Here is a 60,948-nt window from a genome sequence, read left to right on the forward strand (position 1 = left end):
CTTCCTCACATTTCACTTGTTTGGAGCCCGGAGCCATGGTTTGGTTGCAATAAACATGAACATTTCTGTAATCAGAACAAGGAAGGTGTAAGGAGCTCATCCATCTGTAGGCAAGCAGTAGAAAGTAGGATGTTTGGTGTGTATTTTTCAAAAACGAAAAGGTTTTTAGGAGTATCAATGTAATTTGTAGTAAATTTGCAGCTCCTGAATCAAACTGAGCCAAATATATATTTGAATTGGCTTTTCTCAAACGTATGTGGTCTTTTGGATTTCAGAGACCGAGCAGAAATCTCAGGTACCCATGGGCTCTACACAAGGAGAAAATTTGCTGTCAAAGAACTGAAATACAAATTCGCAGCTTGAAGGTCAAAATTGACATAGAAGAAGAGGAGTAATGAGGAGATGGAAGGAAAGTGAACAGGAACAAGTGAGCTTTTCTGCAACATCAGTGACCTTAGTGAAATTGGATGTCTCATGTTATTTACCAGATACATTGAGCTTTTTACTAGAGTGTGTGTTTTTTTAAAGGCAAAGATGTTATTTCAAATCCATAGGATTTTCCACTGGGTAGTAATTAAAACCACTCAAACTATTATATAACCTATAAGAAATATACTCGACATTATCCCAAGAAGTAAAATGTATTTCAGGATTGCTTTAGGTTCATAGGATATATGTTACAAAGAGGTAAGAGATACATTACAGTGCCTAAGTCATGTAGAGGAGGATTATGCAATACTTAGGTATATCTAGATCTAAACTTGTGCCTTTTCTCCCTCCCAGTTTAATGTCTTCATTTCAATAAAAATCTTTGTTATTCTACTTGAAAATATAGGAACATTCAAAACACACTTTTGTTCTTTCTTTTTAGGATTAAAGCATGATTTGTCTTGTTGAATCTCAGTTTGAAAAATTAATTTGTATCATAAACAGGAAGAGCACTGTAATGTCACTCCTAATCCTGGCTGACTCCACCTGTTCTCTGCCTGTCTGAAGTAGAAAATAAGCATCCAACCATGTAGAGAAATAATGCCCATACCCGATTATTGCTTGTTTTCAAAGCATCTTACAACTCATGTAACCGTTGTTGCAAATAGCAACACAAGGTCATGATATCCCCATTATCCCAGCCTGACTGTCTCCTGGACCACACTCTAAGCTCTGTTTCAAGATGCAGACCATTAGAGAAGCTGAAGGTTAGTTACTGCGCTTTTGCAGATGTGCTCCCCCATCCCACTCCCAAGTCCCGAAGGCTGAGTGGTCTCTCAGCCGCCTGCTATCCCAGCAAAGTGAGTCTGTTTTGAGGCTGTATCAGCCAAGGGTGTTAAAGAGATGTAGATCTTGGCAGTCTTGCTGGATCACAAGTTCCTCCTGAACATCCAAGTCTTAGTGATGTCAAATAAATATCAGGTTTTACTATAATTTTGTTTTCTGTCAGAAGTAGGATGAGACATGCTTTGTCACTTGCACTGTGACACTTTGCCATGGGTTGCAGCGTACCCTGCAGCCCATAAACTAGTGCGCAGGGCAGACAGCCAGAAAATCTCTGTGTACCCCTGGAGAAAGGAAGGTGTGAGATCCCCCTCTTCAAAAACTGTACTAAACAATCCAAATCTTTTCATCCAGACTGTAAATTCTGAATTGCCTCTGCCTATGCCCACCAGACAAAGCAGGATCCGTCCTTCCCCATCGCATTCCTCCCACGGGCAGAGTCTCTTGCCGTGTCCCATCTCGTGCCATGTGGTACCTCTCCCCTCGCTGAGCTCCCCGGTGCATTCAGGGTGATGTCCTACGATGAAGAAGTCCAGACCACAAAGGAGCCTGGATGAAAAACAGCTGAATTTAAGTTCATGCAACTAATGGAATATTGTAACAATATTTCAAAATAGAAAATATTTATGGTCGAAATGTGTTTCTGTTATTTGTTTAACAGCATGAACATTTTCCACAGTAGCCATCTTTTTTTTTTTTTTTGGTGAAGAAATTAGTTTACTCAAAACCCTAATATTCTCAGTAATTTTTTGGAAGTGGGAGACCAGTTCCAAACCGTGCTGTATTTTTTTTTACTATGGACTGCATTATTTCTCTTTGTTAAATTTAAGGATGAGATATTTGACCATCAAAGTTTGGATTGAATTCCTTGGTTGAGTGAGGGCTGTCATATCCCCACTAGGTTTTTCCAGCCACGTCCACTCATCATGAATGCTGCTGCAGAGTAGACCACTGGCTGCTGGTCACCCTCTAGCTCTACCGTGGAGCTACAACCCAGGCAGCCCCAGTGTGCATCCATGGGCCAGGATCTCATGTCCTCACTATAAAAAGGTATTTTTAGATAAAAGGTTTGAATTTAGACCTTTCTGGTTTTGCTAAGCATCACATAAAATTGAAGCACGTTTTAGATAAGGGATCTCAACATCACAGAAGAATGCAAATATCTGAATGATACTAAAAATCTTCTCTCTTCTGGGAACAAAATACCCCCTTCCCAGTATGCCTTTGGACCTGTTTTGCTAGTCTGATTGCAAGAACTTTAATAGAATAGTAATATTTTTTTTAAGCAATTCCTTTCTTTAAAAAACAAACTGCTCTTTTTTTAACTTTTGCTGAACACTAATCTTGGTAAAATCTAGTGCTCATAAAACTACAGCTCTGCCCTAGGAATTTTTTGCAAGACTGAGTTATTTCTTCCTGCTGAACTTTCATATTACAAGAAAATATACTACCCTTTTCTAAATATATATTCTCCCAGTTACACTCAGAAATAAATATGTCAGCAGGTATCCTGACAGATGCAGACTTTACTATTACTAGTTAATAAACAATGAATTTGCCTTTCCAAATCTTCTTACAGTATTTATAAATGGTCTGTTTATTTTATCCTTACCTGAGGTTGATGTTCTAATGTTAGATAAGGAATTATAACTTCCATTTATTTTTTATTTTTTTATTTTGACGTATTGATATTTGATACCTTACTGAGGGCACCTTAGCATAGTCTTTCAGAAAAAAAAAAATGGTTGAAGTGGTATTATATATAAATAAAATACATATTGCTTCTTCAATTGACTTTTGGAAATTGTAGTTACAGAATTTCCAATTAAAATTTTGTGACTTTCCCTTCCCAACACCACAGGGCTGCCAACACTACCTGGCTTTATTCCACTTGGGAGTTACCAGCAGGGAAATCTACTGTCCATTTAAGGTAATTTATCTTCTTGTTACAGTAACTACTTTGTGTTTTTTATCATGATTAGAGTGGCAGAGTCAGGCTAAGAGACACATCTTGCATGAGGTGCACATAAAATGGCACATTTTCACTTCCATATGTTTTTCATCTAGAAAAACATTTTTTCTTTCTGTGTGTGATGATAATTAACCCACATAGCTTCATCAATTTGATTTACCTAATTTTTTGCCTAACGTTTATCCAGAGTTCATAAACTGCACAATATTTCACAATGACATGTGAGGTGTCTTGAAAAATCAGTGGGCAGCAAAACTAGGCAGGCATGAACACATAGGGGGAAGCTGGGGGGAGATGCTTCGTTGGATCCACTGGGTCTCCAGAAATGCAAAGAGCCATAAGGCAGCCTCCGGAAATCCAACCTACCCTTCTTCTCGCTGATTTAATGATCTGCCTTTTTCTTGGAGGTATCAAGTAACAAATACTCTCGATTTCAGTTTAAGACCTCCCTTTTCGTCCTTTATACTTTTAATTAAGATAATTGGATATGCCCAAGAGAGAAAATGACTTTTTGTTAAAATAGCTAAGGGATAGGTTTTTTTCTTTACCACTGTTTTTTAGGAGACCCTTTTGGACAAGATTTCATTAAAAGTTATTTTTGTATGAAGTATATAACAGCAAAAATAAATACCCCATTTATAATATATATGCTGCTTCAATCTGTCAGTATGACTCAAAACTACAACTTCGAACAGAATTAGATATTAAAAGGAAGAAACCATCACAAATAGCTGTCAACATAGACAGGTCTTATACAGACCAAATAGGAGAGAGATTCTGGTTTTCTAGGGTGAAAGCTGACACTGGAAACCTTATCCTTTCTCAGTTTTGCCTTCATTCTCTCACAGAGCTACTGTCAAGATCAAGAGTCATGGCTGCCCCCATGGCTGCACAGGAAAACATTATGTTCTTCATCATCTGATAAAGCTCATTAAAATGTTATCTACAGCACTTTTCTTAGGTTATTTGTTCTCAGTGACATGTTACACCATTTTAAACTATTCCCAAGGGAAATAAGGGGCCCATTTTTCAGCTGTTGGGATGAGAGAGACAATCTATTGCATTCCAAATGAAGGGAGCTATATTAATAAGAAAACAATGAATGAGAGGCCTGATTCACACTGATCTGAAGCCCTCTTCCCTTGTTCTTCTTGGTAATAATATTTGATTAGAGTGCAAAATTCAGTCCACTGAGCTTCTGTTTAATGAGTGCTCTGACAGAAAGTGGAATCTACTCAAATCTGTGTTTCTGTGTATCAAATAATGGATATAACCAGTCAATAGACTGGTGTTGCGACAGAGACAGAACCAGCCCATATGTGCCAGACCCAGAGGGTCATTGAGTCACAGCCTACAGCAGGAAATGTTGCTGCAGCAGAGTCCTACAAAAATATCAATATATTAGTGATAAGGGAAAAATCACAGAAACATTTTTGAGTTATCAGTCACAAAAGCACCAGAAGAGCACAGTAACCAGACCCCATTAGTTTCTAAATGAGAATACATGTTTCTGGATGCAAGAGAAAGAAGTATGAGAAAGAAACAGCCTTTTTTCCATGATAATTAGGGTCAGAGACTGTTTATTATTGTTGATCATTTGTCAAAAAAAAAACCCTGAAAGATACAAAAGAATAAGAAATGTTTTATTCTTAGTCTATCAGCCATTTTTATCTGCTTGATGCCAAGAGGGTCACTACCTGCAGATTCAAGGGACCCTGACAACTTGGACAGAAGCAGACTCAAAATGGGGTGGGAAAGAGAGCGGGAGAGGTGTTTCCTCATGCAATCGCATTTTTGTTTGTTGGATTTTGTTTGTTTGGTTGTTTTTTTCTTAATTAAGTCAGAATGTCCTGAAGTGGTGTCTGTCTTAAGTGGTGCCTTCATTAATGTATGTCCTTGCAGAAATATACCATAAGCCAGAAAGCTTACATCTCAGGTGGCTTACTAAAAAGCATACAAGAACTAGGGGTGAGATGTCATTAGGTCTTTGGACATGGCCTTTAAACTGTAGGGCCTCATCACTACAAGGACTGGCAAATGAAAAGTTGCACCTGGAGCCCCCATCAAGGAGTTGAGGCCAGGGATGGACAGAGCCTGCACTCAGCCTAGATCCAGCAAACCGGGGGCACGTGAAATTTCACATGTGGGTCTTATCACAACTACCCTTGAGAACCAAAGGAGAAGGAACGGGGCAGGCTCGACCAGATCTCTGACAAGAGATTTGTTCGTTCGAGTTAGATTTAATACTGATGTCTACCAATGTTGTGGTTTTCATCTGCAAGTGTGTCTCAACCCTGGAATACATTTGGTATTGTCAAGTTTTAATGTCAAATTAACTTGCCCGAAGATGAAGCCAGGCTCTTGCGGTATCTAGGCAACTGTTCCAAAACAGTGGTTAACAGGAGACTGGGATGAGCGGAGCTGGAGGCTGTGAGCGGCGAGGGACGCACATCCACTGGTGCTGTTTGGAGCAAGGTCGGTTGTACACGTGCACCTGAGGGACCGTGTGACCATCTTTGGGCTGGAGTCAGCGTCCCGCTCACTGCAGGGCTTTTTCCTCCCAGCTTCCCGCAGCAGCCGTTTTGTGACAAAGAACATCTGAAAAACGGTGCTTTCACGTACAACAAGCCACTGAATCCAGAACCACAAGCTATAAACCAGGAGTGGGACAAGTTCTTTCACCCACACTCCACTCAGTTCCTTTGTCCTTTTGCCCAGGGCCTCTCCTGATCCTACTTCCCCTTCAGCTGAACCAGAGAAGCCAGAAAACACCTGCAAAGTGTCTCTGACCTTGAAAAGTGGCTTTTTACCCTGGTGACCTGGCAGCAGGCACAGCATGTCAGGGTGTTTCTGCTGCTCTGCTGATCTCCTTGTTCTCTCCAGGGGTGATGAAACTGCCTGTGTTTCAGTTCCTAAGGCTCCAGAGAGAAGAACTGTTTTTCTTAAGAGAAATTAAAACTATTTTTGTTTAGGTGATAGAGAAACGTGACACTTGGACAGGGTAATTTGGGAAGCCTAAGATAGGCTCTGGTGCTGAAGTGCTCTGAAGATGACCATCTCTCTACACATTACCTGTGCAGGAAACCTGCTGTGTAAGATCCCTGCTGCTCAACTGGGTTTCCCTGAGTGGCAAATCCCTTTTGACATGGTGTTATTTTCCAGTCTTACCTTGCTGACCTGGCCTGTAAGTGTTCTCAATCACTAAAATGGGTGCATAGATTTATTGTTTAATTTAATCTAGGCATTCAATTAGAAAACGGGCTTTGGTGTGTTTGCAAGGAAAGAGAAAGCACTAGTTAAACCTCATTGTGCCTTGCAGCCACAATGGCACACATAGTTTAGTTCAGGCAGTCCATCGTCACAAATCACGCATAACTGCGAAATGTCATGATATTGCTGAATGCATGCCATGACACTTCATCTGGGTTCATAAGCAATGCAGAGCTCGGCCTAAATGGAAAGAGTAGCTTCCATCAATAAAATCTTTCAGGATCGTTTAGGGAGAGAACAGTACTGAGAGCTGCAGGCTGTTTTGCCTTCTACACAGCCCACAATAGCTGTTTCAAATAAGAATATTGAACTGAACTAGATTGACTTGTATCCTGTACTCTGCCCAATACACTGCTTTCCTGCCTGGCATTTATGTGGAAATAACACTGTTCTGCAGCATGGCATGAAGGCTGAACATGACGATGTGCTTACAAATTGCTTATATTCAAATCACCCACCTGGGTGATGTATTGGTGAGTATTAAACCACAGACACCTCCAGCAGTAATTCCCAGTGATGTGGCTCACTGGTGATTATAAAGCCCACAGTAAATAGCCTGTGAATCATAAGGGCCTCGCGTTCGGGGAGGTCAGTGCCTGCAGAGCCACGTGGCTGCCTCTCCACTGCCGCAGGAACCCAGGCAGCCGGCCAGGGTCAGCAACCCTGCAGAATGGGTCCTGAAAAATAAGAAAATTAGAATAATGCATTTCTCTAGCATATACAGACCTGGCATGGAGATCAATCACAAGAGAAGGTAGTGGAGGCATGCTACCATCTCAACCTGAAGCATTACTGTCCCTAGGTACATGACTAAGTACTGCTCTTTCTTCCAGACACAAGAGCTCAGATTTGTTCGGGATCTGATTCATCCAAAATAGCTGACAAGGGCAGTAAATCCTGGATTTGTTTTTCTCTGATGTATTCCCAATGCTGCTGAGTAATTCCCTTTTATAGAGCTATCTTGTTGAGATACGTGTCTCGCTCTTAATTACCACTTCTTCCTACTTCTCCATCTAACGATTTTCTTGCAGAAGATAGAAGTGAAGAAGGGAAGATGAGAGGTGGCTGAGGACATGGCACGCAGTCACAGGTTCACTGCAACCCGCCCCGTAACTTGTTCTGCCTGAAGATAATGGAGAGAAAAGATACAAAGCTGGATTTTACACAGCATTTCTCAAATGTTGTTAAACTCCCACTTGTTACAGTTTGTGGCTGCATTCCTGCGCTGAGTTTAAACAATTTTCAGTGGGAGTCCTTTACAATGGATACTTCAGAGCTGTTGGCATTGATTTTGCTGTCTCTTATGTTTTACTCATGGCAAAACACCATGTCCTTGTAAAATGTCTGTGCCAATCTAGAAATCTCTAATTTTGACATAAATTAGTATCATATTGGTATCTCCTTCTCCTCTGTATTCTTTTCAGTATTTTGTTTCTGAGATCTGAGTCTTGCCAGCTCCTAATCTGTGCATGCTTGAAGTCTGGGATGTGACTAACTCCACGGAAATGCCATTGCTCACAGACCTCAGCCCTTGCTTTTTAAATGGAAACTTGGAGCATCAGCCTTAAGCGATGTTTCTGTGTGTGAGCCTTGTAAGACAGTCTCTTTGGTGATCTTAGTTATTACATCCAGGGCTGTAACATTATTGTAACTTGTTATATCTGTAATTGGCATGACACAAGCCAGCCTGACAGCCCAACATGTTGCCATCAGGAGAGGGGTTGGCATCTCAGCCATCAGAAAGCAAAGTTCAGCTGCCTGAGGCCATCCTTAACATGGTAATTGTGTTACCGCATGTTGATGACTCAAAACCACAAAGAGAATGATGAGGAAGTTTAAACTCCTGCACCTAGGAGGTTGTCTGTGTCTAGCCCCCTCCAAATACCCCAGTTCATTTGCAGTAATTTTTTTCTCAGTAAAAATGCCCTGAGGCCACTTTACAAGTGGATTTATAGCTCCAAGTAGAATAGTAATACATTGGGGGCTGAAACCCATAGAAACAACTCAAGCAAGTAGCTTTAATCCACAAATTACTACTTCTTCTTGAGTACCAGCATCATCCTCAATTTCTTCTTCTGAGCTTGTCTATTTGATGTCTTTTTAGTGTTTCCCTTTGTTTTGAACAGGAATAATCACATACTAATGGTCTATATCCCTGAAGACAGTCTTCAGATTGTTTTTCACCCTTCCCTCAGAAGACAAAAGACTGTGCTAAGCACAATAAATGATGTCAGCAACTAGAACTTCATAGAAAATGTGGGGCATGAGAGAAAAAAGTAAAAAACCTACCAAGGACTCAGACTGAGCCCTTCCTTGCTAAGGACGGGTGCCTCCCAGGAATGTAAATCCATGCTCCCCCCCACCCAGGCTTTTCAGATGATGTTAGAAAAGGTCTAAAAAAATGTTCTTGTTTTAGTTAATCATTCCTTCAAGCTCTCACAGCCAAGCTGAGCTGCACTCCATGAGGTCAGCATGCTCCTCGTACACACAGCTGATGTTCCCTTGTTTTATTAGTGTATCAACAGCGCAGTTTACTCCAGTTCTGCAACGGTGTCAGGGCCTCATTTTCCATGGATGGAACTATTCCCACTTCACCTGCTAGCAAACCGAGCTCTGCTTTCTTTCTGAGTAGACAGACTGTTCCTACCTTGTATGCCTTGACTTTGTCTCAAAAGCATCTTCAGACAATGTACAGGCCAACTCGTGAGTTATTACCCAGTCCCCCAAAGTAGCTTAATGTTTTTCCCACGGTGAAGAAGGTAATTTACAAAAAATGTTCTCAAAGATGTCTCAGTTGTGACTGAGTTATTATCTACAATCCTTATTTTAGATAATGTCATATATGGGCACTGTACATCTAACAGCAAACTGGGAAGCGTGAATTTAAAATATGTAATATTTTCAGTGTCTAATGAGTTTTAAAATTTCAGGATGATTTTGAAAATTTTGTGACCCTCTCAGGCTGGCAGAAATGTGCAAATAAAGAAATCAAATAGATTTGCAGCTTCAGAGAAGCCCCCAAGGTGATGGAGCAATCCCCCCCTCCCCAGCTGTCAGTGACGGAAAGGGGATTTGAAGAGTGAAACAAAGAACCAAGGCAAAGGAGTTCCACCTTTAACAGAGGAAGGCAAAGGACATAAAAAACCCAGGGGCTCTCAGTAACCCTGGAAATTGTAGGGGAAAGAAGAGGTTTGAGCCTAGCCTTTGCAAGCTGAATAAAGCACCAGAGCAACTAAGGAGAAGCCTTGCTGCTAAACAAGTTCTGTAAATGTATGTTCTCACTTGATGCTTTTCTTCTGCAACAGTGCTTGAAATCGCAATGACTAAAACATCAGTCTTAGCTTGTTGGTGTAGAATGAAACGTGCTAATTTCCCCTGAAACTCATCCAGCATTAAAAGCAACTCCAGAGAAATCTGACGCACACTAAGATTCCTGGAGACGATGGACCTAAAGTGCCAGCTTTAGTGGCACTCACAAACCAAGACACATTTGAAGCTCCCAAACTGCAGTGTTCTTTCCCCTAAAACTGTGCTTGTGAAGTGAAGTAATCAGATGTCACAGTGCAGGAGAGAAGAGAACCCTTCTCCTCCCTCGTATCCTCACTGGTTGTCACTCACTTCTTCTCCAGCCAGGGGAAGGCAGAGACGCTGCAACAAAAAACTTTGCAAATTAACTCCTACTGTTACACAGTATTACAAAGGCTGGTTATTCCTTTTCCTCCCTTGGTCTCTGGGTGTTTGCGCACACAGCTACTACGGTTCTGATTTTGTTGCATTCAGCATTCCCCCTGCACCAGGCTTTATTTTGAAGATACCAAAGCACACAGAGCTGTGCTGGCACTGCCACCAGCACTTGATGGCAGAGAGTAGGGTCAGAAGCAGGAGCACTGCACCTCCAGGCTCTGCACCTGGAAACAGTAAATGCAGAAAATAATTTGGAGAAAAATGAAAAAAAAAAAAAAACAAAACAGAGACAGAGCTGAGAATGAGACGATTTGTAAAAGTCAGGAGATTTAAATGGACCAGAGAATATAAAAAGCTGGTAAAAATTGTTGCCAAAAAAGGCAACTAAAATAATGAAACTTAAAATGTAGGATCTGTGGGGAAATCTGAAATCAGGGAGATTGTTATGGGTTTTTTTAATCACAATTCCTGTTCAGGCAGGAAACTACCTGAGGGGGACCTGAGAGACCTCTTCAGCCAAACACCCCCAGACGAGAAAGAGTTTGTGTTTCTACTGAGCAAATGTAGAGATATAAGAGCATGGAAAATATGCAGGTCCTTCAAAAAGGCATGGTAATGTTACCTCGAAGCAGCCTTGCTTTTACATCTTTCCCCAAAATAAGTAATGGAATTCAAAGAGCCAATAAATATTGGGAGGAGAAAGCAAAATGTTCTTACATTTCCAGAAAACACAGAACTAACAAGAACTCCACAGCAAGTTTTCCTAAACTAAGTGAGCAGCGTTGAGCGTTTTTCATAGGTTAGCTAATGAATCTTGAAATAAAGGATAATTCATGGATGAGGTTTCTGAGCAACCAGTGGGAGGATGGTTGGCTGTTTATATTGTTTATATTTAAATTCTTTGTATGGGTTAAATACAACTCCCTCAGTCCTGTTTCTGCCTGGAGGGAAGCTGAGAGCAGAATATAGTATGGTAAATTCTTCTGGGACTTATTTTTGGCATTGCCAATTCTCTATTTAGGAGAACAAGATGCAAAATTTAGCAAGATGTTGAATCTGCAGTTACCTAATTTTTTTCAATTCTCTTTTTAACCCAACATGCAAGACAAGTCAGGAATTCTAGCTTGGAAGGGCTTAGGCTGAAGCTTGTCTTTTTATGCCAAAAGAGTCTCATTGATAACCGTGGACGTCCCCTGGGCCTTCCCAAGGTGGGTGAAGTGCAGGCAGCTTCACATTTCCCAGGATGCTTGGACAGGGGAAAAAGAGATAAATGGTTTTGAGCAGCTGGACACAGGGGTGGCTGTGGAAGTATCTCACCCCTTTCTGGTGTGACTGGCACAGAAGTGGGGCTGAAAAGGCCCATCGGGGAGCTGGGCTCTGCCTTGCAAGGTGGTTGTGGGTGTTTGCACCCAGAGGACGTGCTCCTCAGGCTGCTTTCCCATAACGGGGGCCTGCTGGCCTGGGGTGGTTGGTGTTTGCTTTAACAACCACTTTTCAGCATCCAGGTTGCCTGAACCTGAGCATGCCCCCTAACTACACCATCTCCCATCCTGCTTGGTGTCCCCTGGGGGACATTCATCCAAGCCCCAGGGTGCAGGGCATCCACCTGGCTGTACAACAGCTCAGCATAACCTGGTCCTGCTCAATCTATGCCTATAGCCAGAGAAAGCTGGACAGAGAGCTGTGCTTTAAAGTGGTGTTAAATAAATGTCCAAAGTGGTGCTTGCATGACTGCCCCCTTCAAGCTCAGTTCAAATTGGTCGTATGTTGACAGTGGCAGGTCACTAGTTTCCATCGAGATTTCATTGTTGATCGGTGAATGTACAGACTAGCCGCAGGGCAATTTCTTCTCCTTATTTAATCAAATGGAAACTTTCAATCCATTTTTGCATTCACAGAACAGCCACTGCAATTTATTTAAGTGGGTTAAATAAAAATCAGCACCAAAAAACACCCCAGCAGTATAACGATGCCCTCCCTTTCATTTGCAGTATTATTAATATCTTTATTTTCCTTGGTCTTGTGACTGCTCAGAAGTGTTTCCTTTAGCGACCATTGGCATCAGTTTGCTAGTGCACAGACCCTTCTAATTTAGAGGCTTTGTCTTAGTGCTGGGGCTTCAAGGGCAACAGTGCAGCAGTCACAGCACAGGGAGAAAGAGGCAGCACCATCCTTTCCCTGTTAAAATCAGCAGCAAAGTTCTCCACGGCCTTTAAAGGGAGCACAAGGAGGACAATTTAGCTTTTTTTCACTAAATATAGCCAGCACATTCTAGCCTCCAGGTGACTAGAAGTAGGCAAAAAGAAGATGTAGCTTTTATACGGTTGGACCCACTCGAGCACAGTATGACGGGAGGAGGGTGGTGGTGGCTTTTCCAAAGCCACTGGGGAGCTCCCATGTGGGTCATGGCTGTGGTGTGCACCTCATGGGAGTGTACATCAGGGACCCTGTAACCACCTGAGGATTTTACCAATAAAATGGATGGGTTTGCACTGTGGATGGTACAGGGGTGCAGGTCCACCAGGGGCAGGCAGATCTGTGCTAGGTGCAGCTGGTGGTTTGGAAAAATTCCTCTTCAGACAGTAAGGTTGGGGATGAGGATTTGGCATCATTTCTCATTTTCATATTCCCTGTTATTGCTCTACACAACGTGGAAAATCAGGAGTTGGAAGTGAGGGAGCTGGATGGATTTCATTTGCGTGAAGCGGTCTGGAGAAGGTTTCTGTCACCACCTGACATGACTTGGCTCCTCGGGTTCTGTAAAACAGAAGAGATGGGAGTAAACTCCTCCCAGCTTGTGAATGCTGAGCCATTGCAGAATTAAAAGCAAGTCAAACAACTCTCAGGAAGATGTGATTGTTTGATAAACATGAACATTTTATGGTAAGCTCTGTATTTACAAACACAAGGATGGGTCAAATGTCTGCTCCTTGGAAATTTCTTTTTTTTTCCTAACAGAAATTTCCTTTAAAGCCTAGCAGTTAGAAAATGCTTGTGCTAAAAATAAATTATAAAAGGGCTGTATCTGTGAACGCTCTTTCTCCCACAAAATTTGGTATTTTGCCAGGTATTTGTGTTTTTTAGACCATTCAATATTTTTGCAAGGTAATGTAGATTCCTTTTTCATTAGATCATAGAAACTGTGCATCTTGGACAACACTTAACTTTAGGCACATCCAGGAAAGATTGCTAATTTAATGTCTGGTGTTGTAAACTCAAAAGCACCAAAACAAGAGAGGATTTCAAAGACATCTACCTGAGTGACTTTGGTGACAATATGCCCAAGTACTCATATACAGCTGGATATATGCTGACTCTTCAAGATGTTTTCCTTGAATTCATAGTTTAGCTAACAAAATGGCACTCAGGAATGTATAAAAAATGTATAAAGCCATTGAAAATATTGCTGAAATATATTGACAGAATTCAATGTTACATCTGTAATGTGATCATTTAGTTGTACTTTGCAGATCAAACTATAACTAAGAAGGTAGAGTTAAAATATAAATTTGGAATGCTAGGAAAAATATTTACACTTCAGACATCCTGCCTATGAAATGATGCATGCTGCTTGGTGTTTTTCATCATTTTAGAAAAACACAGAGAGATGAAAGATGTGATCAAAAGGCCAAGAGGTATTCTTCTAATTGTCATGGCCCACATCCCGTATTCTCATTTCACTCAAAATTCTCATTGTCTTCAGGTCTGCAGTGGAAATTTCATGGAATTGCAGGGCATTCTGCCTATTAGGACTGTATAAAAGCCAAGCCACATCTGTAGTGCTTGCTTGTTTTGTTTGCTTTATGTATTTTGGAAAGTTAATGTTGTCGATCTAAAAGATCTTCACAAAAGTTACTGCTTTTGAGTCCAGTTCTAAATCTGCAGTGTGCAATAGCCTGTGACAATTAGAATTTAATATCCTCAAAGACCTGACAATTTGTGTAGCACATTGGAAAAGGTCCATTAATACAGAAAACCACTGAACAAGACTAAACACAATGGTCTTCTCAAACTTGACACAACACTTTTTATCTAGGAAAAAGCTATTTTGAATTGCCCTGCCCTTTCATATTTTCTTCATCCAACTGCTTAGATATTTGTTGTAATGAGGATTTTGTGTGTATTTTTAGTAGTTTGCTATTGAAACTAAAAATCGTATGATTAAACAAATTATGTTATTGAAATAATTATATCACATCTTGACATATGTTAAAGAAGTTGTTTTATTAAAATGTTTAGTGTATGAACGAGTTTAGAAGCTAAATGTCTTGCTAGAGAGACCCATGCAACAAGATTAATGGTACAAGTAAGATAAATGATAATTCCAAAATTGCAACTTGCAAGCTTTGATGCAGCTGACAACTTGAGAATATTAACATTCATTTTAATGTTGTGTGTAGGCAAAAATAATTTTTGTTCCAAATGGAGAGACTTCAGGAAAATATAACTCATTTGGAAAGTGACCTACTGTATGAGAAGATAGATGATCTGTTTCCTCTCAGTGTTTTTCCATAGCAATTCTGACATAGTCTAGAGACACGGGTAGCATAGTCCCTGTTTTGGTAGTGTCAAAAGGAAGGATGGACTGATACAGGGAAGACTTATTATGTGGTCAGAGGAACACTTTAAGGAGCTTGGTAATTCAGCAGGTATCTGGGTAGCCATGTAGGTGTAACTCACCAGGGAGGAAAATATGAACCCACCTCAGTTTAAGCATGGATTTAGGGAACTGAAGCCAATCTATCACTGCTAGAGAAATGCTTCTGTCCATTCTCTGCCTCAGTCATTCCTCAGCACTTTTGGCATGTCAGCACACATGAATGACTATGTATGTGACAGGGCATGAGGCAGTGTGCTGAATGGGCTCTTCCACAGAGGTGCATACATGTGCTTTGGGTCCTTTACAAAAATTCAAGTTCATCAGCCAGGCAAAGGGAGCAAATCCCAATTCATGATGGGCTACTTTAATAACTTTGTAATAGACTGCATGATCTGCTTTGTCAGAAAGATTGGTTGTCTGCCTGAGGTCATCTAATCCAGCTGCCTTGTATTTCAAGAAGACATAGCATACAGTCTCGCCTCATCTCACCAAGCTTCATCCTAGTGCTGAGATGCAGTACAGCTATTTGTTCAAACACCATCAAATGCATAACAAAGTACTTCCCAACACCAGCAAGCTGGATATCTCCAACTGGAGAGCTCCGTCTTTTTTTCACCATTCAGAAGAAAGGAGACTGTCCATGAAAAGACTTCTGCCATGTGACTAAAGCACATTGAAGATAAACCACTAGATTGGCAGTCTCTAAACAGCTGGCGACAGCTGCAATAAAGGCTGCTTGTTGCTACCTTGATTAATTTGTAGTGACACTTTATTTCCTGTTTTTCTGATCCAACTGGAACCACTGGAAATATATGCCTCACTGGGTTTGGAGAGAACAGAGAGACATAGCACATGTCCAAGAGCACTGAGAATCTCTTTGTGTTTACACACGTAGGAAAATGGTACTTATTTGCCTGGTGTTAATAGTGAGAAGCTAATGCACTTTCACATGGTATGTCCCTCTCCACATCAGCTGCTAAATCACCATTGAACATGATGATCAATAAAATACTAACAATAGTTGGTGTGGTGTGGATGAAATGCTGATTTCAGTAAGATTACAGGATGAGGATGAGGTTGACAGTAAGATCCAGTCACGATTCTTTTCAGGCACACCTGGGTGCTGTGTTACCTTCAGCTTTGCCAGTACTGTAAGTTGTTTGAAGCAATAATAATTTCCAAGGATCGGAGGATAGTTATTTTCCCATCTTCTTTTATTCTTTGGAAATTCTTCCTACAGGTATGCTGGCTTTGATGGGGGCAGTGATTTTGAGCTGCAGACATCTGTTTTGTAAAACCTGTATTCAGGGTACCACATCTCTATCCACTAATTCCTCTGCACAGTGATCAGAGGTCAACACCTTCTCTTCAACACTGGCATGAGCTGTAAGAGAAGCAATGATGTGGAGGTCAGATGTGTTATGTTTTGTTACCAGCCTTGAGCTAACTATCACTTTCCAAACAGAATTTAAAACCTAGCTATAAATTGCTTGGGTTATGCACACTAGAGAAATATAGCAAAGAGAGTGAGGGACAAATACGCCATTCTTCATCCTACTCATAATCCTGCCCAGCTTTCTCCACTTCCATGTTACCTAATATAGTAGGGAGAGCTCAGTATTTCATGGCTGCGCCTGCCTTCTTCCTACAGCACTTCAAACTCCATTTCTTAGCTCTTATAGCCTGAAAGCATGATGTTTTAGAAGATATACCTCCTGCTGGCTTTCAGTTCTCTCTAGTGTGGCCAAGCATTTTAAATGGGTTGGGCTAATTGATAATGGTGAGAACTGTGGATTTATGTTAGACACAACAATAGCTGGATGATCACATTCAACCAGTATGACAGTGTACACTGGCACATGTTTCCTTTATATGGCCAAGGAGACCTGAATGACAGAAAATACCTTCTTTGAAGACAGAGCATGCTAGATGCTTTATTACATTAAATTTTCTGATGGGACTGAGGAGCCATTTTCTCCTTATTGTGCTACGTGAAGAGATGAGAAATGACTGAAGAACTCACAGTTTTGCAAAAGTACAAAATCAGGCAGAATGTACTTACCAGTGCTTGCTTTTTCAATAAACTTCTTGTTGTGCTTTCCAGACATTCAGGTAGGTATGGAGATGGCTGTGTTCCTGTGAGGTTCTCTCGATGGGAGACAGCGATGAGTTTTGCTGCCATTCACAGAGGTGACAGGCACAGATCCTTGTATTTTTTCAATGTTTCAGCTCAACACTTGTTTGATGGTATTTAGAGGTGTCTTCCCAAAACACTTTGTCAAATCTGTGTGGTTGAGCAATCTCAAAATCCGGAGCTTTGAATTCTGACCTGCCTCGGCTTTGGGGTATCACTTATGACAGGAAGGCTAGGAAACACAGAATTGGAGCCTGTAGCTGTTTACCTCTTGACAAGGAAAAACAAAGCAACAGTACAAACCGATCCAGAATAAGTACATGTAACAAAAAATAAACCAGAAGAAGACTCACTAGCAAATAGCGATCTTATCTGTGAAATGAAGCAACAGTCCCAGACATGGTTGTATTTGTCAGGACATAGAGCTAACTTGGTGAACCTCCAAGAGTTTATGTACAAACACATACAGTAATGTACTCCCAAAATGTTAACAAAGAGTTCTCTCGCACTTTTCACCTCAGCCACAGCACGTTCCCTGGGAGAAAGGGAAGGGAGTATGGTGGTGCACTGGAAGGGCTGGGGAGGCACCGAGAGTAACAGGCAGGTGGGAGAGCAGCTGCCCAGAGAAGGGTGCTGGCCTGGGGTTCCCTATCAGCCTCTGAGAAAGGAGCTGATAAATGAAAAGAGACGAGATGGGGAGAAACAAGCAAAGAGTCACTGCAAAGTCAGGCCATTTTGGCCACAGGCAGCAGCTTCGTTAGCACAGCTCTTTCCACTGGCTCCTCTCCAAGGTGCAGAGCCCAGTGTGACCCATGCTGGGCCAGGCAAAGGAGAGTGGTGGGACATGTCCCAGACACAAGGCACAAGGAAGCTGTGTGTGATGATGGTGGATGAAAGACTGGACATGAGCCAGCAATGTGCACTTGCAACCCAGAAGGCCGATCGTATCTTGGGCTGCATCAAAAGAAGCGTGACCAGCCGGTTGAGGAAGGTGATTCTGCCCCTCTGCTCTGCTCTGGTGAGACCCCACACAGAGTTCTGCATCCAGCTCTGGTGCCCTCAGTACAGGAAAGACGTGGACCTGTTGGGCAGGGTCCAGAGAAGGACCACAGAAAGGATCAGAGGGCTGGAACACCTCTCCTGTGAGGACAGGCTGAGAGAGTTGGGGTTGTTCAGCCTGGAGAAGAGAAGGCTCCAGGGAGACCTTATTGCGGCCTTGCAGGACTTAAAAGGGGCCTATGAGAAAGATGGGGACAGGGGCAGACTTAGAGCAGAGGCGGTTACAACAGGACAAGGGGTAATGATTTTAAAGTAAAGAAGGAGAAATTCAGGCTAGACATGAGGAAGAAAATTTTTACAGTGAGGGTGATAAAATACCAGAACAGGTTACCCAGAGATGTTGTAGATGCCTCATCCCTGGAAACATTCAAGGCCAGGCTGGATGGGGCTCTGAGGAACCTGATCTAGTTGACGATGTCCCTGCCCATTGCAGGGGGGTTGGACTACATGACCTTTAAAGGTCCCTTCCAACCCAAACTATTCTATGATTCTATGATTCTATGATTCTGTGATCTTGATGGGCCTGAGGTTCTTTGCTCTTTTGCGGGTTGGTACAGTTAGACAATACAATGGATAACCACACATGCTTTTCATTTTAGTGCATCCTCTGGAAATTTTTGCACAGCAAACTCTTGAAGCACAACACCACTGAGACACAGTCAGCTCCTGATTTCAAGGCAGCTGCTGAGCTGCCTGAGCTGATGCACATTGCAGTGTAGGGTAGGGTCTACTCAGGTGAACTCACGAAAAAGGCCAGGGAAGCTTTAAACTTGACATTAGACAGACAGGATTTGGCTTAACAAACTTTCCAGAACTATCTTGCTTTTGCAGAAAGATGAAACAGCAAGTCAGTGATGTCAGGATGTGAACTGGATAACTGAGAGGAGTCTGTTTGAAAGGGCTCCAGTTATGAAGTGGTGGCTGGTGCCCAGAAAGTGTGCTGGACACAGCCTATGGCCTGATGTTATCCGGCCCCACGCATAGATCAGTATTTCTGGTTTTCCGTGGAAATCACATTCTATATATCAAAAGAAATGTGAGGACAAGAAAAAGACAAATTTGATTTACTCCACTCAAAGCTGAATTTTTGTAATGAAATGAGCAGGGTGTTAAAAACCAGAAATGATCCGATGATACACAGCAGTGATTCATCTGCTCAGCAGTGATTACGAACAAAAGAGACCTCTGGCTTTGCTGCTGTTGTTGGCCAGTGCCAGGATAAACGGTGATGAACAACTCCATTGACACAAGGAAAGAAACACTTGTGTAAAGAGAATAATTTGCAGGGCAGGCCTCTTCTCTCTCCTCTGCTGAATGTTCCTGCCAGCAGCTCTGAGTGCGAAGAAACGGCATAGGCTTTACCTCCATGCTGTGCTACTCCTGTGTCATTGCAAGTGATGGGGACAGACACATGTGGTTCAGACTTGAGATCAAGCTCAGGAACTAAATCCCCGTATTGTCTGCTGAGGGCTCCCTTGCAGTCTGTAACACCTCGAGCTCCACCTCCCTCATGTTGATGTTGTCCATTTCATGGGTGATGTTTATTGCTGATCAGGAGCTAGAGGAATACCACCTCTGAAGTAGTCATGTTTAAGTCCTAACAACAACTTATCCTCCTTTCCTGCCATAAGGATGGTTAAGGAAAACTACTGAGCCTCTTCCCACAGTGCAGGCACCCAACACTTCTTGGAAGAGGCCCTCTGTGACAAAGAAAGATCCCACTCACTCTACTTGGGTTTTAGCATCCCCAGGGTAGAGACCAGGGACACTCTCAGCGCATTTGACCCTGGGAGCACTGCAGAAATCAAAGGCTCTGGTGGGAAGGGTACTTCTGGTGCTTGGAAGAGGAACAGTGCTGCCCTAAAGCAGTGCCTGTGGTGTGACACTGGTCCTTGAGTGGCGACACTGCTTGGCATGACATGGTGCTTTATGAAGCTTTGCTTTATTCAGATGTGTTTCTTAGCTTTCCTTTCAGAACATGGACTCAAGGGCAGATGCCACATCAGACTCAAATTATGAAGAATAAATACTATAAAGTTTTAAAGATTTCTTTTGGAAAAGATAGCATGTGCTAATTTTAAAATATTTGAGGGATAAGAGACCCTTCTGCTTATTATTTTTAGAAAGATCCACAACTTGATTGCTGAACAACTTTTTTCTTTTCAGGCAGCTACAGACCCATAAATATTTCTGCCATGGCTTGTCATCTCCACAGCAGTCCCAGTCCCTGTTCAACCGTACCAGCAGTAGTTCCACAAAGGTTTGTGAGGGCAGCATTTACGCCTTCAAGCCAAGCTCCAGCGAGGAGCTACGTCATGGTGTTTACTCTTTCCACTCAGTGAGATTTACAGCTTGCTGCTCCTGCCTGCCACTGTAGAGCAGCCCTATTTTCAGGGCAGTCACCTGCTGTCCATCTTCTGCTGGGCTGGGGCAGTTCATGGGATGGCTCACTGGGTTGAGCTGGGTACCATGGTGAGGCATCCCACCCCAAACCTGACCCTCCTCTCATGTCATCATAACCGGAGGCCACATGGCAGCTGGGCTCTGACTGGTGTTTAGCTGTGTTTAACTTTTCCGTAATAGATGTTTTAAAACAAGTGCCTGTTTTTAATGCAGAGCTGAAGACGGTTCGAGGGCTGGCACGGTCCCCTCTCCCTCGCTCGGCTCCTCGGGACGCACGCGGCTCTGCGCTATGGGCGATTTTTCCACTGCATTTACTGGAATGGCCCTGTCTTCCACTGGTGCCCGCGTGCTCTGTTAACAAACTCAAGTAACAGCAATAAATCTTTCTCATGCCCTGCACCAGCACTGCCAGAGCTGTGAACTTACCTGTCTTGGGGTGATGTGGAATTAATGATGCACTCAGGGTGCTGGAAACCGAGACCTACTATGTGAAATACCTCTTTTCCTTGACGCACCTGTGTGCAGAGCTTACAGTCAGCCACCTTGGCTATTCCTAGAAATCGTCCCCATATGATGCAGAAGCAGTTACATCGAAAATGCCAGCACCTGCCTCAGGCCTGCATTATCAGAGCTGCTTGCACGGAGAACTCCTTTAATTGTCAGTAATCAGCGCTTATTCAATATTACTCAACTATGAGGCAGCTGAGGGAACCAGAGAGCAAAAATGCAGCGTAACAAAACGTACTGTGTTTATTGAGGACCAGAGCTGGTGTACTCCCGTTGCCCACAGCGAGTCGTCTCCTCTGGTGGGGTGTTATGATGGGGTCCGTGGTTTGATCCTGCCCCATCGTGCTAGTCCTGTGGTGCAAATACAGAGCAGGAGGTGGTGGTTATCCTGAAAACCTGCAGTCTGCAAGATCTTGGTGGATAAAGGGTTGTTGTGAAACAGCCCCGGGTACACACGGAAATGAGCAGAACAACAGCAAACACATTGTCTCTGCTCCTTTTTCTAGCAGGCAGAGCTTTTTTCGGCAGGGGACTAACCGATCAGGACTGGAAAAAGATATTGAGGAGAAAGAAAAGGGTGTGGATGGCCACAGAAGAACTAGTCAAATTTTTTCCAGTGGAATACTGGGTTTTTGGTTAAACAATGCCGTTCATGTCAAAACTGAAACTTTCCATGGAAACATGGGTATGTCAAGAGCATTTTATTTTGGAAAAGGAAAACCTCCAGAAGCCTTTAAGGAAGATGGAATATTTCAGTCTGTTTACTATTATTATTATTTTAAAATTTCAACTGTGAGTTTTAAAAATGCAATGTTTTAATGTTTTTCTTTTACTTCAGGGTAATATTTTTCAAAATATTTGGGTTTTTTCTTACTGGAAATGCAAAAATCAACATGAAATATTCTTATGGACAAGAAATGGTAGGTTTTCACCAGTATCGTTTGCCTTGTGAAAATTTCATTGTGCACTGTTCCAATGAGAAAAAGAAAGAAATTCCCCAAAACAGATATTCTGGTTCCCACACTGCTCTAGGACTTGTACCAAAACACAGGGACTGGAAGGAGGAAATAATGAAATGAGGGAAAATGTGGAGGACTGAGTAAATGAGCTCCCATTCTGAAGACATTCGCTGTTACAAACTCCATTGCAAACCAGGTGGTCGTTTGGGTGTTCAAGGTGTAATACCCTTTCCCTGTTCTTCATCTGCTTTCTGTTCCAAGATGGGAATCATCAAAGAAATTACATTTGTGCTTAATTTTAACTTATTATCCTGAATGCACCTAAGTGTGCCTTAAAATTAGCACCTGCTTTGCACAGTCAGAAAACCACTTCTGAAAATTTCTGTAATTTTGTGCCTTTTGTTTCCCTTCCTATCCCAGCTCCTGAGTGCTTTTCTCCTTGAATAACTACCCCAGCTCCTGCTGTATTCACATGCCTTTCTCACTCTGCTTCTTCTCTTTCTTTTCCCTTACTCTCTGTTTCTTCACCTACTTTTCCTTTAGTTGTTACCCAGGCTTACCCTGCTAGTTTTCAATTCACCTACTTCCTCTCACATCCTGTATTCTCTGCCACAAGCATTGATTTTTGTTTCCTCCCCCCCGCCTAGATCCTGGGCTCATTGAATCCCGAGTTAATCACACACAGTGAACATGAAACATGAACATCTGACTCCCGAGCTCCTCTGCTCTGGACTGGGCACTAGAGGAAACCCAAGGCTTTTGGACACATCCACCACTGTGCAAGATGAGCATCAGGGATAGACAGCTGCTTAGTTCCCCGCAGCCCAGCAGCGTATTTGCTTAAAAAGGCACAAACTCTAAGGGAGCTGAAATGGAACAACAACAGTGACATACAAAGAAAGAAAAATGATTGCTTCCTGTGCAGACTGGCTTCATCCAAGCTTAGATGTCAAAAAGATTTTGTAACTTTTAAACAAAGCAGTTCTCCTAATCACATGTCTGTGATAAAATGGTGGTAGCACTTAATCCACTTTATGCTTTTTTTCATTTAGACACTAACTGTAGGTTGTTTTTGTTATACTTCACTCACTGTACTACTGAAGACTTTTACTGTTACAAGGAAAATACATTACAAAACTATGCACAGTTTATAGCTTTATTATACAATGCATGGCCTGTGGAAATCTGATTTTTCTGTGACTTAAGTAATCTTCCACCACAAGAAGTTGTTATGTATAGTTTTTAAAGGAATACATGTTCCTGGCAGTTGAGAGAATGGACAATCCCAAAAAAGAGCACAGTATATGTTCCTCCACTATGGAATGCTGTCAGTGATGCATGTCCGGCCGTGATACAGTGCAATCACGCAATATATATAATAACACATAAAGCTTAAGAGACAGACTGATGTGGAGAGACAGTCTGATGTCAGACTTCTTGTTCAGACAGGAGGAGTGAATTGTACTGCTAAAGCAGAACAGGAGGGAGAGGCACTGCTGGCTGCAGAAGGGGAGCACTTTTAGATTTCCACGCATACAACGTTTAATTCAAGGACCAGGGAGAACTGCAGAGGCCTAGTTAAACCAGGCTGACAGCTCAGAAGATGCCGGCGCCACGGGTGACCGTGCCACCAGAAAGAAGGGCCTGCGTCCTCCTCCTCCAGGAGCACACAGGACCACCAAGCGCAGTCTCCTCAGTCTCCTGTGTCTCGGGCAGCCCTGTTGGGCGCAATCCCTCTGTGCAGGGATCCTGCTGCATGTTGGCAACAGGCAACTTTCTTGTTCCACAGCTTCTACTGGGCGGGTCTGCCACAGGCTTGCTCTTCCAAATCATAAACCCCAAATTCTATCGTCTATACTAGTGCTGTTCGTAGCTAGTTTAGGCTTCCGTTTTATGCCACTTTCCCTTATACAGCTATTTTTCTTCCCCTGGTGTTTACTCCTTCCTGGTGCAATTCTAGAAACTTTTTGCATTCCTTTTCCCTGCTAACCAGGCTCGGGTTCCTCCTGTGGGATAGCGTCCATTGGTCTGATCATTGTCTGTGTCTGCTCCCATTTCAATTAGTCTTTCTTGACAGGGAATGACCAGGAATGTTCACAGTGTTTCAAATGAGATCGCACAGTGCCTTGGAGACCAATATTCATAATTTGCTGTCTGCAGTGAAAGTTCTTTCCTCTGATACACACTAGGCACATATTTGCTCTTCTCATGGCTGTGTGACAGCAGTGGTTCATGCTCATCCAACACCACACTAGTATAGTAAGCTTCTCCCTCAGACATTCCCATCTGTTGTTTCAGATACAGTAGAAATTATTTTTGATCCCCAAGTGACGGTACCCTTCATATTATTAACTTTCAACCAATTTATATTACTTATTTCTCAAGGTCCCCTTTTATTCCTTTGTGATGCTCTGGTTCTGCATTGTGTTGATTGTTACAGACTACTTGTGTCTCTAGCAAATGTCATTGGAAAAATTACATTTTTTGCTGAAGTCCCAAAGGAAAATATTTAATTGAATCAGACAAAGACTTACCTTTGACAAACTCTAACAATGTACTTCAGGCCAGTAGTTTTCTTTTCAGCATGGTCTGGTTTTACCTTCTCTTTGTGAAACCTTGGTATGATATTTAATCCCACTTCTATCCTCTGCCTTCCTCAGTTATATTAGCTATTTCCCATTTGACAGTGTATCAAAATATCAGCTGACACTCAGTGGGATTAGATTTGTTGTATTTCTTTTTCAAGGGAAATTCATTCTGTCAGTCTAGGATAATTAAACTTTGTAAACCCACCTGCCTTTTATCTTACTCAACAATTACCTTCATGGCTTTAATTATTCTTTCTTTTCAGTTATGCTTGTTCTTTAAAGCCATGCCTACTGTTGGATTCAGACTACTGGTCCTGGCCCAGAACACTATTTTGTCCTTCCTGAAGCAGAGGTATCATATTTGCTATACTCTACTCATAATTGCACCATTTTTAACTTGCTACCAAAACTGTGAGTACAAAAGCTGTGGTTGCACGTAACTGATTCTTTTAGAATTTAGGAGATGGAAGCCCATTATTAGAGTACCTGAAGTTTTGTGCACGTCTCAAATGCAATAATTTCCTTTAGTTACCTTGCTTGTTTCCATGCTTTATTTCATTCTTCTTGTTGTAAACTAGGACAAAGTAGGGATCGAATCTTTCAGCTGTTTAGTCCTTTCTCTGTTGTGGCTCCACTTCTTTCCCTGTTGTCTTTGTTTTTCTTTATTATACTGCTGAAAGAAATGTTTTGGTTTTAATTTTCATTGCAGCATGTAAATCTATTCTGATTTTTGGTTTATTCTTACTTTATCTCTGCACATCCTGATGTACAAAACATAGTTCTATATGTTCATAAGAATTTGTTTGTATTCTCTAAGTACCATTCTTAACATCTTCTTTGAGAAGATACTCAGGTGGGTCTTCATGCATAAATAGCTGCTGTCAGGTAACCCCTCTTGCAACTTAGGTCATCACGTCCATTCCTGGAGATATCTCCATTCTTGCCTAAAGAATGAAATTAAATTGTCATCACTGAATTTCCTCACCCTTGACATTTTTCTTCATAGTTGTTGCGGGGAACTCTAAGCTCACTTTTTATAGCCTTTTATTCATTGGTTTCCTCTTGTTTCTGCTATGCCTGATCTAGTCAGCCAAGGCAAATCCTTTCCACTCCCTGTGTACTGCAGTTAAGCGACATGATCCTAGAGCTTCCCTCAGTGTCCTCACATGTCCTGCAGGTAGCAACAGATCCTGAAATATGAGGAGTTTCATCCTTACAGCCTCTCCTGATATGGCTGCTTCTGTTGTTTACTACCATACCATTGCTATGGTCGAGACACCTGATACAGTACCTGGGCTAGGATGCTCCTGGCTCTGGGTTTATAAAGTTAAAAACACAAACCAAAATATTATTTTGGGGGTGGGGGAGCACTGCAGGTATTCCACCAAATCTTGGACTAGCTGATGCATTGCCAAACATAGCACCATGTGGTTCTACTGAGTCAATAACATTAAAGGTATATTTTTGCCTTCTCTCTGTGGATATGCCCGTAACAGTCTTTGCTGGTGTATCCAGGAATGCTTTGGAACTTGCTAATGAAAGGTGAAGTTCATACTAAGGGCAAGTCCAGGGTTTTTTTTTTCATTTATGTAGACAGCAGGATTCTGAATCAAGTCACATGTGGAGTTTTATATCCCACACTCTTCAGAAACTAAGTATTTCAATGATAACAAGAAGAACTGATCTTAAATTTAAGTTGACTTTCAGGGAACACACCTGCATCTATCAGAGCAGTGAATGGAAAACCATATTCTACATCTGATGTGGATATCTTGGTAAATTAAAATACCCAAGTGTCTTTAAATGCTCCACTTATGTTCCAGAATTTTATCCATGATGTTTTAGCATTAGATTGATGTGCAGTGACATGATACAATAATCCCCTCTTTTCTTGGAAAACTAGAGTAATCTTTGCATTTTCTTTGCCCTGGGACATCTTTGTCAAGGTAATCTGTCTACCTAATTCAAAGTGACAGTCATGCTATTTCTGCATAACACTTTCTAAGACATCATAGACTTTCCTCTTCTGGATCATTGTTTTGATACTGTGAGCTTGGCTGCTGCTCTAATTAATTAAAGAATGCATGATTCCTTGTTGGCATATGTTACAGAATCATTAAAGGCTTTTCAAGCAAGTGACCTCTCTAGCTGTAGTCTCCAAAGTGGAGACTGAATGTTCCTGGGAAGTCCTTTTTTCTTTGGAACAGCCGAAGCAGATATTCACCTCAACCCTACATGTACACATTGAAACCCAGCAGAGCCCCTCTTTGCGGGGGCAGATGCCTCTAACTCTGCAGTTAAGACTGTGCTATCAAAGCAACAGGCAGCATGGTCCTTGTTCTCCTCAGTGTTTAGATTTCTGTAACCTACTTATCAGCCAAGTAATCAAAACAGCGAGACCAGTAAAGGGCAAATGTTACAACAGTGAAAAAATGTGCAATTTAGAGAGGTTGTTCTTCTGGAATTATCCTACTAAGATAGTTCCAGTAAAAATCCTAGTACACATCTGCCCTACCTTGACAGACAAAACCAGCTATCTTAGGTTTAAATTAAGACTTGAAGCCTGCTCTGTCATGAAGAGGTGAGATTTCATCCTGGAGGTACAAATAGGGCTGGAAATACTGGAACATGGACAATTTCTGGTGGCCAGACATATGAACCCAATATCTGAATATCTATTGGCTCATGTATTACGAAGATCACACCAATCCACAGAGGCCCACAGCACTTTGATCCTTCCAGACATCAGTGAACCTGCCTTCAGGAATCATCTCTCAGTTGCCTTGCTCACAGGACTGTATCTGGTGAGCAACATCCACAGAGATGGATGGTTCCATGGAAGTATCCCCCACTGCCCACTGCCCTTTAGAGCATCTTGTTCCCTGCAGTGCTGGTCAGAGTAGTTTCAGGCTGAGGCCCACACTCATTTCTTATACTTGGTAATAAATCCTTAGTCTTCTAAACATCATTTTCAAATCTCTCTGCATCGCCTGTCAATTAGTCGCCTGCAATGGAAATTGGTGTTAGGTAACACCACTGACTTCTCAAGCTTCATCAGAGTGTTGTGTAACCCTTGACCATGCTTGCTCATGCTTGCTTCCATTACTTCCATTACTTCTGCTTTCCTCCAGTTTCAGCTGGTCCACCCTGCATCTTTGGTAACACACATCAGTTACAACACGTTTGCCTGCCTTTTCATGTCACCAGCTTCTGAAGACATGGTACCCCGAGAAACAGTAACGCCAGTGACAGCTTGATTATAGTCATTCGGCTGTGAGCATCATATAAGGACAAAAACCGGCACAAGTAGCAATGGCATGGGGAACAGCATGATGATAGAGAACTGCTTTGTCTCCCATATATGTTAGTTTTTACAGGGATATTTCTTGTAGAAGTGTTCTATGGAAACACTTCCTTTTTAAGACTGCCCCCAGCTAACACTGCCACATGCAAATCTGTGTGGCTTAAAAGCATCTTCAGAATATATTTTAGTTGTATCTCATCTTATTCCTCCTGTTCTGTGCTCTGGTGGCACCTTTTGATAACTTTTAGAGAGGAAGCCCTGTTTCATACTGTAGTGTTAGAAAGTGGGACTCCACAGTGGGTGTTGGCAAGAAGTCAAGTTTCAGGCAAATATTTCAGGCAGTAGCAGTGGTGATGGTGGGTCATTTCTGAAAAGAAACCATAGGTCTTAACTGTGGGAATTTAAAACTCTCTGGACCATGGTAAAATGCTGGTATGCAGTGCAGCAGAAAACTAGCAGAGTTTGTTTAAGACTCTGGGTGATATGAAAACTACTGACATTGTTTGAATAGCCACAGGCCTGCCTGAGGGGCTGAGAGGCTTTCTAGCAGCAAATGAAAGCACTGCTAAAGGAAATGAATGTGCTTTGTGAGTATTCAGGAATGCACATCAAAGGCGGGCTGGGGCTGGGTGATAGGTCCTTGCAAACCAAACAGGCTCTGGAGATAATATTTAAATATCCAAAGTATCTTTCACTCCAAATATTGTGGGAAAGTGGCTATTATCACAGTTCTGCTGTGATAACGCCTCCCTGGGCCCCTGGGAAAACAGCTCTTTCCACTTCCCTGCAAACTGAACATCCTTTACATGGCACCCACCGAGTCACTTGGCATCTCGGTGGCTCTGGCCTGGCTCCCTCCCTCTCCAGAATCAACACTTGACCAGGCAGGGCTCCTCACTGCTCTGGGGTGCTCTGCTGGGGTGGCCACCCCACCTTGTGCCACCACACTGCCACTTCTGCTCGTTGCTGCTGCTGTCAGATGTTCGCTTAGTCCATACAGAGTTGCCTGTGTTGTCAGAGCTGGTGTGTCGTCCATGCAAACGGCACCAGAGGTGGCTCCAGCCCTGCAGGTGAGCAGGAGATGGGGTCTGCCTGAGCCGGCAGTCTTGCAGCAGCACCAGCATGAGCAACCCGGCAGCCCAGCGAGGGCTGTCCAGGGGATGTCCACGGCCCCGCACAGCTGATGAAATTCCACGAGTTGACTTAAAAGGCGTTTCTCAGCAGGTCTGCATTTTGCAGATGAGGTATGCACCTGGCAGAGAAGACATCTGTTTTTGTAACTCCAGCTTACAGTTTTCAGGAGCTGGACCTTTAAAAGATGAGACAAGTATGTGCGCTGGTGTCTGAGAAGCAAACAAGTGGCCAATGCAAAAGAGATGCAGGGAAAAGATGTTGTAACACGGCCTAGCTGGGGAACATTCAGACTCCCTCTGTCCCCAGAGTCACCCTCACCTGCACCATCACACAGCTCAGGAAAGGTAAGAGACATTAGCAGGTGACAAACCTGCAAACCCAACATTCAGGATGCTCCTAAAATACAAGATATTTATAAATAAATGACTTGTTTGTACAAAATGTTTTACTAATGCTTGAACCCACATACTCAGAAGCATGAGAAAACACAGTCACTGCCTAGGGCTTCCCACATGTCCCCTTCTCATTTCCTTCTTATCTTAACTAATTAAGCATAATTCAGCTTTCTCTTGGCCTCAGCTCCTCTGATGTAAACATGTATGAAGATGGTCTATCTCTTATTCATTCACCCTGTCTGCTAGACCACATTGACAGCCTGACTTACACAGAAATAACAAACTGCTCTTAGCTGTGCCTCACTTGAGAGAACTCACTGTGCATCATGGAAAAAAAAAAAAGAGCAGCCCAGCAAAACACTTAACGGCTGAGGCCTGAGACAGTAAACGTAAGGCTCTAAAAATTAGACTTGGCAAAAGGCATTGCAGATAAAATCAATAAGGAAAGGATAAGAATATATTAACACAAAGTATTTCCTGGGGAAATGGAAAAAGTTTCATAAGAGTAGATTTTAACATCAACAGAGTTATCCAAAGGGCAAGAAAAAAAATCTGTAGCCTTTCAGAAGTTGGCCAAAAATGAAAGAAAACCAGGCGCCTTCTCAGTCAGATCTGGCAGTAACAGCCATCAGGAAAAGGAGCTCAAGAGGGGTGGCAGCTGGAAATCCCCTGAAGACACCAGCACTTGTTGCTTCTAACTATTGTGCAACCACCAGACTTGAAAGGATGTGCATTGTCAAGTACACTGACATCCTTCTGGGTAGGTAAGACAGTGGTGGCTCAGAGCACTTTCACACCCTTCAGGTATGGCCACTCACACGTGTTCAACTGGGGCTTGGAGGACAGTTCTGCTCTCAATTTTCGGCTTGTCTTGCTTGGTGCTGCCTTCTTGTTCCTTCTGCCCTCTGACACCCTCCCACCATCACTTCTTCTGGTAACCCTTCACAGCCTAGATTGAACGTGTGGAAGCAACACAGCCCCAGCTATGCCAGTCCCTACCTCTTATTAGTCTGCTCATCCAGCTGGGACGAGTTGGTTTTGAAAGTTTTCTTGACCTATAACTCAGGTAAATCAAGTCAGTAAATCTTTACCAGCCCCACTGTAGTACTGTTAGTCCTCCACTACTGTCCCACGGTGGCCTTTCAGTGCTGACTAAGGACAGACAAGTCGCTTTGCTGGGAAGGGATGAGCACTGCAGGTGAGCTCTGTGCACTGCACGTAGGGATGCAATAAACACTCCATGAGTCTCACCTGAGGAAATACCCCATGGGCTCCACTGTTGTGTAACTTCAGCTTTGTCAAGCAAAAGAAATAATCCAAACATAGGAAATGTAGTTCTGCAACTAAGACCTCTGGGTGTAAAATCTTCAGAGGTGGAGAAACAACATGAGGTGTACCTGTGCTGTTAGCAACTGACTGCCAACCCCAGCTCTTCACCTGGCAATGGGATTACAGAAACATTCAAGGTCAGGCTGCATGGGACTCTGAGCAACCTGATCTAGTTGAAGATGTCCCCCTCGTTGCAGGGGGGTTGGACTAGATGACCTTTAAAAGTCTCTTCCAACCCAAACTATTCTATGATTCTACGATCCCTGCTTTCTAACTTCCACCTTCTATTCTTCCTACTCAGTTCTGAGGAATCATGTGCTAGACCTACACTTCCCTAGAGGGTTTGCAAGTTAAATGTTAGCCCTGAGGAGTAATGCACTGGAAGAAGAGGTTGTGGAAACACATTTCTTGACCATATTCAGTGTTAATGTATGTCTTATGGAACGGTTCAGGAATGGCGAGATAAGTCCACTTGTGACAGTGATATCATAACTGGATGAAATGGATCTAAGCACGCGTGCAGCTCATGCCAATACTAGTTGTCATCTTCTCAGATGCAAATGCATGACGCTTCTTCCCCTTGAGCTCATCTGTGGCATACCGTCCTATTGCAACTATACTTGTCGCCTATCTCTGGTCCCCAAGCTCTAAACAGAACAGGCTCGAGTAGTTCATCTCCCTGCACTGTACAATATTTCGCCATCAGTGGAGGAACATGCTGTTCAGCAACGAGTTCAAAGTTCTGCTCCTAGTTTGCCTTTAATCTTCTGTTTTGCTTTTGGAATGTGCAACTAAAAAACTGGGGGTGTTTTTCCTGGCTTGCAATCCTTGACACAATGATGTTGTCCATCTTTCTGAATGTTTCCATAGTATTTTTCTGCACTAATAGATGCCCATGTACATCATTGTAACTCTTTGTGGTGCTTCTCTTTTCTGAACTCTGTCCACACAGGATGTTCCCCCACTGTGGCAGAGACCTGTAGCTCTAGAACTTTGCCTTTTAATTTAAGCTGCAAATTTCTGGATCTTCTGTTCAAGGCCCAAAGTCAACAAGCGGGGAAGGAAGACTTCTCTGAAGGGGTCAATGCCATTGGAATGACATTTAGAGACTGGGCACAAGATCTCTGGAAAGAGTGGTAACTCTACGGATTATGTGCTTCCTTGCTCTAGTTTGCACAAGCAATTAGCTAATTTCAGCTCCAAGTTCTGGCAAATCTGTGGGAAACAACACTAGGAATAAATGCGTTTATTTTTTTAAAAGTTTTCTCGAATGCCAAGTGTGGTGCATCTATGACTAGCTGCTACACAGAAGGATTGGGAGAACATCCATCCTCTTTCATCCAAAACCAGTTTCCCTCTACCAGCCAGCTTCCTAATCCCACCTAAGCATCATCCGTGCTCCCCCACGCTGTGCATGGCTACCCAAGTGCAGAGCTCACTACAGAGCTGTTTTATGGGTGAAGACACATTTCCCCCTGCATTCCTCAGGCCTGGAGGGAGTCTGTCCCTTCACAAGGGTCGGTGGCTCCAGCCGGCCGGGTGGCAGCGCAGTCCCAGCTGCCGACACGCAGCCCTCCCCACCCGTGGCCGTGCCTCTGGAGCCGCCTTATCTTCATCCCCACCAACAGGCACAGCAGTAGCTGTGCATGGTGGCTACAGCCTTGTGTGGCTGGTCCTGTGAGCAGAGCTGATGAACTATACTTCAAAACATGGATTAAGGACACTTTTTTTTTTTTTTCTTCCCAAGAGCTGCTGTTCTGTGGCATTTGTTCTATAAACCCAGATAAAAATCTTGTTTGTACTTTTCAAGTTTATGTTTACAAAAGAGTTGAAAAATAGTCATAATGACAGTTTAATTAATGTATGCCATTAATCTTGGAGATAATCAAAACCCTGATAAGTCTCTAAACTTGTAAAAAAAGAATTAGAAAGCACTGAAACATCTTTTGCTATCTGTGAACCTTGTAATGAGATGTTGCATGCTTAGAGGAGGAGCCATGGAAGGAACAGTGCCAGAGGACATATTCTCAGCAGATTTCATCACTGGACTTCTTGTGTGATATTGTTCTTGGCAGAAAGGTTATAACTTGAGTCCAAAGCCTTCAACACTGTCTTCAAAATTTGTCCTTCTGCTATCGATGTATAAAGTTGTTCCAATAATTTGTGGCTATAAAGTAGGAGAGCTTTAAGTACCATGCATTTAAAGTACTAATTCAGTTTTAATGCTTGTGGACCTTACTAGTTTCTTCATAGTGAATCATGTATGTGTGCAAATCATGCCAGTATGCCATACATATTATTCCAGGATAAAAAATGAATATAAGGCAATATTTCAAAGTTGTTTAAAAAAATAATAATGTGGCCGACTTCAGAGAACTATTTTTTTGAGGTTTGTACTAAATTCTGTTTTCAGTGCTGTCTATATCCTTACACTTTTACATGTCAAGTGCAGTTTATGTGTTGCCAGTTATTACCAGGAAGTGTCAGTGAAACTACTTTGGAGGATGCAGTGACTAACAGACATTGACAGGAAATTGAGGAGCTCAAACAGAAGTGCTCATCCTTTAAAACCTGAATTGAGAGCAAAATGTAATGTACAAGGGCAAAAGTCCCAGTATCTGCTGCTTCTGCAGGGACCTGGGAAACAGCTGGGGCTGGTGGGAAGCATGGTGGGAAGGCATAATAATAGGTATTGCTTCTCCTCCTCTCCAGAGACCCAAAGAAAACTACATTTGTCCTCTGGAAAGGAGGCCGGGGGCAGCAGTCTGCTGCAGTGGGAGGGTTAAGGCTGGGTGAGAGCTTTTGTCTGGTTCCCAAAAGGGGCTGAACCGGTGGAGGTACCAAAACAGGGCTGGGTTAAACAAACCCTCAGAGTGCTGGGGGTGAAGTCCTGGCAGGCACGCAAGCAGGAGAGTGAAGAAAATGAGAGTATTTGTGCCAGAGTTGGAAATGTAGGGTTTTTTCTTTTTTTTTTCTTCCTTAGGTTAGGACTAATGCACAGTACAAGAAGCACCAAGAAGAGCCTGGTGCCCCAGTTGCAGGGCACTCAGGCAGTGAATTACCCCACAAGATCAAGAAATTGGAGCAATACCCCTGTAGACTGAGGAAAGGGATAAGGTCCTGCTATAAAACCAGCCATGATTGTAGGTAAATAAGACAGGAAATGTTTTGAACCTTGTCCAGAAAAGAAATTCTTGAAAATACGAGATGCATTTGGGTAAAATTAGCAAACAGAAAGAGAGGTCATGGAGATAAAATGAAGTGGAACTTCTGCACATTTTCCCCATCTTCAGATAAAGCTGTATTGCTATATACAAGTACAATGACTCCTGAACTTTGGCTTCTTTATTTATAAAACAATATACTAATCCCAATCCCTGCAGACACTGACGTAACTGAATGTCATACTTTCCAAATATAATGGATTGCATTCCCATCATAAAATAAATACATTCCAGCAGTGAGCCCCACAGCAAATAACAGAGCTCCAACAGCTGGGGTAAGAGGTACAACAATTGGGTTGTGTCGCTGAAGCCCAAAAGCAAAGTTTTTGCTGGCAGCATTCTAGGAAAACCTATTATAATGCAATGCTACCAAAAAAGTGCTCTTTTCTTTCTAGTTCTGTGCTGCATGCAAAAGCTATTAAAAAAAATATCCTGGGTAAACAAATATACTCTTTTCCATATGACCTTTTCTTCAGTGTTTTCAAAAGTATATTGTCTTTTCAGTTTAGCACAATATTTGTCAGCTTTTATTTATAGCTTAAAAGAAAAGCCTCTCTCAAACTGTCACCAAAAATGCCCTTCTATAGGCATGCTGTCAGGAGAAAGGCTTTCCTTCCCTGAGTGTCATCCTGGGCTCAAATACATTTTACTGAAACCAAGAGATAAGTGCTCCCAGCAACCAGTGGATCTTGAATCAGCTAGATATGTATCACTCTGGCCTGAGGGCCATTTTTGATCTGTGTTATGTGAAAGTGAGGGTTAAATACAATAGATAACCAAGCAGCAATGGTTTGCTGTCATGCACTCTTTTTTTTTTTTTTTAAATAAAATAAGCAGACACCAAAACCTTTAAAGAGCATTTTTATTCTTATCTAACATGTAGGAGGCAAGAACAATATTTGCAGCAGTATGAAAAAACGGCACATTACCCAATTCCACATGACTCAGCATGTATTTTTTAACTTAGAAACCATAATGAAAGGCCATGGTTCTTCACAAACTGATTGTACTCTGTGGATATAAAAAATGAAAAACTGAAATATCACATTGCTTTTGCATATTGCTAGCACAAATTCACTAGCATAATGTAAGCAGGCATGACCCAGGGCAGATTACAGATTGCAATAAGTTTAGGAGCTCCCTTGCTGAGAATCAGAGAGATTCTTGCAGCTTCATGGGACATCTTCAAACGTAACACAGGATTTTATTTCCCATTCTGCCATTCAGTAACTTATTGTGAAGGAAAGAACCAAAGATGTGCAGTTAGGTGAATGTAGTTCTTTGGAAACTCCATTTTTACTTCAGCTGCCAAACGGAGAAGGCTGGTCCCGTGTATTGATCCTTGCAGGAGCTCAGCGTTGGTGTTGTCATGAGTTAACACTTCAGTCAAAGCTGGGATTATTATTAATGGTTGTTCTGAAGTGTACGTATGTTTTTTCTTTCATGGCTGAATAGTATTACTTACAAAAGTGATGACAAATCCCTCGGAGCCTCCATTTGCATGTTTGTATCCTCAGATTGTGATAGTACACTTTGGGGCTTTGGGAGCTACAAGGCTTCCTCCTTCTCGACCCAAAGGGCACTTTTGTCTCTTGATGAAACAGTCATTAAGCCAGTCTGTTGAGCTCAGATGTATCCTTCACATCTTTCTGATCACTCTTCTTTTCATTTTTCTGTTTGTATTTCATGTGAAAAAATGCACCCCCTATAATCAAACCTGAAAAACAGAGAGCAGTCGTTAGTAAAGGGAAGAGAAAACTCTCTGAAAAGGTAGGATCTGACAGCTGCACTGCTTTACCTCTTATATACATTCCATACCGCTTTACCTCTTGAACAGAAGCAAATGGCTTTGGGGAATGCCCATGCAGCATTGGACCAACAGCATGTTCAAGGACCCAAGGCACTGGTGGGCAGGATTAGATGTTTCAGGGCTCAGGAGACTTCCCCCAAAGGAGAACTTCTCCTCTAGGGTCTGACCAGATGGCAAAGTGTCTTTTTTAGCCCCGCTCCCTCTGAGCAGTGATTTTTCATGTTTGTCTTGAATTGTAGTCCCTGGTTTTTGGTTTTTTGTTTTGGGGGCGGGGAGGGTGGGTTTTGGGGTTTTGGTTGGTTTGTTGGTTGGTTGTTTTGTTTTGTTTTGCTTTTTCCCAATGGAATGGCAATTCTGTCACAGCAAAGCTGAGACTACTAACAGCAAAATTGTTCTTTAGGAACTTGTTGGTATCTGTTGGGAACAGCTGATGGACCCCAGAGATTTGTGCACTTATGGCCAAGAATGACTGAGATTTTCTTCTGGCCTAGATTAGAAGAGTTTATACCCTTTATCATCAGTTATCATATCTAAGGTGTCTAGATGTCTTCATATGCATATATACATATATATGTATAAATACTCATCAAATATGCATATTATATGTATATTACATATATGTTTCATCTTTTTAAATCATTATGAGCTTGTTAAACGGTATGTAAATTTATTTCCTCTTTATCAATGTTGGATTTTCTATCACTTCCGACATCTCTTTGTTCCTTTACTAAAGTATATAGAAGTGCTCATCTACTTCCCTTGCCCCACTCATTGCTCTGAATATCTGTTTTGTGGCTGTTCTTATTTTACATTCATATTTGTGGTGTCTGAGTAGTAAATCAAGGAACATGTTAGTATCTACCACCCTCTTCTCAGTGGCAGAAATACCTTCCAGGAGAGAAACAGTTTGTCTTCATTAAAGAGGTTCCCATTCAGAATAGATTGGCTGAGGGTTTGAGGTGTATTTTTTGTTTTGTTGTATTTTCTTTTCCAGTGTCTATGCTCTGTGTTTCTTTTAAAGAACGGAAAACTACAGAGGGTCCTGAGCTTCAAGGCTAAATTCAGTGTTTGTAATCCGCCTGGGTTTCATAAAATCTTTAGACACTTCTGATTGGTTCTTTCTTGCCCATCTCTGATCCCTGTTAAATCCACCTGCAAGGCTGTCATCTGATTTTGCCTTTACAGTGAAAAAAATTGCTATTGAAAAAATCCGCATATTCATTTTAGGAATTCTTTTAAAAATCCTTTATGAACTACATACACTGTGGTTTTTTAAAGTCATAACAGCAGTAGCAACTTTCACTGTGCTCCCTGAAGCTGACCAGCTCTCTTGTAATGAAAAAATCTTTACTCAGTTATCCAACATAATTTTCACTTAAATGTGGCGCTATACTGAGGGATCAGACTGAGGCATTGTGCAAAAATATGTGATGTGAGAAGCTTGATCAGAGATGACAAAGATGCAGCTTGAGGGGTTTCTCTGTCAATCACATGAACTGAGTGTGGCTTCTTCCATTTTAAGTTATTTGAATTTTTTTTCTCTCTTTTTGTCTTCAAAAGACGAACACATAAGCATCATAAGCATTGTCACTTTCTCTTGCTTTAGGGGTTTGAGTATTAAAAAAGAAAATCAACTCAGAACTTTGGTTTTGTCTTTTTAAGTACTGAACTTGTTCTTGGGGACTTGTTCTCTTTTCTTTTAGAATTGAAGTAATGGTAACTTACATAAGTTCTTGGGGCTTTTCCCTTTTAGCTTCTGATTTAACCCAACTCTCTCGAATATGAGGTCTAAAATGCATTTAATTATTTTTTTTTAAATTTTCTCCATGAGTCTTTAACAGTCCATCCCCACCCTACAGCTGAGTCACAGTTTCCAGTCTGGCTCTCGTGACCATCACATTCAAAAATCGCACAGGATTGAGCATAGAATTCTTGCTCTTTGCTTCCTGGGGGACTGGATCCGATCAACAGTCATCCTCATGGCTTTTGCATTTATATTGGTGAAGAGAATTCTAAAGGAGCCAGAGGATGTTATGGCAGGACCTCTCTTGATCATCTACCAAAGGTCTTGGGAGTCTTGGGAGGTTCCTGCTGACTGGAAGTTGGCCAATGTTATTCCAATCTACAAAAACGGCACGAGGGAAGACCCAGGGAACTACAGACCTGTTAGTTTAACCTCAGTTCCTGGAAAAATTATGGAGAAGATCATGCTGAGTACTACTGAAAGGCATTTAAAGAACAACACAATCATTCAGGCACAGTCAACATGGGTTCACAAAGGGAAAGTCGGGTTTAACTAATTTTATGTCTTTCTATTATAATGTCACCTGCCCAGTGGATGAAGGGAAGGTGGTGGATGTAGTTTGTCTGGATTTTAGTAAGGCTTTTGATACTGTCCCTCACAGCATCATTCTAGACAAGTTGTCCAGCTGTGGGATAAGCAGGTGTGTGGCGGGCTGGGTGAAGAACTGGCAGAAGGGCAGAGCTCAGAGGGTTGTAGTGATGAGGCTACCCCAGTCACCAGTGATGTTCCTCAGGATTCAATTCTAGGGCCAGTTCTGTTCAATATATTTATCAACAATCTGGATGTAGGAGTTGAATGCACCATTAGCAAGTTTGCTCATGATACCAAACCGGGAGGTGCTGTTGACTCTCTTGGGGGACAGGAGGTCTTGTAAGAGGATCTAGATAGATTGGAACATTGGGCAGTAATTAATGAGATGAAATTTAACACATCCAAATGCTGGATGGAGTAATGCTGGGCACAAGTATAAATCGGGAGAGGAGCGACTGGAGAGCAGCCCTGCAGAAAGGGACCTGGGGGTGCTGGTCAGCAGCAGCACTGTGTGAGTCAGCAGTGTGTGCCCTGGCAGCCAAGAGGGCAAACTGCATCTTGGGGTGCATCAAACACAGCATCACTAGCTGGTCAAGAGGCCATTATCTCACTGTATTCAGCATTGGTGCAGCCTCACCTTGAGTACTGTGTGCAGTTCTGGGCCCTACAATTTAAGAAGGATGTGAAGGTCCTTGAACGTGTCCAGAGGAGGGCAAAGCAGCTGGTGAAAGGGCTGGAAGGAACAACCTATGAGGAGCGGCTGAGGACTTTGGGCTTGTCTATTTTGGGCAAAAGGAGGCTGAGGGGTGACGTCATTGCTCTCTACAGCTTCCTGAGGAGAGGATGGGGAGAGGGAGGTGCTGAGCTCTGACCCCTGGGATGCAGTGACAGGACACGTGGGAATGGTTCAAAGCTGCACCAAGGGAGGTTCAGACTGGACATGAGGAAGCATTTATTTACCGAGAAGGTGGTCAAACACTGGAACAGGCTTCCTAGAGAGGTGGTCGATGCCCCAAGCCTGTCAGTGTTTAAGAGGCATTTGGACAATGCTCTTAATAACACGCTTTAACATTTGGTCAGCCCTGAACTGGTCAAGCAGTTGGGCTAGATGATTGTTGTAGGTCCCTTCCAACTGAAATAGTCCTATTCTATTCTATTCTATTCTATTCTATTCTATTCTATTCTATTCTATTCTATTCTATTCTATTCTCCCATGCTGTCCTATCCTATGCTATTCATACAAAAAATATTTTCTCTTGTCTTGGAAAAAGTTTTAAGCTATTTGTTGAAGTTTTGCTACTTCTGCAACATTAATGATATCTCTTCACCCAACAAGTGAATCAGTGTCAGAAATGCAGCAGGACCATCATATCTCAGAGACCTGGCTTCATATCAACCAAGAAAAAGTGACATACCAATGATGAGTAGGACCCCAATAAGAATTCCAATTGCCTGGCCAGCGCTTGGCCAGGAGTGCTCACGCTGTACTTCGATAAAACATGAGTTTTCACTTGAACAGCTGCACATGTTTACTGCAAAGAGAAATGCCATGAGGTTAATGAGAAGTTTAATAGTCCATTTTGATTATTCATAATTGTAATTGTTGTCTTGAAATGAACAATTCTGTGCACTGTATACCTTCAAGATTCACTTTTCTTTCCAAAGGTGGTTGTCCATTGTCATTAATTATTACTGGAACAATATACACCTTCTCTTCAAAGTTAGCGTGTTTCGGAGAGAGGTAAGCATGAGTAGCTGTAAGTAGGAAATGGGACATTCATGTCAGCACAAGAAAGAAATAAAGCTCAACATTCATACCAGCTGCAAATGCTCTTTTTTAAAGCTGCTTTGCACATGATGGTAGTTCCTGTTTTCCTCCATGTCTTTCCAGGTCTCATTGGTTTGCAAACATTAAGTCAAAAGGGATGGTCTGAATGCCTGGTCTGTCCTTCAGCATCATATGATCAGAGCATTTCGTCTTAATTTCCACATCAGGCCAAATCTGATCTTGGGTAGTGCTACACTGATAGCATCACATCTAAACCAAGAATATCCCCCCATACTCATAGAAACCTTAACCAACTTAAATTGTTCCCAAGATAACTTAGTAGGACAGACCGTCCTTCTAGCACACTTACACTGTCACACCTAAGACTCTTTAAAACTTGGAAAAGACTATAACAGCCATTGGGATCAGACCAAAGGTCTACCAATGTCACTATCTTGTCTCTAGAATAAGTGGAGATTACAATAAAAAAGGAAGCATGTCTTTTATTTTCTCCTAATTTTGGAGCGAGATGTAATTTCTTGCTTTGAACGTGTAGAAACTTTTTACATACACAACACCTTGTGGCAGCAAGTTCCACAGTCAAATACCTCCACCTTCTATCTGCATTGGAAATCAATCCCATAAGCTTCATTTGAGACTCCCAGGTTTGTGTACTGGAAGAGAGGGCAAACGATGAACCCCTGGCCACCCTGACCATAGCATTCATGATTTTTTAGACCTCTATTGTATTTTTTTCCCTACTCTCTTCCAAGATAAAAAGTAGTATCTTACTTTGCTGCTTCCATAAACTTCCTTATATCAGAGTACTCCATAACTCTGATTATTCTTGTCACCCTATCTGAACCTGTTTACAGTTCTACTGCATCTTTTTGGAGATGGAGAGACCAAAGTTCAATATTTGAACACATAATGGATTTATATGGTGGCATAATGATGTTATCTGATTTCTTCTTTGGCCCCTTCCTGGCAAGTCCGAATATTTGATCTGCTTTTCTGAATAATAATAATAATTTGATCACACATATTCATGGAACTGTTTACAGGTCTTCCTTCTGACTTGCAACGTCCAGCTCAGTACCCATGATTTCAATTTCAAATGGGAATTTGCAGTCCGGGGTTCACATGAATCTGCCATTTTATTGATCAGCCAACTCAGTCTTGCAAGGTTGTTCTGCAATTCTTCACACTTGGTTCCTACTCAAATTTGTATAATGAGTAAACTTTGCCTCCTCATTGCACACTCACATTTATTGACCTACACAGGTCCTAGAAAAAAAACCCTTTGGAAAATCACACATGAACTCCCTTCAGTGTAAGAGCTGACCATTTAGTCCAACTCCAGATTTTCACATTATTATTTATCCTTTCAAAACTTGTTCTTTTCACATTGTAGCAACCCTGCTTTCTCTAATGAGACATTTCATCAAACATCTTTTAGAAATTCAGACAGGCTCTATTGGACAAGCACTTATCCATGTGCTTGCTTACTGATCCCCTTCAAAGAACTCCAGTTTGTTTGTGAGGCACAATTCCCCTTTGCACATGAAATGTCAGAAACACACAGTTTGAAAACTGCTCTATTTCATTACCAGAAGTGATTTCTATTCATTTAAGCACACAGTACATTTTATTCTTACATGTTTCTTCTCTCATAAGTACTAGTGGAATTTTAGCTTATAGCACACTAGAGATCATCTCTTGAAAAAAATAATTGATGACTTAGGTGTTCAAATAAATACATGCCAAAATGCAAGTAATTTCTTGACAACCTATTTTTTCTTTGCATGAATACTGGATATGCAATAATAAGAATGAAAAGAAATTTAATATTTATATATCCCAGAGTACTTAGAGAGTTTCATATAACTATAAGAATAGCTTTATCAACTTACCATTGACCTTTGAGATTTCCCAATTATTTATTGCATTGCTATCATCCGCAAGAGAAAAAGTAAATGTTGAATAATACCACTGTTTATCAGCATCAGTAGCTCGAATGATAGTTCTCTCTCCTCCACTGACGGGGTGGCAGAAGAAGGCAGGATAATCCATAGCTAACAGCGGAGCGTTGTCATTCACATCCTGTAACTGTAGTGTCAAAGTTGTTCTGGATTTCTGAGCTGCATTCTCTGTAGAGTTGAACAGAATGCAAAGTTACACGCACATCTTGGACTTATGTGCAGGGCTGTTGCATTTGCAGCTATCGTATAGGTAGACCACCAGGCAGGCAGAGGATGGTGGCATCCTATCTGCAGGCCACAGAGGCATGGTCTCAGGAGGTCCTAAGGTTCTCATGGTAACTGCCACCACCTTTTTAAAAGTATGGTTCATTTACTCCCAATTCTTTTCAACTACAGAACACTAGCAAATGAAAGGAGGCAGGTAGACCACTGTATCTAGTAAACTGTCCCATCCATCATATCTGGTAAGCAGTCACATCCAAGGTAACCAGTGCTCTTTGGAACACTCTTTCAACCACAAAACTCCTTAAGTTTCCCATGTCTATTCTACATACAGAAAACATAAGTCAATATTCTACCTTGGGGCCAAGACAGGGGACCCAAGGGAAACTTTCAGAGCCCTGTCATTTCTCCAGTCTGTAGTTGTTTCATCACTTACTTCGCTCCAATGCAACAACCTCGACTGTGTATGTTTCTTGTTGTTCTCGATCCAAAGAGGACGCAGTGTATACCTGCCCAGTGACTGAATCAATCTTCAGCCATTTGCTCACATCACCTTCTAAGGAGTATCTTCGGAAAGAAATAGGAAAAAAAAAAATCACATATACTATCCCAAATCAGGAAAAAAATGCTGACAAAATAAATACTTTATTGATTTTAGGCAAGCAGCTTGATTACAATTGTGCTTGAAAAGAAAGTTCTTGGAGGAGTCCCAATACTAGAGCTAGCCAGGAGAGACAGACAGAGAAGGGAGGCAAAAGTCATCAAGAATAAAGAGTGAGAGCAGAACCATTGGAACGCCACGGCTCCTCCAGCCTGTGTACTGCAACTCCACCTTCCTCCTAACTGGGAAACCTGGGGTGTTCCTGAGCTTTTGGTCCAACAGGGCACTCTGTCCCAACCCCATGTCCCTCTCTCCCCTTCACATCTCCCATGTTTTGGTTTTGATGGGGGCACAAGCCAAAAGCTGGGGGCAGAGGGTGCAGTGCAGCCTTTTGGATTAGCAAGGGGCTGGGACCCCGAGGTGGACCACAGCGGTTATCTGCTGCCAGTCTGGAGCAGCCTACAATTACCATAGGGGCAGCCCTGGAACAGAGAGGGCTTTAAGCGTCACTGCATAATCGTCTTTATATTACTGTTAAAAAAAAAAAAAAAAAAAAGAAAAAAAAGAAAACACAACAAACCCACACACACCAAACAACAAGGTCTCTAGATATTTACTTATACAAATTTAACCATGAACCTATGACCCAATTAAAGCACAAGCATTTGCTTGAGCAGATGTGACCTGACCTTCTCATTCAATGCTTTTGTTCTTTCAGTGGCCCTTGCATTAAAAACAGCACGCTGACATACTTGTACATCTTTTACTTTTTATACTTTTTATACTTTTTAGCAGAAATGTGGCTTATTTATATATGAATTCCTGTCATCTGTCTCTGTGATCATCCTCCAGAACTTCTGGGCTACATGGCTCACTTTCAAACCAGTTTGACGGAAAGCCAAACATGCTAAGTTCCCAAAAGTTAGGGGAAATTAGAAAGCCAGATGAGAAACCTCTGGGAATAAAAATCCACGGGAGGCCTAACAGTCATATTCTGTGACTCCATTAACTACTTGGTGTTTTGCTGAATTTTAGTTAAATTTCAAGGATTGTGTTTGTTTTGAGTTGATATGGTCAGCATCTCAGCTGGGAATCGTGCAGCAGGAGCCACAAATAATTCTTCTGTCTGATTCCACTGCGTAAGGTACATTTACACCACACAACACAGCACTGTGCATAGATCCGTGAGCTGGCAGAGACTCAGGGTGACTCAATCACACAACACGGTGTTGGGCTACTGAGTGAGCCAGACTGAGGTTTTGCATCCCACTCACAAGCACAGGAGTTGTCTTGCACAGAGCTTTGCATCTGCAGTGGAAGCAGGCATGTTCATCTTTGGCAATTGGAAAATAAAATGAATTAGTTGCCAATTGTTGACTTGAGCTTCACTACAGGTTGTGTGTTTTGGTGGAGAAAAAGACCTGTGTGGTTTCTTGTGTGACATGAAAAACAGCTACTGTCCTACTGGTTCCCAGGGGTATGCAGGATCTGCTTCATTTGTTTGTTAAAGGCATTATCGATAAGGAAACTCTGTTATTCTCAGACCAGCTCTGCCTTTTTCCTGGAGATATATATTGCCCTTCTTCCCTTTTAGTTTCCTGGTTCAAGGGCCACACTGGTTGATACTCATCACAGCATAGAGAGAAAGCTCTTTAGAAAAGCATTGCCCAACATTCTGCTGCAGGTAGGTCACCAGCCACCAACCCATCACACCTCCACCTTCTACTAGGAGATGAGATTTTGTAAAAAAGTCTTTTCCTGCATGCTAAATATTGAGTATGTTTTCCTCGTACCTCTTTTAGAACAATTTTCTGAATCCCAAATTCAATAAATAAACCATGGTTACTCTTTTTTACCGTACAGTATCCCCCTCAGGATCATAGGCCTCCACCGTCATGACCACGGTACCGACAGGAATGTCTTCAGACACTTCTGCTTTGTAAACTGTCTTGCGGAAAACAGGTGGCTCATCCACATTTGTTACAAAAACTTTAAACAAGGTAAGGGAGCTTGAGTTGTACTGCACGCCTGACACCAGTGGTTCGGGGTTTGTGGCGTTGATCACCAGGTTGTACACTGGAGTTTCTTCAAAATCAAGAGCCTGGATAAATTAGAAAAAAAATGGTGCTTTAAGCAATGGCCCTGCTGCCATGGGGAGCTCCCATGGGAAATCATAAAGTCCCTCTCTTCTCAAGGAGGAGATTGCATCCCAGATAGATACAGATTAAATGAGGGAGAGCTGTCAGGAGCAAAATGATACTGGAAACAGTCAATTTAAATGAAACCATATGCCTGTTTGGAGGCCTCCTCAGCAACTGCATTTCCTAATAAAGTTGCCACCTGCCTGCCTAAGTTTAATAACTATATCCTGTTTACAACAACAGTATTTATAGCTCTGCGAGAGTGCCTCGGGTGACCTCTGGGTGACAAAAGTCATGCGAGGGTTGTCACACTGCAGAGTTTCTCACAATTGCCTCCTTGGGAAAAAATGATGCTGATGATGAACCTGAAGATGGTCCACCAAAAGCTGCGTCTGCCTGTTCTTGGTCCAGCTGGCAGTAAGTGAACTGGGTGGAAACAGTAAGTTGCCTCTTGGAAAATGAGTGATAGGTTTTCTGGACCTGTAGTTCAAGTGCCTTCAAGAAAACTCATTTCAAAGGGAGAGCACTTTTGCTATTGAAATTCATGGATGCCACAGAAAGTGTTCCTTATATTCCTGTCTCCAACATAAAACATATGGGATGTATCACCCACCACAGCACACACTGACTGTGGCTTTGTTGCAGTTAAGTTTGCCTCTGCAAGAACAAACAGCCTCTCCATCCTGACATTGAGACATGTTGGTCTCTATTGCACCTCCCGTTGCAAAAGCCACTGATGCAAGAGCACCAGCAGGAAGGAGGATCTGCCCTGTGACGGTCCACCATCTCGACCACAGTCCACAGAAGCATTTAGCTGGCTTTCTCTTTTCCAGAAACTCTGATGCAAAATCACTCGAATAATGCCATTTTTTTTTCTTTATGGTGCATAAAGCCCTATGTCATCTCTGCTGGAGAAGGTACCAGCAGCAGAGCCAGCGGAGGTAGCTTCTGATGGTGGTGGATGGGTAGGGAGATGAGGTTTGCCTGAGAACTGCACAGGCACAGCGCCTGAGCCCAAGAGTGAGGCCTTCTGCAGTCTGCACCATGGTTAGAGTGTCCTCACCCCACCACCAGCCAACCTCTCCTCTGCAAATCATCACCAGGGTAGTTACTGCTTATGCAAAATATATATACATAAAACTACATATATATCGCTCTCTCAAGGAGAAGAATAAATCCATCTATTCACCTTGTTAATCCTGAGGAACCCTCGGTTTGTTTCAGGATCTGTCTCTATGGTGAACGTGTTGTTTGGATCTCCTTCCTTCACTTGGTAAACGATGTAGGAGCTCCCTGTGCCAGGCTCGTCTCCATCAGTAGCTTGAATTTCTAATATCACTGTTCCTACCGGGATATTTTCTGCAACAGTCACATCGTGATACTGAGGAGAGAGAGATCATTGAAACATCACACACCGAGCACCATCTGTACATAAAAACCTGAGCCCTACAACAGGCTCGCGACCCATGAGCACGGATGTACTTCAACCCACAGCAGCCGTGTGAGGGAGAGAAGCAGTGGGTGCATTTCCCAGAAGAGACATAACCAGGTTACAGAGGTGTACAAAAGCCTTACTGACGTGCCTTGCAGCAGTAGAGGTGAACTACCTTGCTTCCAGACGGAACCTAGAGACGCAAGATGGGCACAAGACCCTCTGCAGAGTTGCCATATGCCTGGTTTTAGACATACAGTTATCAAAGGTGTTGGGATCTCTGTCAGTGTGTGAGCTACTAGTATAGCAGCAGTCCCAGACACTCTGGAGGAGTCTTTACCTCTTCCGTTGAAACTACTCCATGTACATGCAATGGTCACGGCAGTAGGGACAGCACCTAGGTCTCCTCTGTACCCAGTGAGCATCCTAGCCACTGCCTGTCAAATATTTAATTGCTTCACCCACCACGGGCTGTTGCCACATTAGCGGCCCAGCTCCATTTACCCTGTTTGATGTGTGCCCTGACCCAGAAGTCTCATTTTGAGACCAGGTCCTGGATTGAGGTGAGAAAGTCAACAGCCTGCTCTGTAGGCACACAGTCTACATGTGTCTAAGCTTCTGTTATCATCAACAAAAGACATAGGCAATGCAGTCAGCAAAGCCCAAAAGCCAACACAGCTTCCCCAAGAGGACATCTACAACTGATGAGCTAGACATCTCTCCTGAGCCCATTGCCTACATTGCCCGAACGTGTGGTGAGAGCTTAGACACCTTAATGTAAACATTCCAGCCACTGCGGTGTCTGCAGGGAGGCTTGGGCCAGCAGGCAGAGGTCACAGGAGGTCTGCAGGTCTCTTTGCCACATAACAGCACCTCCACCAGAGGAAGATGCAACAGCCTGACACCCATTCCTGAATGAAGGGCCAACAGGTATGCATTTTGGCATGGATCACTGGTACACTGTTTCTGGTTAAAGAAAATACAGCATTTGATTTCCATTTACCTTCTGGCTTTTCTGGATATATCAGTACTGTGTTTGGAAGGGAACTTGAGAGATGTTAGCTTTTCTCCATTTAGCTATTTTAATTAATTTTAAAGTCTTTTCTTCCTCCTTTCCCTCCAGAACTTAAATTTCCATAATAAACTGCTTTAGTAGAATAATTTCTCTCTGTACACTTAGTTTTTCACTGAGAAAATTACCTTATATTTCAGAATTAACTGTCAGTTCATCCCACCGTCTAGTGTCTAGATAGACCTTATACGTAGGCTTTGTAGCAATATCTTGCCTTTACTTTCACTAGTCGATTGGTCTGTTACTTGTCCTGTAAATGGCTGGTTTCTCGCTGACGTTCTATAGACATTGAATGTATGCTCAAACATTTGTCAAAAGTTGTTGGGACATCAAAAACAGTGTTAAAAATACTCACATCTGATTTTTCAAAGATGGGAATCTGATCATTGATGTCGATGACATGTATTTGCACATCACAGATTGTTTGGAATACTGCATGGAAAGAGAACCAACAACATCACAGCAATCCTACTGCCAAAAATAAGTTGCCTCCAAATAGGTTCACTGTAAGCAAAAGTGAGCACTGCCAAGTTGCCCAGTCTGAGCAAAGCCCTGCTGTTATAAGAAGCACTTGATATCAAAATTACCTTGTAGTCAGTGTGACTCTCACTCTCTGTCTTACTACTCACTTTCCCAGTTTCTTCAGCTGTGTCTCATCCTTTCTGATTTCATTTCCTTCACCTTTTTAACGGTATCACTTTACCAGGATGATGACAGCTATGAATGGTGCTTCTCAATATCATTTTTGTGTGTCAAAAAGTAAGACCCACGTTGTTATGCTACCTTGTCCTCTCGGTGGGCAGCACTCTCGTGTTTGTTACAGATAGACTTAAACTTCAGATCTCTGTAAGTCTGTAACAGATCTCTGTAAGTCTAAACTCTATGGGAGCAGAGGCACCATAGAAATGAGGGTTCGTGATTTTAAAAGCATACTCTTTCTGGTCGTGTGCTATTCATATGTAGCTGCATTTTAGTGTTTTACAGACCCACTTCATGAGCTGAAAGTTACAGAATATTCTAAACAAAAGTGTTTGGATGAAAGTCAAATAAGCATCCAAAACAAACCGCCAGCTTCTTCCCCTACAAAGTTTTCATACAATCCGGCTACGTGATGCTATTTCGTTTAGAGACAAGTCACACTGCTTTCTTTGCATGACAGTTCTTCCATCCACACATTTTGCCTGACTATAAGGACTCCAACACAAAGCGTTAAGCTTTAGTATGGAGTTTGATTTCCTTTCTATTCAGTGAAACACAAAGGACTCCTGGGAACTTACATAATGGACAAGATTCTTTTTGAAGATTAATTTCACCTCTTAATCTTTTAAAATACATTATCTATTCTCTCTGAGCAGCTGTGTTTAATTTCTTGATTTTTTTCAGCGAGTCGCTTTGAAAGATTTTTGGAGAAAACCACAATCATGATCTCTTCATTTTTTTTCCCCTGTGGAAGGAAATCTCTTACTGCAGTACTTGTTAATAAGCTTCCCAGTTTATCCACGCTCTGCCCTAGAGCTGGTTTCCTTCCATACTTGCTTTATGAATCATGATTAACCTCTCTGCAACTGGAGAGCAAGGCAGTACCATGGCAGAGCAAGCCAACTCCCAGTGCTGCTGCTGCTTCCAGTGAATCCTCTAGGTTTCTTCTCATCCCTTGGACACCAGGCACTGGGGATGCCGGCATGAACAAAATTATTCCAATATATAACATGTATTCCATTACTCCAATATATAACTTACCTTCATCAGTCACCAGCACCTTCAAGGAATAGTTGGGTACAATGCGCTTGTTTAACGAGTGGCTCATTAACTGCAAAACCCCAGTGTCTTGCTGAATAAAGAACAGATTACTTGAAGGAAAAGGAGGAACCTGACTTTCAATTTTGAACTGCAGACGAGAGTTAAGGGTGTGCTCCTTATCCATGTCCGTAGCAAACACGGTGCCAATATTACTTCCTGTGGCAGAGGAGAGACTGGAGTTAGTTAGATAATGCAGTGGTTCTGTTCCTTCACAGAGGCGCACACTGACGGTGATACCAGTATAAAGAGTAGAAGGGCGATAAAAATACAACTGCTTGGAAAACAGCAATGGACACAATCATTCAACTTCTGGGAGTTTTTCCTTTAGCATCCCAACCAGCTGTTTCGGGATGGGTGTAGTCCAAAGGATTGGGCTACATGTAACAACAGACACTTCAGCCTTGAAACCAAAGAACTGATGTGAAGACTTAGGGACAGATTTTGGTACTGGTCCATTGAAGTCAAAGGCATTATGCTGTACAAGCATCTGGATGAGGGAAAATGGGCTCGTCACTTTTAGAGTAGTAAAGGGGTGTTTTTCTTTTTACATTTAAGCAGTTGTCCAAAACTGCAGTTGTGGGAAAGTGCAATTTTTTTATTTTAAATGGAACAACATTTCTTACATAGGAGTCTTGGGCCTGTTCTTCTCACGTTATTGAAATCCTTTCCACATGGATTATTGAAGTGAAAAAAACAGGTCTGTCTGCACAGGAAAACATTTCTCTGGGAAAGCTGCATTTTACTCTTTGGGATCAGAATTTCCAGCTTTATTTGCACACAGCTGGAAACAGTAAGAGGACCAGAATGATGTGTATAAATTAGTAGAAGCTGATTTCTTACCTTCACCTTCATTTTCTTGAACTTCAATTACAGTGAGGGTCTGCTGGCACACGGGGGGATTGTCATTAGTGTCTTCCACAATAACACTAATCTGCAGAGGCTTGTCCACTAGCTCTCCCTCATTATCTTTTGTGATCACGAAGAAAGCATACTGCAATAAGAATATTAAGATTAGATGTCTTGAATGTCCACTGTGACAGTATTTTGCATTTAAATGTGTAACTATGGGAGTGTTTCCTGCAAATTAAATATCCTCTCATGTTTGTTTAGTATTTTCGCTCTGTTTAATACAGAACTCTTCCATCACACCTTAGTGCCTGATGTCTGAGTTCTCAAAAGTATTTAAAAGTCCTTAATACTTCAATGCACTGTGAACTTGCTCTCACAAAAATTCATGAAAAGCAGGGATATCTCATTTTTGTCACTTTGCAAATTCATCTGCCACATACAGATAGGACTCCTCCAGTATATCTGATCCCTGTCACATTCTGTGCCCGAATTTCTTCCAAGAAGAAAAAAAGGCACAGACGGTTTTCTGTCTAAAAGACCCCCAGATGGGGAACTTCAGGATAACTACACAGTTGCATCTGCAAGTGAAACTCTGCTTCTGCTGTGGAGAGATTCTTGAGGCCACTGGGATCTAGAGGAGATCTGAAGCACCCAAAAGCCCTCCGTGAATGCCACTGCCTACCTCTTGCTCATGCACCTACAATCCTGCCACAGTTGGTCCATGTTGTACATTATGCATACACTGTGGGCAGTGATTGCTATTGCCAGATCCACGGAGAAATGTAAGGTACCAAACTGAAGGCTGTTTACAGTGCAGTAGATGAATGTGCTTTCCAAACAGAAATGACAAGGAATATTTTTTTTTCCTCTGTTCTTTCTAGTAAGCTTTCTCATATTTACTCCCACACCAATAATCAGCTTCTTGCTATGGTCTCTCCCATCAGTGAGGTTTTATGTGTTTACTTACAGTATCCTTTTCTTCCCTGTCCAGTGGTTCAGTCACATAAATAACCCCATCCTGATCGACGGAAAATGGGAGCCTGGGCAGATTTTCTTTTTCAAAAATGTCATAAATTACATTTGGCTCATTTGACTGCACCTAAAAACACACAAATAAGTCAGGATAGGAAATCAGAAGTGCAGGCTGAGATTTAACAGGGATCATTTCTGGACCACAAACAGAAAAATATTGCATTCCTGTTAGCTTCATAAACCAGAAAATTAACAGTTTGGCAGGCTCTTGGGATGAGCTGCAGAAAACCAGAATGATAATCCACCTCTACACTCTGAATTGTTGTGGTGAAGCCATTTTACCTCAGTTTCTCCAGCTGTCCAGATGGGATATAACACATCTTTTTATGGAAAGGTTTTGGGATATGGAGCTAAATGGTGATACATGAGAAGAAAGCATTATATGTATTTGAATGTCTTAATACAATTTTTTTTCCATCTTCTTACACTGTCTATTCCTGCCCATTGTTTTGGTTTATCTAATTCAGAGATGCGTAACAACAAAAAAAATATCCAGTACCTATCTGCACGTATGTGTGTGCATGCTCTTTACGTGCACCAAAGTCTGTGATGAGGGATCTTTAGTGGGGTTCTTTGGATTTAAAATCAAATGCAGTAAACAAACTGCCAAATTAATGAAGGAGTCAGTATTACCATTTATGTTTTATACTATAGAGCAGCAACTGCATTTCATTTTCCCCTAGGTAGAATCAACATGTCATTGGCTGCCACATGAAATTTATATACAAGTGACCTCAGAATGGGAGCACCATTGCATGTTAGTTTTTATTCCACCTGTTTTCACTCTGGACTTCCTCAGGCTGTCACTGAGGCCAGTGGGAATAACACCAAGTCAGTTACTCTTGCAAACTGGATCCAAGGAATCCTGCTATGCTCAAGGGATGACAGAATTGGGGATGCCAGTGCCAAGGCATTTTTCAAAGTCAAACATTTCTGAAAAGCTGCTGGCCTGTTAGTTAATATTTAATGATGTATACATTGCTATCAGTCTGCAGTTATTGGCAAAATATTTCACGTTTGCACTGCAAAAAGAAGAATACCATGGGAATGCAGGATGCTGAAGTAGGGAATTTCAGTCCTTCCTAGGTACTTTTAATATAGAAGGTGTGCTGCGTCACCCAAAACTGGTCACAGCAGATGTCCCTGAGTGCAGGGAACTGCCCACAGCATGGTGGGGGTGGAGCTCATCACCCGCTGGGCTCTTCTGTGGATGGAAGAAGATAATCTCAAAATAACCTTCAACAGGTTATCTCTTGGGTTGCCCAAAGCCTGGAGGGCCTGTGGTGTTAGGATGAAGCTGGAAGTGCTCAAAGGAACCCATTGGGAGAGAATAGCGGCACCTTCGCAGAGGCATCCAACTGCGACATCTGTCTAGACACCCTTGGGGTGTCTCAAGAGCTTTATCTTTCATGTTGTGCCAAATACCTTTGTAAGGCACCTTTTTTCTTCCACTCATTATGCTGTAACAAAATGCTCCAAATATTTCCTCTGAGAATATCATGGGATATTCTCACACACAGGCCATGCTAACAGCCTCTCCAAACAGAAGGGCAAAGTCCAATCACTCTAATGTTTGTTTTGACAGTGTATCAGTCACCTTCAAACCATTAACTTTCAAACTACCAAAAAGTTAATAAGACCTTCACTAAAGATAATTTCCAAAGGATACCATACAAAAAATAACTGGGCAGTGCCAAAGTCCTTCTGAAGAGCCTGGTGTTGAATGCGGTGGGGACACCTTCACGATTAGCTGGAAGAAAACTACTCTGAGGCACCAAGGAGAGGTGCAGAGAGTGCAGTCAATGGTCCTACCTGGCTGATTTTGACAGGGTGGATCTCAGTGGAGTTTTCTTGGATGTGGATGGTGGGGGGAGCTTTCCATAGGCTCTCCTTCACAGTGATGATCACATCGGTGCTGCTGGTGAAAGCATTTGTTGACATCCCCGCCATGTCCTTCACAGTGACGACAAGTGTGAATGTGTCCTGCTTTTGAGGATCTAAGTAATAAGAGCCTAGAGAACAAAGAGCGAAGTGAAAAGGAGCAAAGGCTGTGAAGATTGTTCATCTGCCCCTTGCCCCTGACATGCACCATGCTGCTTCATCCGCTCCAGGCTCACTCCTTAGATGGGCCTCTGCTCCAAATCTCAGCAAGCTACTTCCTCTGGCTTCTCTGAATGCTGCAGCACAGCATCGTGTGGGCATAATCATATGAGACTTGTGTGCTGTGGTCTCATATTGTGCAGATGCATCACTGAACAGCCCTCACTTCATTTAGGCACTTGTTCAGCCCAGCAGAAGAGACAGGGTTTTGAAATCATTGCAATTTGTTTGGGATCACGTGGGCAGCTGAGTTTTCTTTCCATTTTTCATGTTACTGCTTTTGTTTTTCTAGATTTCAAGGAAGAGAATCAATCCCAGGATACGACTCAGTGTATAGTCCTGAAGGACAGAGGATCTACCTCTCTTCTCAATGTAGTTAGATCCCAATCTCCATTTCTGCTAATGTCCCTTGAATTTGGTGGGACACAAAGTTCCCCAAAACCAGGACCTCAGTGGAGTACATCCCACTAACTATGTTTATTCAGCATTTAACATCAGAGCTGTGTTGTTGTTTGCTTCCTATGTTCACCCAGGAACTCATGTTTAATTTTTGACAAGAATCTTTTTACATACCTGTCCTACTTGGTGAGATTTCTCCAGTTACACTATCAATCTCGAAAAGCATTTCTCCATAAGGGTTGGGAAAATGATGGAGAATGCTGTACCTCAGCTGTGCATGGGAAGTCGTAGGATCATCACGGTCAGTGGCATGGACTTGCATGAAGGGCTTGCCTGTTTAGATTAGAAAAGGAACAGTGGTAAAAGGAGATTGAAACCTCAACACATAGTCCATTCGAGCAGAGCTCTCAAGCCAGGAAGGCAGCTTACGGGGAGCCAGCATTGTTTCATAATCTGTCTCTCATGGTAAGCCATGCTTGTATGTGAAGGTTACATTGCCTGTTTACCATCCCACAGGTCCCCCCTCCACCGGCTCTGCTTAGTAGGATCACAACAGGTGTGAAGACCAGTTGATGAAAAAGGTGACAGAGCTAAATCAGAGAGCTATCTACCACCCAAGAGTGCCTGTACCTAGGATGTAACTCACTGGTACCTCTCTTCAAGGCCACGTTGCGGTGACTTGTAGAAAGACTGACTTTGCAGTCTTTAGTTCATTAGTTTTAGTTCATTAGTTCAACCCAAAGCACCTTGAGAAAAATGCCCTACAGCTGTGACACAGTTATAATTTAAGGAACAATCATACAGTGAAAAAAAACGGAAATTCATGGTAACATAAGTGAATTTTTGCCTTTTGATCAACAATGCAATATTCAAAATCTTTTTCACTTGGATACAGTTGAAGAATAGAGTAAAATATTGCAGGATGGTTTTCTGGCCCCATGAACCTTTATATATGTATTCTTTAGCAAAAGGTTCTTCTTGAGTCCATAGTCACAGTGATAATAGCTGGCTGAGCCCTTTGTTTAATTTCCAAGATGTGGGTCTTGAGCTGCTCTTCCATACTTTCCTGATTTCTGGACTGGATCACTGCAATTCACAATCTACGACTCTCTCCTAAGTACCAAGGTTCAGCCCATGTTCTGAGAAGCATCAGTCACTGTAAACACACGCTCCACATCTACACTGGAATTTTGTTTCATTGATTTGCAAAGATTTACAAATTTTTAGCATTCTCTTTCTGTGTAGCCTTTGACAACCTTTAAACTTTAAAATCCTTCTAGCATAGAAGCTTTTTTCAGTGCAATGGAGAAGGTGGCAATATTTGCTTTTTAAGTGATACAAAACAACACGTACTTTGAAATATTTCTGATTACACTCATCCCTTTACACCACATTGTCATCAATGCGTTGCCATTTCATTATCTTACATGTGCTTGTATCTTTATTTTGTACAATCCTGTGGGAAGGAAAACTGATCTTTTTTCAGTTTGCTGAAGTGTTTACCTTCCTGTTTAACTAATCTAGCTAGCTTCCTATTAACTATAATATTTAATTATGAAGATTACCTGGACGGGAGTTCTGCCTTACTACTCCAGTGTACTTTGTCTTGTCAAATTCTGGGGGGTTGTCATTGATATCCTCCACATGTATTGTAATAGTGTATGGACCATTCACTACATTTCCCTTTTCATCCAGGCTTTCCACCTTGATTTGGAAAAAGAAGGAACAACAAAGAAATGTTCTCATGTAGATAAATCAAAAGACATAAATGAACATCAGGATGTCAAATGCCAGGTCATTCTTACTGTGACACAAATCTGCTGAGAGCCATCACTGGGTGACTCTATCTACAAGGACAAATTTATCAGGGTATCTCACTGACAGTAATTCACCACAGTATATAATGCGAACAAAACAAAATAACGTACTCCTGCTTATGATTACATTTCTCAGAGGGCAATTTCTCACTTTCAGTCTCAGCAAACTACTTCTATTCTTGCACAGCTTAGACGTCATGATTTTCTTTAAGTAGAAATAGATACTTGCTAAAGAACAAGGAGAAAATCCAGCATGATACAGCGGACTCAACTGAGCTATTGTAAATATCAACCAGAAGAAATAGGCTGATCTAAGGGTTTGTAAAGAAAATTCAGTTATTAGTTCTGATTACATTTTTGTTCCGAATGATTTGACTTCTTATTTTTCAGTCTTCTTCAGCTTTAAACACCAAGTATATATTATGTCTGAGAGTCTTTATTTTGTTTGCACATATTAAACCAAATCATTATTTTTTATGCCTACCAAGTATCATTTTTTAGTTCCGTCATCAATTCTTTTTGTCTGTAAAGGATTCCCATATTTAGGGCTAATAACTTCTGGGGCTAGAACATTGTCCTCTCCAATAGGAATCCAAGGGCGCTTTGGAGCTAAGAACACGAAACTATTAAACCTGAAATACTAGACTTTAGAAAGATAGCTAAGGCTAGCTAAAATAATGTGATATACTTCGTTCAGATGTTGATCCTCTCATTATCATGTCCTTCTCAGTCGCTAGTGCCTCAGAAAAAAAGACACCACCATTCTTGGCACAGAATAAGAGCACAAGGCTACTGAGACCAAGAGATTGCCTACATGCTGTCCCACTCCCAACAGTTTTTACAATGAGATCTTTCTGAAAAAGAGTATAATAGCAAGACAAGCACACAATGCTCCTTCCTCTAATAGCCTCCCACATCTGCCAAACAGCTTTCTGCTGTTATCTAGCAGAGGTTAAATCAGAGTCTCTGTGTCTAAATGTCATTTATTTACACCGTTTGTCACTAAATAAGTTATAATCTTCCTAAGTAGATTACAATCGTTTGTTTTCCCCTTCCAGCCATGGAATTTGGCCTATCAGTCTTCAGGGACAACAAGTAAATCTCATTCATGGGGCCAGATTTCACTTCCAGTAAAGTGACCTCCTTGTATTAGAAGAATTAAAGGATTGGGGTTGGCATCAGGGTAGGGGTTTTTTTCCCTCAACATAACCTTTATGTGCTAAGGAGTATTTTCCTATGAAAAGTCTTTTAGAACAATAAAACCATATGTCTTTCAGCAAAGCTCAACATGAAAAATGAAAAAACTGTCTGTAAAAACAGACAAAATAAAATTTGAAATTTCAACAGTTTTCTATTAATTTCAGTTTTACTAAAAAGGGTGAATAGGAATAATCTTCTCTTCTTATTTTTCACTGAGTTTTTACCTGCAGCTTGTGTACTGTTTTGGTCTCCCAGTCCAAAGACCCATTGAGATACAGGATGCCTGTCTTCGGTGCAATGTCAATTATTCCATCTTTCTCACCATTTGCTCTGAAACTCACAGCAGGTGGCTCAGATGTAAACTAGAATGGGGGAAAAAAAAAGGAAAGAAAATAATCTTTTTTCAGCATTTTTGCCATAATCTAAATAATTTCATGCTTTTGTGTCTTTTAAAATCTATTGCCAACTGTGTGCTTGGCTGGGGGAATGATATTCCAAGAATCTGCTCAAAAAAAATGTTCTCTTTTCTGATCCTCAACAGAGGAGTTTTCACATTATTTCCTGAATGCTGCAGGAAATCCCAACTGTGTTTTCTTTCCAAAGCAAACGTCTGCTTGGGACAGGGCTTTGTCTGAGCACAGGAATGGAAAAAAATGACACACATCCTCCATTTGCCTGGGAGCTGGATCTGTCCTTCTGTGGTTACGGCTTTGGGAAGAAAACCTCAGAGCTGAAGGAAAATGGTGACGCAAGTTACATGGAAACCCATTCTCTAGGAACGCTGAATTTGTTAATCCCTGTCTCAGGATATCTTCTTAAAATGTGTTTGAGAGAAGGGGTTGTCTCCTGGTTTTGCATGTAGACTCTTGAATTCCCAGATAGACGAACTCAAAGTTAATTTCGGATCCTCTTGGGGGACTGTTCTTCCCACCAGCACACATGACAACAATGCCTGTGAGGTCAGTGTGTACAAACTATGGGGTTTTTGACCGGAATGGATACCAAGAGACACTTTATTACCTGGTAAATGAAGCGCACTCCCCCTCCTTCTGGAATAAAGAAATCCATGTCCTTCAGAGGCCCAGTTACATGCAGGTCCCCAGAATTCTGGCATATAGCCTGTGAGAGAGAGAGAAAGGGAAGGAGGAAAGCAGCTGAGGCATGTCTGCCATCACCATGCAAGGACAGCAGCTCTCCATCATTGAGCCTCTTGCAAGTTATTTTCCTGTAGCATAATGGACGAGACACTTGTTGGCTTGCACTGAGCATCTCTGGGTTCTTTAGTACACATCCATTTTTAAAAGCAGTGTTATTTATTAATTAATATGAAAACAAACATTTGGGTCCTGCTCTTTTCTAAGAACTACATACCTAAATGATATTTGATCTATTTTCAAGAGGAAACAGAAGCATTGAAGAGCTGAGGAAGCTGAGAGCAAGAGGAAATTCATAAAAGCATTTCTGGATCACCCTGTGTCCCCAGCAGGACCAGCCATGTCCCATCCAGGAGCCACACAGTTCTGTGGCCACAAGTGTGTAGAGACCTAATGCCCCACTCAGGGTTGGGAAGGAATTGGGGCCGCACTCTTTGTAATTTCCTGAGTAAATCGAAACCTTTTTTGTAAGGGAAAGAGGTGGACCTTCCCACGTCCCCTACCCCACCACCCTCAGTGCCCCAGTGAACTGGGCAACCAGCTCGGGCCCTGCGCCTTCACAGCAGTTGCATGTGAGAGTAAACTGCAGCAAGAGCCAACACGTCCTGATGATCCCTGGCTTCTATCTCATGGCAAAATGCCGCCTAAACCTGTCTCAGCCTCTGTTTTCTTCCCAATGGCTAGCAATGCTTTCACACGGTGTTTTTTCTGGGAAATTTTTAACGAGTTTGATAACCACTCCCTTCCAAGTGGAGGGACACACTCCTGCCCTGATGTTGAGGGCTGTTTTTGCTTTGAAACAAAAAAAAGCAAAGCAAAAAATCGGCCTCCCAGAGCAGCCCTTGCACACCAGAAGATTCAGCCTATGGTTCAGATAATCTGCCTGTTTCTCCAACGGCAAGACCAAACTCTCCTGAGTGTCTACTCTTCTTTCCCTGTCACCAAAGTCTTGCCAATGCTGAGGATCTGCCTGCCAGAATTACGGCTCCATCATTTGGTTACACAGGTAAAACTTCTTTTCTCCTAGTGTAAAAATTACTCTATTCTGCTTTATAGATTTGAACTGCCATTGCCACCCTGCCTATCACACCATGGAGTCAGGCTCCAGGAGCGCATGTTCTCTGCTGCATGACTTTTCCCCTGGATTTGGTCCTATTGCTGCTGGGACAGCTATTCAGCCTCTCACAGAAAAGCACAGTCTACATATTACCAAGGGAAAACTCAATTCTGCCTATGACAAAAACATAGCTAAGTTCAGCACAATTTACCCTAAAGCACTGCTCTGTGTGTGTGTGCGTGTGTCACAAGTGGTGTTTGAATAACACCAGATTTTGTTTAATAATAGCCAGAGATGCTGCCCTCCTTGCCTACAAGGGTTTATGACTGTTTTTGCAAAGAGGAAAACTAGATTATTGTGAGAACTGGGGAAGGAGGGGGAGGAATGCTAGTGAACACTAGTGACATTAGAAAAATATCCAAAAAGCCATGTAATAGGTGCACATGCCAGGAAAGAATACTTTAAAGCTACCCCTTACTATTTTTGCTAAATCCTGACTGCTGGCTTCTGCCAGGGACAAGATAGGAGGGCCCTCAATCTGATCTGCTACAGCTGTTCCCGTGTCACACTGGTGGGCACAACCTGGCTCCTGGAGGCTTTTCCCAGGACCATTTTGTGGAGGGGTTTTGCTTGCTCATGTTCCTCACCGTGGAAGAACAAAGGCTGATGCTATAAAACCCAACGGGTTCAAAGTGCAGGCTCTGGAGCAAGTAAGAGATATCTCTTCCTGTCAATTAAAATTACTTTATGTGGACCATAAATATTTCCAAACGTATGTCTACAGCATGAATCACCACTCAGGGGCCTGAAGGGGAAATAGGGCTTTCTCCTTGGTCTGTATCCAGCTGGCATCTCCTTTGAAGGGGGCTACAATGCCTGCAGAATGGCTTCATGGGGGTTGGCACCTCCGCGGGCAGCAGATTTTCAGATGGGAAGGAAAACAGAGGTACTCACTACTGCACATCAATCCCATCCCTCAGGGTCTCCATATTCTAAGGCACTTTTTAATAAACTTGAATTTGACTCAATTTTTTATCTTTTCTGTTAATTTCAATTGTAAAGTAGAAACCACCACTGTAACCTTTACAAATATCAATAAATCTATAGAATATAATAGGTGAGGTCCATAAGATAACATAAGTAATACATTTCAGTTCCAGAAAATCCTCTGAAGAGGGATTCACATAGATGGACTAATGAGGATAAATAGCTAATATGCATGGTTTGAACTACGTGCCACTATATGTCTTAGAATACATTTCATATATCAACACAGGTATGGATCATAATATAGAACACAGGATACAGACGTCTTCATTGTTTGGTGATTTGTTGCAATATTTTTAAATCTTTTCTAGCATTAAATCCACTTATTGGGAAAAGTAATATCTAAGGAGGAAGTACAAAAGGCAAAATAGATAAACTATTGTCTTTTAGGCTTTTTTAAGTTGTTTTTTTTTTTTCTCAGTGATTGACATGTCTTCCTAACTTTTGGCTGTGGGGTCACACATAAATGTCGGGGCTGTGCTCCCACACCCAGAGTTACAGCCACTCTGCTGGCACACGTTGCCAGCCTGGCCTGCAGACCAGGACAGGCATGGGCTGGAGCTCCAAGGCTCGCAGGCAACCTTTGCTGTTTGCTCACAGATAAAGGAAGGAAAAGCTGTAACTCACCCAGTGAATGACAAGCAGAAATTGAAGTCCACACAGCTTAAACATACTGGAATACGCTTTGCTTCAGCTCCTGAAAAGAAGAGGCGATAGTAACATAGAGCTGGCCCACTCTATTTGTGAATAAAAGCTACAGCTAAGCTTTCCCGAAGCTGTAGGGAGAGGGCAGCCCAGGAGTGTGCTCTGAAGGACCAGGAGCAGCTCTGCCCATGGAGGTGAGACGGTGGCGTCCCTGGGCTGGCTGGAAAGGTCATGCCCATCAGGTCTGTCCCCAGTGGTGCAGGAGGTGCCACGTGCTGTGAGAGCCTCAAACAGCTGCCAGAGGTTGAAACCAACACAAAACTCCAAGCCATGCAACCTCATTGTTGCAATGATTCTATGTGACGCAAGCCCCATTTTCACTTCTGCTTTACAGAATGCAAAAACACGTTCACAGCAAACGCTATAACTGCAAGAAGATGATGGTCTTACAGGGGTCATCCTGAGGCCTCTGCCTTCTGGTTACAAAAAGCAGCTGTTCTTTGCAGCTTGCAGAGGCAGAGGAACCAGAGGTGTCTGCACCCCTTAAAACAACATGGCTACTGGAAACAAAATTTCCAAGTCCAAGGAGCGCTGCCTGCCTCAAATTTCAACAAAAAGCTGAGCATACACTGCCATGAGTTGTGTTGCATC

At 42.2% G+C, this 60,948-nt stretch overlaps 1 protein-coding gene across 1 annotated transcript; it reads right to left on the reverse strand.

Moving 5' to 3' along the window:
• Positions 1-35,441: 35,441 nt before the first annotated feature.
• Positions 35,442-60,324, reverse strand: CDH17 (cadherin 17). Its single transcript, XM_065627952.1, has 17 exons — positions 60,280-60,324; positions 57,415-57,513; positions 56,619-56,756; positions 54,943-55,081; positions 53,552-53,710; positions 52,691-52,890; positions 50,814-50,945; positions 49,838-49,988; positions 48,938-49,153; positions 47,553-47,629; positions 45,883-46,074; positions 44,409-44,653; positions 42,388-42,518; positions 41,661-41,897; positions 39,618-39,734; positions 39,395-39,511; positions 35,442-35,551 (listed from the first exon to the last, which is right to left on the reverse strand). Exons 1-17 carry the CDS (start codon positions 60,322-60,324, stop codon positions 35,442-35,444), a joined length of 2,505 nt encoding a protein of 834 aa, XP_065484024.1.
• Between the last annotated feature and the right edge of the window lie 624 nt (positions 60,325-60,948).

The sequence above is a fragment of the Caloenas nicobarica genome, chromosome 2 (assembly GCF_036013445.1).
Source record: "Caloenas nicobarica isolate bCalNic1 chromosome 2, bCalNic1.hap1, whole genome shotgun sequence".
Classification (NCBI taxonomy): domain Eukaryota; kingdom Metazoa; phylum Chordata; class Aves; order Columbiformes; family Columbidae; genus Caloenas; species Caloenas nicobarica.

What these genes read in the sequence shown, in the direction of transcription:
- CDH17 (XM_065627952.1), bottom strand. Translation starts at nt 60,324, where the DNA reads ATGTTTAAGCTGTGTGGACTTCAATTTCTGCTTGTCATTCACTGG. An exon ending in ACAGGGAAGAAAAGGATACT is followed by an intron (nt 49,989 to 50,813) that starts GTAAGTAAACAC and finishes TTCTTATTGCAG; the next exon opens with TATGCTTTCTTCGTGATCAC. An exon ending in TCAAGAAAATGAAGGTGAAG is followed by an intron (nt 49,154 to 49,837) that starts GTAAGAAATCAG and finishes CCTCTGCCACAG; the next exon opens with GAAGTAATATTGGCACCGTG.